Here is a 72,089-nt window from a genome sequence, read left to right as displayed (position 1 = left end):
CCGGAGGGGGCTCAGACCACGGAGCACTCCTACGCCCCTCCCCTCCCCTCCTCCCCCCCGCAGTCGTCGCCTATGTAGCCAAGGATGGTTGAGCAGTGCACACACAAACAGAACGCAATGACTCGCCGCTCACTCCTCAAAACCTTGTTCCTTCTCCCACTCTAATAGAATGTTGTGCCCTAAGAGATCTTTAAAAGCAAGACTCATTACAGATAGAGTTGCTCCGGTATCCACTAAAGGCGTTGCAGTAGTACCATCAAGTACATGCGCTTTCTTGTTAATGATAAAACCTGAAGGAGGCATTTCTGGCGATAACGTGTGTCGAGCGACCTCACCCCCAAAATGCCGCGCTCGCTAGTTTTCCGCTTGCGAACGCGAGTCGCAATGGCGCAGCGACGATGGAGAAAGGTAAACGGTGCGCACCAGAGTGTGGTGGTGGGGTCAAATTCCTGCCAGATGCCGGCGAGCGACTCTGAAAGCTTCTCTGCCAGTAAACGTTGCCGGGAGGAGCGCCATCTGATGAAGAGGTGGTGTACGGCAGTTGAATTGTCCTCATAGGAACTGTGGTCCTTGTTGAATACCAGGATCGACCATTCGACATTGTTGGCCAGCGATTGCGAAACTTCGCTATGAGACCCGCGACAATGGATTAGAAACACAGCGGCAGAGGCCACAAATCTTAATGTTCCTCAATGTAGTCAGACACATTGGTATCGACCGCACAGCCAGGAGGTGGCCACGTCCATCATGGCTAGGCATCGGTCGCCAAGAGAAATGATTGCGGCGAGGGCGTTGCTCGTAGTCAGGGTGGTCGTAGTTGGTCGTAGTCAGGCCAGAGATTGTTCCTCTCAAATGTGGGGTAGATCTATACTCAACAGTCAATTCGTGAACCAGCGGTTTCCATGCGCTCCAAACGGTGGTCTTTATCATCTCGTGTGGTGAGTACGCACCAGTAATGCCGGATGTGCGACGGCACATCTCTTTTTGATGGAGCAACCCCCCGCGAACAATTTGCCGTGTGGTTGATGGAAGGTCAATGGTCGAGCTCGTATCTACACACTCCACCATTGGGACATTAGCCAAGCGACCAAAGTTCCGTGTTGTATGTCGCATCTTCAGTGACTCGAAGGTTCTGCCGTGACAAATGACGTCACAGAAGGAATCCAAGCTTTCTTTGCCGATCGAAAATTGTGGACGTCTTTACCTACTCCTTTCAACAAATGTCCAACTTTATCATCTTGGGATGTTTGAGAGTTGACTGTTTCGCAGAGTATTAGAACTTGTTATGGGTAATACACGTCTCACCGCGAACCTGAGCCCTTTGGGAAAGCGTCTGTTAAACGCGGTTTTTTTTTGGCACTGGTGCCTCGCAAACACGCTTTGAGCTCCTGGTCGAAAAGCTCCCGTGAAGTGAGCGTTTCTTCATGGTTCTCACACCAGACAAGCGCTGTGTCCGTGAGGAAAAACGCAATATTGGACAATTGTGCGGTCGAGCTCCAACAGTTAGACCGGCCCTCCCTTCGGTAGTTCGTGAGCCACTCGTTGACATCTTCTCCAGCCTTTCCTCCAAAAGCAAGTGAAACCCGGTAGTACTGCCACGAAACACCAGGCGCTGGCCTCGAATTGGAATCAGTCTTCAGGAGTCTGGTAGGTTCCTTCAGGCAGGTCAGGTGATGGCGGTGGAAGCACAGCTAGTCGACGGCCTTGGCGAAATTGTAGCATCGTAGGCTGTGCGGTCACGAGTTGTACCTCACACCTCCACCAAACAGCTACGAGCACGGGAAAAAAAATGTTTATTAGGCGTAGGACCGCAGGAACAGCAGGCTATGGACAGCAGGATTGGACCCTACAAGGTCGCCGTTCTCCTCTTGTTTTTCTTTCCAATCTCCCGTTCCTTTTATGCACTTGGACGCAACAATATATTGGTATTCAGAACATATCTTTTATGCACATGCCGCAAGTGATTTTCATTCTTTTAATATGTATATACGTTTACGAACTTATACAGTGACTGATTTTAGGCCCGTAGAGAGGCACTTTACATTCACTCTCAATCATGGACCATACCATTGACCAGTTCATACCTGTTCGTGATGCACTTTGGCCAATCTCATTTGACCAAAATCTCAATTATCACACACACACACACACACACACACACACACACACACACACACACACACACACACACACACACACACACACACACACACACACACACACACACACACACACACACACACACACACACTATTCGATAGCCGGAGAGGGTAGCTCTCTCTACCAGGTCGGTGTCCGGAACCTCCGCCACTCTCCAGCGAGGAATATTGAAGATGCGTGCTGAAGGCATGTGGGCGCTCGAGGACGGAAGATTAAGTTGAGTTTTATCTACATATTTGCTGGCATTAGGCTAAGAGCCAAGTAGAAAAAGGATCATGAATTGGTCTTGAGGGAGCTATGCCAGGCAGCATGATGAGCGCTGCACTCGAAGTCCCGGGAATGGTCTCGCACATCTAGACAGCTGCTTTTAAGCACTTTTTCTACCACAAAGGGAAAAGGGGCTCGAAAAGGGTCCTCCCCGCATTTCGTCCACATCCACGCACGTCACAACGAGTTTTCCTTGTGGTTCTCAAACGATGGATTGTTCAGAGATTATTCACCATCTATGGAATGGGAAAGATGAAATCACTCACAATGACAGCAGTGTGGTGTCAACGTTCGGGCCCCCTATCAAACGACGCGCACACTTCCGGGGACGATAAACTTCACGTTCTCCTTCAATTTTTTGCTCATGTGCACAGTTTGCTTGAAGCTCAAAATACGCAGTGCAACCTCGCTAGGTCAACAATTCCGCCATCTAGCATAAAACATTTGGATGTGTATGCGACGGCGAGTCATTTGTTGTATGCGAGCCGCCGCAGCAGGCGCTCGGCAGTCCCTACCTAACACAGACACACACATACACACACAAACACACATGTACACACAAACACACATGCACATACAAACACACACACGCACGTACGCGCGCGTGGCACGCTCTTCGGACCGGCGGCACGAAGTCCTGGTTGGTGCGCTCGATGAAAGGTGGTTACCTTCCCACCAAGCTCCTATGAAAGCGTTGTATTCGCCGCGCGCGGGTCTTTAGTCACGTAATATTTGTTAAATTCTTCGCAGGCTGTCTTCTACACTCAGAAAAAAAAAAGATCCACGCAGAAAACAACGCACTGGAAACAAATGGAATTGATGTTATCGAAGGCACTGTGGCAGCTATTGCGGACATATATGCCGTGATATTATTAAGACATTTATTTATTTATTCATTAGAAACTAACTAGGGAGGAAGAACACAAAATATACGAGACGCCTCTGCTGGTTGCTGCTAAGAAGATACGATTGGTTTCAATCCTATAGGAGGTGTAGGTAAGGGTGTAGCGAAGTAAACGCGGCCAGATAGTGTAGGCAAAGAAAAAAAAGAAGACGAAAGAAAAGAAAAGAGAAACAGCAACAAGAAAGAAATTCGGGGCGCCAAGGTATATATTGTGCTTTTTACCTGTGTAACAACGCGAGCTTTGCATCAAGAAACAAAGGAGGACGTCGGGTATACGTAGGTCCTACGCCGTGGCTCCCGTTTAAATTTTTCTAACCCGTTACCGTCTAAGCATATATATTTGGTGCCGAAACCCCTTCGTTAGGACCTGAGTTCGTCCTAAGTACGCCTGAACGGACTCTGCTCTTGACTGATCTTAGATGTGAAGGTCGGCGATGGTGCAAGGACATGAGCCAGCGTCGATGTTATCCAGACGGATCGACTTACAGGTAATCTGCATGACGGGCTCGGAGCACTAAGGTCATTCAGGAAGCCTGATCCTCGCTCCAGCGCCTACATGGCGAAACTCCCAGCTGTTCATGATCGTTTGTCCGCGGACAACGATGAGCCTTCGCGGTTTAAGGCGCTGTTTGAGGAATATATTCCCACCGAACAGCTCGAACAGGAGTTTTCTGCCGCAGCGGAATACAGTGATCAAGTAGTTAGCATACTTGTTGAGCATCGTTGCCGAATCACCCAGATATAACGAGCACAATGCATGCAATCCCAAGCTTCGAGTGTAGAAGCCATAACCGTATCGCCCACTAGAAAGGAGGCTGCATCCAGTTTTTCGGGACCCCGACTGCCACAGCTGCATATCTCAACGTTCAAGGGGGACCTTCTGGGACCGGCTTCTGGGAACAATTTCGACAGTGCATTAACCTCAACGATTTGACGCCTTCGACTAAATTTTTTACTTGTAAAGTTTCCTGGCTTGGTGATTCGACGGCACTGCGACACCATCCGAACGTAAAATCTGCCGAAACTGCTTTTTGAAGGTTATATGATGTGACACAGCTAAACATCCGCTTTATGGGTGCACTTAACGTGCCATCTCTAACATTCGCAGAGATGCTTATCGAGAGGCATCAACGAGCTCTATCGCACGACTGCATTCTCAGTCTTACACGGTAAAAACGGAGCCGCCCTTTAGGTCACAGTCATCTGACAGTCCCTTTGCATAGCCTCTAAGTCACCTTCACCGGTAGTTACATCAGACACTGAACTGAACGATCTGCTATAGTTTATGCGGGTCGAACTGGAAAGCAGAGAGCAATGCGCGTAACCATCTCAGCGACCCGTAGTAGATGAATGTCAGAAGAGGCGACTTAGCGGTACCCTTACGGCATACGTTTTGAACGCTACATGTGCTGCAAGACTGGAATGTTTCTTCTGTCAATCTCATCAACAATGGGACGTGGAGCGGCCACGCAGATATACCGCTTGCTGTCAATAAAGAGCAGTTACCAAAAGACAACCGATACTTCTGCTGCACGACAACACGTCATGAAGCGAACGGCTGCCGCGTCCAGTTCACTTGTTATAGTTGACGCGGAAGACATGAGTCAACTTTGTGTGATACCAATTACAAGAGGACAACTGTGGCTGCAACGGCAACAGAAAGCTGCACGATGTGTGTTTGTTCTACCGCTTTTCTTCCTGCCAAGATGCATGCCCCACCAACCAAAGTACGGTGGAGAACGCGGTGTATCTCCAGACGTTCTTCGCACAGATTGTAAACAACGACAAAATGGATGAAGGTAGCCAAATGTCTTTAACACAAGAAGACGTGGCGTTGAAGCTCAAACTAAAGTAAGTTAGAAAGACACTGCCAGGGTTAAACACCTTCCTAAGTACTTGCCCATCAGTAGCGGAAGAGCGCAATGTGGTAGATGTGCTGTTTGGAAATGGGTACATAAAAATCATTTTCAGCATAGAAGCTGTTGTTCCTGCCATCTGCCATGATGTAGTTGTGCCGGCGGTGGACAACAAATTTGTGCAAGCGTTGAGATCGCAAGGCAAGCTACTGGTGAACGATAACTTAGTTTTTGAAGATACATCGGACTTTATGATTGACTTGCTAATAGGTTCTGACTACCTATGGCAAGTAATCAAAAGTGAAGTCATCCGCTGCCAGACGTATCAGGCCTCGTCGCGACTGGCACTAGAATCGGCTGGACAATTCAAGCACCCGTCTCTCAAAAAGTTATTTCTTACTGTGGCACCCATCTCATAATGAACGCTTTAGGATTGGATGCTACAAAAAAAAAAGAATCCGCCGCAGAAATTATGCAGTCTTTCGGGAAGATTGAGTATATGGGCATAAGTCCCTAGAGCGAATTCCCTCTGAAAGGAACCTCGTACGGTTCAGCTAGACGATCAGAGAGTCTAGCGGCAGACGTACGGTTGCACTGCCGTGGAAAGACGACCAGAAACATCTTTTGGAAGATAAGCTTGATACAGCTGTCAACCGTCTTCAAAAGCTCGTCAAAAGAATTGCTCACCATGATGGTCTACTAAAGAAGTATGACAGCATGGTAAGGCAATACATACAGCGGGGAGGCGCTGATGTTTCGCCCAAAGTGACCTGTGAGGATAACAGAATATATCATAGGCCCCATATCGAGTTTACACGAGCAGACTCTTGACAACCAAGCTGCGAGTTGTGTTCGACGCGTCATCGCATCTTAAAGTATACATGTCATTCATCGAATGTTTGAAAAGGAGACGAACCTTATTCCAAATTTGCATCGTTTTTTCTTCGTCATGTTTTGCTTCGTTTACGATGGTGCCGAATATTCATAAAGGCCGACATCGAGGAGGCGTCCCTGCGGAATCGGATCGCGATGCATTTCATTTTCTGTAGCTTGATATTATGCACTGTGGTGAAAACAACATCGTGGGATGGCGAATGACACGCGTGCCATTTGGATCAACATAAGCCCTTTCCTCCTGATGGAAACACGTCACCACCATTTGGATAATGTAGGCGTGGAAAACAGGACGCTCGCCGGAAATAAAAAAAAAGAGGCTTTCTATGTGGATGATTTGCTGATAGGAGCCGAAAGTGTTCACGAAGGCTTGGATGTGTACAACCAGGTCAAAGTTAATTATAAGAAAAGCCGCAATGAACCGGCGCAAGTGGAAGACAAACGAGAGTCAACTGCAGGGCTTTTTTGAGGAAACTGAAATTTCTAGACGGATTTGACAGCAGCTCAGTAGCAGTCCTAGGTATCAGTTAGGACACCAAAGACGACTACTTCTGCTCTACAAAGTTAATCATATAGCTTTTACCTTCGGTCAACGTGGACACCAAGCGCACATTGTTAGTAACAGCGTCCAGGTTATTCGATCCCCTTGGTATACTCTCACCCTTCTCTGTAACTTTCAAGCTGCTATTCCAAAGGTTACGATGCTTGAAAATGGAATCGATTGCTGAACTACCGAATGAAATTGAAACAACATAGAAAAAGTGGAAGATCCCAAATTCGTCTGGAGTCAGCTAAAAGATGCGCCAAGAGTCCACTGAAAGGAAAAATCACAATAGCGCAAGGTCATATCTTCGTCGATGCGAGTCCCAGAGCTTACGGAACATGCACGTACCTCAGAGCAGTTGATTTGCGTAGCTGTTTTAACGCGACAGCGTTTAGGAGCTCATGTAGCAGAAAAGCCGGTGTCGTCGGTGGCGCTGGCTGTGAGCGAGAAATGATGGAAGGGAATTCATAAATAAAAACAACTTGCAAGATTGGAATCGAACCAGGGTCTCCGGAGTGTGAGACGGAGACCCTACCACTCAGCCATGAATTTTTTGGTTTATTACATAGAAAAGAAAACTGAAGGTGTATTTCAATGTGGACACAACTACACACTTAAAGCTCAGGTAAACACAGACATGCATCCAACAAGTGCATCCAGTCTGGCGGAGGTTCCTGCGCAGCGTGCACACTTCTTACATAAGCAGCATTTTCGCGAAAGAAGGCCATTGTAGATCGCGGGCTTTCGGCGTGGCGATCACACAGTCTACTTCTCCATAGGCTATATAAACCAACTACTATTAACATGTCATAGGGAGGACCACCCGTAACCTTAAGCGGTAGAAACCTAATTGTATATAGAGTCATGTCAATGTCCTTCTTAAGCGTCCGTTGGAGATTGTCCCAAAATAATACAGCGTCCCTACAGTCTGTGAAGCTGTGATCTATGGTTTCAGCACGTGGACAGAGCCGACAGTTTGTTGACCACGGCTCAAAGCAACCCCTCGAATTCAACCAAGTTTTAACAGGGAGTGTTTCCAAATGTAATTTATAGAAAAATGTTTTTACTCCAGGAGGTACACACATTTTTCGGACGCGCTTAAGCACATGCTGATAAGGTCGGCTTAAGTAACGTGCACGATACAAAGAATCTGGGAAAATAGAGTCCACCAGTGCCGCAGAAATTGCTTTTCGACTCGCCGTGAACACGTACTCCAGGCTGAATCTAACTTTCATGAAAAGAAATGTGTCAACAACCTCCTTGAGAAAGCCCCAGGGACCCTGTCGGACATCTTTGGCATTTGATGACACTACTATATTAGGCACATAATGAACTAAACGGAGCTGCAACATTTCACGCACAAATGGATCGTAATTTTCTCGAAAGAAAAACAGGCGTGATCAATTTCCCTGACGAAGAGGTGGACTAATCCTAGAGCACCACGCAAAAATGGATCGTAATTTTCTCGAAAGAAAAACAGGCGTGATCAATTTCCCTGACGAAGAGGTGGACTAATCCTAGAGCACCACGTTCAAGGGGGAGGAACAGATTGTCGCGCCGCATCGATTCACATCTCGAACTCCAAATAAATGTCGCAAATACGCGATGCATTGCCTGAAGGCGAAGTCGTCAGCAGTGCAGTACTTGGAGCACATACATAAGACGGGGAGCTAAGAAATCGTTACACACTTCAGCACGAAAGAACATTGACAAATTCCGCCCCCGCCATGAATTCACTTTACGTTGAATTTTGCCAACTTCTTCCGACCAATGAGCGTTGCTATTTCTATACCGTGAGAGAGGCACACCTAAATAACGCAGCTCTTCTTTCCATTGAATGCCTGCGTAATGTGATGACATTGTGGCCCGTAATCCAAACCGAAAACCTGGACTTTTTTCAATGTTAACGTTTGCACCAGAAGCCGCACAAAATTCTTCTGTAATTGCAAGAACAGTCTTTACACTCTTTTTATCTGTACAAAAAAGGCCATGTCATCTGCATACGCAAGAACCCGAACCTCATTAGTCAGTAATTTAAACCCTTGGAAATGTTGTTCTTTAATGATGCTCATACAAAGTGGTTCTAAATACAAACAGAACAGAAGCGGTGACAAAGGGCATCCTTGTCGTACTGATGATGGAAGCCTAATCGAATCGGAGAGAGAGCCATTCACTATCACCCTCGTTGAACCATTAGCATAACATATCCTGACACCTCTAAGGAGCAGTGATCCGACATTTATATACTCTAGTACAGTAAACAGGAATGAGTGATTCACCCTGTCGAACGCCTTAGCCAGATCTAGCTGTACCATTGCCACCTGTCCAAACCCCTCAGCTTCACACTCTCTCACCGATCTCGCAACATAAATGCTCGTCTGAACGGAGCGGCCCCTGACGCCACGTTTGATGATCACCGACCACAGATCTTATTACAACTTGCAAACGGTTAGCTAATACATTACCAAACATTTCATAATCAACATTGCATAAGGAGATAGGTCGATATCCGTCAACTTTTTGCAATTTAGTCTCATCATCGCTTTTGGCTATAAGGACGCTGTGCCCTTTGTACATTGTGGCGGTTAGGCACCCTACTTCCAAGGCCTCACGGTACACCTGAAGTAATAATGACGATAAGAGGGAATGAAAACACTGATAAAATTCGACAGTAAGGCCATCCGGGCCGGGCGTCTTGCCCTTTGTTATCGAATCGATGCATGCAGTTACTTCAATAATATCAATTTTTTCATTTGTATAATCGTAATCATACTAATTTAACTTGGGCAGCAACGATACAATTTTTTTGGCAGCCTCTGTATCCGATGGCTTATGGTCACGAAATAGCTTTTGATAATGCTCGAAAAACGCTTTATTTATTAGAGTAGGCTTATTAACAATGATTCCACCTTACTCTATATCTAGTATTTGTTTCGACAGCGCGTGTCGGCGTTCATCACTAAGGGCCCTACAGCAAGGCTGTTCTTCCAGGAAACGCTGCTGTCGCGCGTGCACTAGTGCACCTCTGTATTTTTCTGCGTTAAAAGTTTGTAACTGTGCCTTGACCTTATAAATATCATCAATATATTGACCCGGATGTAGGCATTCAAGCTCATGCAATTCACTCAGAAGTCTATATATTGCTTTGTTATTATTCTTTTTTTCAAAGGCCAATATTGATGATTCTTCGATAGCTATAATTTTAACTTCCTTTTTGAATAATTCCCACACAGCGAAGAGTGGCAAGTCCTTGCGGCATGACACATGAGCTATAAGCTCAGTAACACGATTTAAGAAACACTCACGCGAAAGTAATTGGTTATTAAACTTCCACAGCTCGCGGCACATACGCCGACATTGATACCGACGGCTGCCAAACGATGCTCAGACTAGGCAATGGTCACTAAAGAATATAGGGTGCACAGTCCAACCATAAATAAGAGGTAGCGCGCTAAGTGAAACGTAAATTCGATCAAGCCTTGCATGCGAAGTACCCTGGAAGTGCGTATATCGAAATCTGGCCTTTTCATTTTCCCCAATGTACACAAGCTGATAATACCATACCAGGCGTTGTAATGCATCACTACTTGGATCATGTCTCACCTTCAGTGACGTACGATCTTGCGCATTACATACACAATTAAAGTCTCCGAAGAGGACTAATGCACGTTCAGTACAGAAATGATGTTCTAGAGATAAGAAGAAAAACTCGCGTTCAAGTAACTTGTTCGGAGCATAAACACGCACAAATCTAAAGCTCATACCACTGATATCAATGTCGCAACAGATTAGGCGCCCTCCCCTATCTGTAAACAAATGTAGCAAATCACATGGTAAATGTTTTCTAACAAATACCATACAACCTGCAGAAACACCTACTGCATGGGTGACACAAACATTATAGTCAGATAGGAATGGAGATAGAGCTACTTCTGTGTTTTCGTCGGATTCAATCTTTGTTTCTTGGATAGCAGCAATACCTAATTTTCTATTGCGTAACAAATGAAAAAGCTGTACTTGCCGTCGCTTACTTCGTAAGCCACGGACATTTAAAGTGCCAAAATGGAATGGAAGAGCTCAAGCCATGATTACCTCTGTAGGTGCAGCGTCTAAACGGTGCTCCAAAAGTGCGCCACTCCCTTCTTGATGACGTGATGCACTATGGACCTTTTGGTGCACGTTAACACAAGGGACATCTGCAGGAGCAGGTGTTCCCCGGAGCGGTTTTGTCAACTTTGACACTTTGGGAACGCGAGCCTCCTTTCCCGAGGGCGATGGATTGTCAGATGGCGCTGCACGCTTCTTAGCGGCCTTAGCGCTCTTGTCCCGCTTTGAATCATCGAATTCATGGCTGAGATCCAGGCTGGCTGCTCTGGATCTCATCCATGAATTCAATGACTCAAAGCAGGAGAAAAGCGCCTCTAGTGAATGCGGTGTTTCCTTAGAAACGTGCCAAAGAAACTTATACAGCGGTGAATAACGGTAATTATGAGCATGTAACTTACAGAAGTCGCAGTTAAACGCGTAGCGAAGTACGTTTCCGCTACATTTCTTCTGCGCTTGGCGCACACGCAGAGTCATCTTGCGGGAAACATAGAAGACCCCCTCCTCGCAATGTACAGCGCTGCCCCGACAGGCGTCGCGCCAGTCGCCCGCTTCTTCCCTTCGTTTCGTTAAAGCGCATTGGGGCCGTGTGGGGACCGGTGCGAGGATGCGCCAATACCTTTGCGTTTAATAAGTTTTCTCGCTCTCTCCCCTTCCAACTTCCAGCATGCGTCACTCGAACCCTCGTGTTTATTCGACGCGGCTCCTCTTCCCGCTCACAGCGCGATTCCTAGGTGCAGCGTCCGATGCGGGACGCCTCTGACGTGATCGCTGTGCCGTAGCGCATCTGGTGGGAAAGCGTCCCCTGCGATGTGTGCTTTGCTGCTGGCGAGGAATCATGCGTCTGCCTGGTACTCCCAAGTGAGATAGTGGACGGTCCCATCGAGGCGTCAGCCCCATGACTGCGCCCGCCATCACGGCGCGTCGCGGCCCGGCTGTCCGTGCGAATCACGACGCTTGGCTCGCGTAGATTGTTTTCCCCTCCGAGTCACCGAGTTCTTTGGTTCGTTCCGCTTGCTCAGGCGCACGTTTCGTCTTTGTGTGACTCAAGAGCACGCTAAGCGAATGAGTGGGTGGTGCGAACGGGGTGCGATAACGCTATTGCGTTCCACTCTTGAAGGCGAACCTTAAGCGTCCTCCAAGTTTTGTTACGGCACTCATCTCGCGCTGCACCTACAAAAGCCTTGACACTGCCGAAGGTGGAACTCATGGGTGCTATTGTAAAAGCGCGACTACAGAAGTACCTAAGAAAATCACGGGACGCCGTGCATTACTAACTTGTCATGTGGTCGGACTCTACAAGTGTGCTGAGTTGGATTCACGGGCAACGCGACAAACTCAGTCCTTTCTTCAGGAACAGGGCGACTGAGATAGCGGAAGGTACCGAGACTGATACGTGGTGTTATTCTATTGAGGAAAACAGATCTGACTTCATCACACGGGGATTATCTGCAACATCGCTGTGACAGAACCGCAGTTGGTGGCTCGGCCAGACTGGCCGCAATATGAAAGATGTGGCCGGTTGAACCAATTACCGTTTGCGTCGCTGAAGTTGAATGCGAAATTGAACTACAAATTGCATCAGAGAAAGTTCTGCAGATACAAGAACACCGCCCGCAGGGGCGTTTGCTTCATCAGGTGTTCGGTGTGTTGCGACACTACGTACATAAGGGTTGAACCCTCGCGCGTGTAGCCACGCGTGCCATAGCCGTGTCTAGAAAGAGGGATCCCGGAGGTTGAGCCGATGACGGGCGTTTCTATTTTAAGGTCCCGCGCCGTGGAGGCAAGACACCTCTTTTGCCTCTGCTTCACATAGACGACACCTCGAGACTGACGCACCTGGAGAAAATCGGCAGTTGCTTTTTCCTATCCTAAACTTCGATCTTCATCTTTCTCTGCATCTTTCAGTCTTTCCTGTCTTCTCTTTATCTCTTCTTTCATTCGAGCTTCGTAAACGTGTGTGACGTAACCAGTCTAGTTTAAACCAAATTGGAATATAGCAATTACGTACAACTGGCGTTTACAGGGCTTGTATTGCAGGTTTTTCGACGTCCCCTTGTTTGGCTTTCTCCATGGTGGGTGGCTGGTGTTATTGGCGAAAAGCGCACACTCACACATGGCTAGCAATTTTCAACCGCTCCTTGATCGCCCCCACAAGAGGGGGGGGGGGCGCATGGAAGAAGTTTTCAAATTTTTTTCTGACCAAAAAGAGATTTTCTCTTGCTATCATTAAATCCACAGTGAGAAACAGGAAAAGAACAGTCAGAGTTTTGTACCATTTCTTCAGGCGAAATGTCTCGCAGACGTCGTTGGTCCAGATCATAAAGTTACAACACTGGCCGCCTGTGACCTCCTCTTGGAACTCCGCGATAAGACGGAAGACGAAAAACTGCCAAATCTGGTCTCCTTTGGATACATTCCACTGACTATTACCGCTCACCGCACACTGAACACTACTCATGGTGTAATTTCGAAGGATAATTTACTGCAACTCACCGAGGCGCAACTTCTAGAGGGTTGGAGAGACTAGGACCTAAGCAATGTCAAGAGAATCGAGTTGAGGCTGAATGGCGAATAAATTGCAACAAACCGCCTTATACTATCCTTACGTTCAAGTGTATGTTCTGGAAGTATCGAAACAGGTTACATGAAGATACGTGTGAGGCCTTACGTGCCCAATCCCCGAGATGTTTCAAATGTCAAAGATTTGGCCATAGTTCCACAACTGCCAAAGTCGAATGACGTGTGCTTAATGCAGCGCCCATGAACATGCATCTAAAACTTGCAAAAATGATCTACAGTGCGTAAACTGTGATGGAGAGCACGCGGAGTACTCACGGTCATACCCTACCCGGAAAAGATAACATGAAACAGCAACAGTGAAGGTAAAAGGGAACATATCGTTCAAGGAAGCACGCAGGCGGCTATCATACTTACCCAAGAATAGCTTTGCCGAAGTGACTCAGGGAGTAGCGACACAACGGTTTACGGTGGCTGTCCGACTCGCAAGCACTTAGCCGCCAGCGATGCCATCCGGCCCCTTGGGGGCTGCAGCTAAAATATGCAATAAACATTTTAGATCCCGTCCATCATCTGGGTATTCACCTCCGTGCTGGTGGCCTTCAAGGTCTCGTCTGACGTATCGAGGCCTACACGACAAACACAGCACTCATCAAAAGAGTAAGTTAGGCCAGTTGGTTGGGATTTATAGTGGTTCCTTACAGCTCAAAACAAAAATACAGCACTCACAAGAGCGCGTCGCCAGCGCCGCACTAAGGCAATGGACGTAAGACCGATTCAGACACAGCAGCTAGCGCCTAAGGAGCGGCGGGATTCTCTCCAGCGCTCTACGAAAGACAAAGCTGGCGTCGTGGCATCTGGAAAGGGCCCGTAAGCCAATTATCGTCTCTTAAACACACAGCACAAAAACTTTTGTCATCATGGAGAGGCAACTACTACAATAGAATGTTCGAGGACTTCTTCGCAACGTAGATGACGTTACAGAACTCCTACAGAGTATAATTCAATGTTGCTGTGTGTGTTTAAGAGACACATCTGAAACTCACATAGGCGAGCTTTCTTCCTCAGTACACAATCTATCGTAACGACTGTGATGAGGGGAACGCCTCGTATGGCCGGGTTGCAATAGTTGTCGACAAATCTGTAGCTTATCAAGATGTCGCCCTTCAGACACTCCTTGAGGCTATGCCAGTTCGGGCAGTTATTTTTAATAAGTTGATCACTGTATATTCCATATCATCATCATCATCATCATCAGCCTGGTTGCGCCCACTGCAGGGCAAAGGCCTCTCCCATGCTTCTCCAACAACCCCGGTCATGTACTAATTGTGGCCATGCCGTCCCTGCAAACTTGTATATTCCATATACAAACCCCAAAATTATTGTCTCGGAAAAAGCGATTTTATAGCCTTACTGATCAGTTTTCGGACCCATACATACACTCAGATGATTTTAATGCCCACAGCACGATGTGGGGAGATTCGCGATACAACGCGAGAGGTCGGTTCATTGAAAATTTCCTTGGTATTTACACATCAAATCCCTTCCCATGGCACTCTTCAGTTTTTAGATCTGTCTTTAGTTTTTGACAAAGACCACGTATGTTGGCAATATAGCCCACGTGCCCAGACGGAATTGCTACCGTATGATTCGGCACACACGAAGCTCGTTAAAAGAGGAACATCCACTCTTTGCCTTGAATTTGCTCACATGAAGTCGTGCTACCACGCGATGCAGATTAGCTGTGATAAGCAATTGGCGAGGCTACACACAGCCGGCTACCTGAGCTCGGTCGTTGGGGCGGTGTCTAAAACATTGCACCAGAAGGTGAAGGGAAAAAGGCATACGCCTGGGCCCGACCAAAAACGAGGCAAACCCGCAGTGTTGCCATACGTCTACAAGCTTTCCCACAACTCGAAGAAAGTCGCTGCTAGGTTTGGTGTGCCACTTGTTTTCTCGGCACCACGCCATTTGGCTGGACTGTGTCCGCGCATAAGCCGGGTTGCAGTGTGAAAGTGTACGACGTCATCTTAATGGAAGACGACAGAAAAAAAACGATGCCTTTAATCACTGGCTCGAGTACTGCAAGTATATCCCGGCGGCGATGCATTGGTATGGGCTTGTTCTATCAAAACGCAAGGCGGAAAAATGGTAAAAAAGCCCGTTCAAGTCCTGCATCACCTAGAGATGCCCACTGCTACTTCGGCGGGGCAGAATGTGGAAAGAGATGGTCAAATAAGCGAGGCCAGCCTGTGTAGGCAAAGAAGAGAAAGAAGTCGCTGGTTTACATACGTGCCGCGCCTTGGCTACCGTTTGAGTTATTCTAACCCGTGGCCCTCCAAGCATCTATAGCAGGCTATGCCTTATTAAAAGAAAGTGCGTGAGAGCTGTGACTGTCAGCATATATGATCGATAGACGCCGATCCCCGCCCATAACTTAGCACTTGTAGTGCAACATAAAAGTTCATATATATATATATATATATATATATATATATATATATATATATATATATATATATATATATATATATATATATATATATATATATATATATATATATATATATCATCAGCCTAGTTACGCCCACTGCAGGGCAAAGGCCTCTCCCATACTTCTCCAACTACCCCGGTCATGTACTAATTGTGGCCATGTTGTCCCTGCAAACGTCTTAATGTCATCCGCCCACCTAACTTTCTGCCGCCCCCTGCTACGCATCCCTTCCCTTGGAATCCAGTCCGTAACCCTTAGTGACCATCGGTTATCTTCCCTCCTCATTACATGTCCGGCCCATGCCCATTTCTTTTTCTTGATTTCAACTAAGATGTCGTTTACCCGCGTTTGTTGCCTCACCCAATCTGCTCTTTTCTTATCCCTTAACGTCACACCCATCATTCTTCTTTCCATAGCTCGTTGCGTCGTCCTCAATTTCAGCAGAACCCTTTTCGTAAGCCTCCAGGTTTGTGCGCCATATGTGAGTACTGGTAACTCACAGCTGATACACTTTCCTTTTGACGGATAGTGGCAACCTGCTGTTCATGATTTGAGAATGCCTGCCAAACCCAGCCCATTCTTATTCTTCTGGTTATTTCAGTCTCATGATCCGGATCCGTGGTCACTACCTGCCCTAAGTAGATGTATTCCCTTACCACTTCCAGTGCTTCGCTACCTACCGTAAACTGCTGTTCGCTTCCGAGACTGTTAAACAATACTTTAGTTTTCTGCAGATTAATTTTCAGACCCACCCTTCTGCTTTGCCTCTCCAGGTCAGTGAGCATGCATTGCAATTGGTCTCCTGAGTTACTAAGCAAGGCAATATCATCCGCGAATCGCAAGTTGCTAAGGTATTCTCCATCAACTTTTATCCCCAATTCTTCCCACTCCAGGCCTCTGAATACCTCCTGTAAACATGCTGTGAATAGCATTGGAGATATCGTATCTCCCTGTCTGACGCCTTTCCTTATAGGGATTTTGTTGCTTTCTTTGTGGAGGACTACGGTGGCTGTGGAGCCGCTATAGATATCTTCCAATATCTTTACATATGGCTCATCTACACCCTGATTCCGTAATGCCTACATGACGGCTGAGTTTTCGACTGAATCAAACGCTTTCTCGTAATCAATGAAAGCTATATATAAGGGTTGGTTATATTCTGCACATTTCTCTATCACTTGATTGATAGTGTGAATATGGTCTATTGTTGAGTAGCCTTTACGGAGTCCTGCCTGGTCCTTTGGTTGACAGAAGTCTAAGGTGTTCCTGATTCTATTTGCGATTACCTTAGTAAATACTTTGTAGGCAACGGACAGTAAGCTGATCGGTCTATAATTTTTGAAGTCTTTGGCGTCCCCTTTCTTATGGATTAGGATTATGTTAGCGTTCTTCCAAGATTCCGGTACGCTCGAGGTTATGAGGCATTGCGTATACAGGGTGGCCAGTTTCTCCAGAACAATCTGACCACCATCCTTCAACAAATCTGCTGTTACCTGATCCTCCCCAGCTGCCTTCCCCCTTTGCATAGCTCCTAAGGCTTTCTTTACTTCTTCTGGCGTTACCTGTGGGATTTCGAATTCCTCTAGGCTATTCTCTCTTCCACTATCGTCGTGGGTGCCACTGGTACTGTATAAATCTCTATAGAACTCCTCAGCCACTTGAACTATCTCATCCATATTAGTAACGATATTGCCGGCTTTGTCTCTTAACGCACACATCTGATTCTTGCCTATTCCTAGTTTCTTCTTCACTGTTTTTAGGCTTCCTCCGTTCCTGAGAGCCTGTTCAATTCTATCCATATTATAGTTCCTGATGTCCGCTGTCTTACGCTTGTTGATTAACTTAGAAAGCTCTGCCAGTTCTATTCTAGCTGTAGGGTTAGAGGCTTTCATACATTGGCGTTTCTTGATCAGATCTTTCGTCTCCTGCGATAGCTTACTGGTTTCCTGTCTAACGGCGTTACCACCGACTTCTATTGCGCACTCCTTAATGATGCCCATGAGATAGTCGTTCATTGCTTCAACACTAAGGTCCTCTTCCTGAGTTGAAGCCGAATACCTGTTCTGTAGCTTGATCCGGAATTCCTCTAGTTTCCCTCTTACCGCTAACTCATTGATTGGCTTCTTGTGTAGCAGTTTCTTCCGTTCCCTCCTCAAGTCTAGGCTAATTCGTGTTCTTACCATCCTATGGTCACTGCAGCGTACCTTGCCGAGCACGTCTACATCTTGTATGACGCCAGGGTTCGCGCAGAGTATGAAGTCGATTTCATTTCTAGTCTCACCATTCGGGCTCCTCCACGTCCACTTTCGACTAACCCGCTTGCGGAAAAAGGTGTTGATTGTCCGCATATTATTCTGTTCTGCAAACTCTACTAATAATTCTCCTCTGCTATTCCTAGAGCCTATGCCATATTCCCCCACTGATTTGTCTCCAGCCTGCTTCTTGCCTACCCTGGCATTGAAGTCGCCCATCAGTATAGTGTATTTTGTTTTGACTTTTCCCATCGCCGATTCCACGTCTTCATAAAGGCTTTCGACTTCCTGGTCATCATGACTGCATGTAGGGGCATAGACTTGTACCACCTTCAATTTGTACCTCTTATTAAGTTTCACAACAAGACTTTCCTCCCTCTCGTTAATGCTATAGTATTCCTGTATGTTACCAGCTATTTCCTTATTAATCAGGAATCCGACTCCTAGTTCTCGTCTCTCCGCTAAGCCCCGGTAACACAGTACATGCCCGGTTTTTAGCACTGTATATGCTTCTTTTGTCCTCCTAACCTCACTGAGCCCTATTATATCCCATTTACTACCCTCTAATTCCTCCAATAACACTGCTAGACTCGCCTCACTAGATAGCGTTCTAACGTTAAACGTTGCCAGGTTCAGAATCCAATGGCGGCCTGTATATATATATATATATATATATATATATATATGTGTGTGTGTGTGTGTGTGTGTGTGTGTGTGTGTGTGTGTGTGTGTGTGTGTGTGTGTGTGTGTGTGTGTGTGTGTTTGCTTATGTCGTTTGCGCAGCATTTGCACATTAAATGGCGTGACAAGCAGGCAGGGTAGTTCATCAATTAGTATAGACGAGCCAGTCCTTGTAGTACATGCGTGAGGGCCCTCCAGATGAAGGTATTAGCTTCTGTGACTATTCTTATTACTTTATCTTTCCTTACATAACGATGTGGTTTGACATAACGGGGTGCGTTTGGCAGGCATTCTCCGATCATGAACAGCAGGTTGCCATTATCCCTCAAGAGAAAAGTGTATAATAGCTGTGTCTTACCAGTACTCATCTACGGTGCAGAAACCTGAAGGCTTACGAAGAGGGTTCTACTTAAATTGAGGACGACGCAACGAGCTACCGAAAGAAGAATGATGGTTGTAACGTTAAGGGATAAGAAAAGAGCAGATTGGGTGAGGGAACAAACGCGAGTTAATGACATCTTAGTTGAAATCATGAAAAATAAATGGGCATGGGCCGGACATGTAATGAGGAGGGAAGATAACCGATGGTCATTAAGAGTTACGGACTGGATTCCAAGGGAAGGGAAGCGTAGCAGGGGGCGGCAGAAAGTAAGGTGGGCGGATGAGATTAATAAGTTTGCAGGGACGACGTGGCCACAATTAGTACATGACCGGGGTTGTTGGAGAAGTATGGGAGAGGCCTTTGCCCTGCAGTGGGCGTAACCAGGCTGATGATGATGATGATGATGATGATGATACATAACGATAAAACACTTTGTGATTGTTACGCCGCTAACGACTGGTAGTTTTTTTCTATCTGAAAGCGGACACCGCTCAGCATACGTAGAAGCGACGATTGTTAACAGACTAAAGATATCCAGACTCTCGAGCGATCCCAGCACGGGCGTGAAGTACTCACTATGAGGGGGTTGCGTGTTTTTCAAAGAACACTACAGTGGAGAGGATATCACTGATAACGGGAGCGGTTCAGAATATTTCGTCATATTGTTGTTACAGAGTCGCGCATTTACTTCCGAACCGGTTGAATCCGCACTGCGGATACCAAGCCACGCGTGCTCAAATCGCCAGAGCTTTCGGCCTCGATAAGACCACTCCGTTGCGTCGTTTCGAACGGCAAGTGGAACATCATCGCTTAGCGGAGAAGTGCGAGTCTCTGTTACTGCATATCTGAATCGTGCCCACACTTGGTTCGGGCGCTACCGAAAGAGGCGAAGAGATGAGAGTCGCGCCGATGAAACAGGAGATGCCCAGTATCTGCTTACGCTTACGTGTTGGAGAGAGGGAGCTTCCCATCAGAAGGAGGGTCGGGAGGGGGATACAAATGCACGATGCGGAGAGCATGGAATGAGGCAGCAAGGCAGCTTGTCAGTCAAGCTGTGATCGCCTCTACTCTGTACAGTGCAGAAACACACGGGACGGCTGACGCAGGAACCTTCAAGAATGCGGACGAAAAGTTGGACTCTGGTAAGTGTCTCGCACTCACCGCATTCCTTTTGGCGTTGGCTTTCTCCAAGCACATTCTTTAATCAGGATGGCCGCGCTGTAGCGGAAAAGATTCGTGGTAGACTGGAAAATTATTATTAGGAAACTAATCCCACTTCTACATAAAATATTTCTGCAAAAGGCGTCGCCAAAGGAGCTGTGATGGAAGAGAGACATGTTTTCGTTTATGTACGGCAGTTTTCGTAAGAATGCAACATGCTACATATTTCCCTAATGCGGCGTTTGGTTTCAGTATGAGTTTTAATATTCGAACATGTCTCTTTTGTTTTGGAATACAGACACATTATACTCTTTGACAATGCAGGCACACCACAAAAGCGAGATTCACGCTTAGAAATATTCTAACAAACAAAATCTCTATTCACAAAAATATACTTGTTTCACAACAGTTCCTTTTTCGGCAAAGGCAGTTGACCACTGGCGAACAACTCCTAGAAATGTAAAAAAAAAATAAAATGTGTAATTAGTATCAGCATTTTGACCAGTTTGTGTGTTTTCTGTTCAACCGGTTCTAAATTCATTGACATTAGTTTAGGATACAGACCACTAAGGCGATGTTGTGCTCACTACATTTCGCATATTTCTTTGAACCTTTTTTATCTATGAATATTCCAGGAAGCAAAATAAGATTGACAAATAAATTGGCACAGTTAAAGATGATTTATGTTTTATCCGCTTCTTCCTGGCAAAGCTTCAGACACATTCTGCTTTTATGAATTTGTATCGATCGTATTACGGAAGGGATTCTTGTCGCCGTACTCGTATATTCTGACGGTCAATTGCGTGATTCAAAGTTATCGCGGTTATTTGCGCGAAACAGGCAGAAATGAGGCCAGTGAATCACTTTATCTCTCAGCTGCGGAAAATTTCACAACCTTTTCTTTTTCAAAGTTACTTCATGGAAATGTGTAAAGTGAATTTCGGTGTCGCCATCATTCAAAGCATTGTGGCATGGGACGCAGTTAGTACTCAGACGGCAACTCTTCAATTTCCTATATAGCGGTGACAACCTAAGAACAAAAGGTTATCTGTATGCTGTGACACTGAAGAACAATTTGCATAGGTGCGCCATTCAACTTGGGTTGCTTGCTTCCATGACGTCAAGCGGTTTCTTCCGTTTAAAACACGTCATTTCTCCATGAAGATCAGCTTTGTAACACTCGTTTTCGGATGAAACCTGAACATTTGAGGAAATGCTTTTTCCTAACGTAGCTTTGTGGCTTTGAACAACGAGGTTTCATCTTCCAATCAGCCTAGCGTTTACATTAGCAGAGCAACGTCATTAAGCTGTGAGCGAACTCCAGCTGGCTCGGCTCTCTTTCGGAAGGGAAGGTGCACAGCGTACGAGGCGGAGCTCGTACTGCATTCTTAGGTTGTCACCGACTACATATCAACGCATCGCCATGACGGTGAGGAATAAAAACTGCGGAGATCCAACGCACAGGGTCCAATCGATGCGAAGCGAAGCTTTCATGAATGGGCAATTAATGGCGTAAAAGTAAAAGCGATGCCTACAATTGTCTTTATTCGCATCCTATAGGGTATTAATTTTGTGCAATGTTTATATTTATGCACCACGATTGCGCAGCTTTAATGTCATGCACTGTTTATTTATACCGCGTGCTTGCAAGAAAAGTTTAACGAATATGTGAAAAAAGAAATTTCAGAAAGCACGGTTGCAATACAGATGTGGTGTGAGTGCTGGGAACCGTCGGTTGACGGGTGATACGAGGGGAATTGGTCGCGCATTAACAAAATAAAGTAATTTACTTTCGAACTTTTACTTTCGGCAGAGTCATCGTAAGAGCCATACATAAATTTTTGGACCTGAAAAATGCGACCGCCCGCGGAACTGTGGCAAGACGAACTTCGAATATGAGAACACCCGAAAGAGAAACTGCACAGTTGCAGCGCCCTCTTAGAACTCCACCCAGCGGCGAGAAGCCAGCGCTCTGCGACAGCGTGGAGCACGGAACCGGAACGTGCTCGCTGCCCGCCGCTGGGTGACGTAAGCAGAAAGTCGACTCGACAATAATGGCGAGGAACTCTATTAGATGTGCAGCGATTGGGCTTTTTGCGTCAGGTAAGTGGTGGGTACCTGCTAACTATATTAAGGAATGCTCCTTTTTCGAGGCGATATGGTTAGATAAAGGTTGGATTCAACTTCTATAATGTTTGCTTATGAAACGCGTTAAGGCACTGAAAAGGTGAGGAGGGCAAGAATATCAGTATTAGAGTGCTTTGTGAATACGTGCATAAGAAGAGTGTGTCTTTAAAATGCATTTTCTCGCGTTCACAACGCATTCAGTAATAACCCAACTTGAAAAACGCTTATGTACATTAGCTTTCTTTATGCGTCAGCAAGATCTGCGCAGTATATAACGTGCAATGACTTGCTCGGCAACCGACGCAGCAATGTGAATACGAACAGAAGTGTACCGACTATACTGGGATTCGAACAAATGACCATTGGGCACACGGCACTTGAGAGGTTGACGCGCTGGCCGCGGCAGTATCGCGCCGATATGGTACCTGATAATTTGTGACGGTATTGCATGCAACTAATACTGTTCCAGTGGGGGCGTCTGTAAATGAACTTGAGGTGCCACAGCAAGAAATACTGTAGCGTAGAAGCATGACTGTGTGCGTATCCCAATGAGATGTTCATGAGAGGATGGTGGTGTTGGCAGTCAGTCATTTGTATCGACTAAGCGGTAATTGTCGCTGAAGTAATCTGATCGCTTTTATTTTTTACTTTCTCATGACACATGGCGTTCGATGCTTATGGTGGTTTGGCAAATAAACAGCCGGAAGCAGAGCGATGACCGTCGCTTTCAACCTGTAAACTTGTTGAGGAGGGAATACTTGGAGGGTGCCGTCCTTCAGTATTGCGTGATGTGTACACTTCTTAGCCATCTAACACTGAAAACGCCGGTGCTTGAGTTCAATTGAATCTGCTCATTCCAGGCCTGCATACAGTGAACTCCGGCTTAATGCGAAATACTTCTTTCTAATGAGATAAATGTACAGTTACGGGACCGTAGGGCTGTGTGAGCGTTCAGGCTGACAATGTTTGCTAATAACGCACCTTAGGTAACGATGCCGCCATGACTTATCCCCAGAAAGACGCTGCAAGTATCCACTTGTACTGAATGAACATTGTAGCTGTGCCGCGTTTTTTCCCTCGTAGCGGGAACGCGTTGGTGCGATCAGCTGCGAGTAGTATAGCGCCTGAAAACACTGCTTACTAGATGGTGGCATTGTGATCGAAAGGCTGGGAAGCTCGTGTCGTACCACCACTGCCTTTTTACCACTGCGGTTCCGGTACCGGCCGTCGCAGGTGAATGGCCGCCGCACGAGCAAGTGATGTTACATGCACGTGATGTCACATGCATGCTACCTATGGCGGGTCAGAACTGTGATTCAAGCGCACCACCCAGTTGTTTTAACGCGATAGCGTTAAGGAGCTCGTGTCGTAGAAAAGCCAGTGTCGGTGGCGTTGGTCGGGAGGGAAAAATGATGGAAGGCAATTTATAAATAAAAACAACTTGCAAGATGGGCTGGGTGGGAATCGAACCAGGGTCTCCGGAGTGTGAGACGGAGACGTTACCACTCAGCTTTTTCTTTCATTTCTATTGTTTCCATACATAGCAGGCACCATGCACTGAAGCGTTCTTTCTTTGCAGCTTTTCTAACACACACACATATACACAGAGAATTGCACATCTATATAAGTATTCATCTTTGCTGCAGGCGCTTCTGCCACACCTGCCATCGCTTGCAAAACTCATCTTCACCGACCAGCAGCGAACTTGTATGCGCAAAAGGATTACAAAAGTGCGTCCACGCAAATTTTGCGTTTTCTAGAGCTAGGACGTAATCAGTTCGTGATCTCCAAATTGTATACAAACCTGGCAATAACATGGTTTCAACACTGTTGTTATTTTTGTCACCTTCCAGTGTCAGAAATTTTACGTTATCCCAATTTGGTATATCTGCACGTCAAACACAATTCGTATGTTCTGCCAAAATAGTACTGCGTTTACACAAAACAAAAATACGTGCTGCAACGATTCTGGATAGGGACAGAGCGGGCAGTCCGTTGACCACGGCACGAAGAAACCCTTGTCATGTAGCCATGTTTTTACAGGTAGAACTTCGACATGTAATCTAAAAAAAAAAAATCCTTAATCACAGTTTTACAGAATATTTTGGTAGACGCTTGAAAACGTCAGATTCCAACTGGCTTCCGGCTCGAGACCGATATAGTAGTGGTGGGAATAGCATATCTATAGTGTTCCAGTACAGACTCTTACGTTTTACATTTTTAGGTACTCTTGAGAAAAAGGCTGCTCGAAGAAGCGAGCTGTCTGCTCCACCTCCCTGTAGAATTTTAGGGTGCGGGCTCGTGGGACTCCTTGGGCACCTTCGATCTACTCGCCTAAGTACCCCCCTCCTAATTGTTTGAAAGAATGACGTATAATATGTTGGGTTTGGTTTTTGAAAAAAAGGTACCTGTGAACTTTGAGTTTTACCTCTACGTTTACCAGCCCTAAGCCTCTTTTTGCCTTACTTAAGAATAAATTACTGCGCCTTATGCGCTCAAACTGTGACTCCCAAATATATGTTGCGGAAAATCTATGCACTCGATTCACCTGAGCCGGCAAACAGGGCATCACCTGCGCTGAGTATCATATAGCTGGAAAGAACACAGTGTTACACACAAAGGCTCTGTTCATAAGCGGGACCGTTCTCCCGTGCCACTGTTGCGCTTTTGCCGCGAGGGTAACACTTCGAATTGTATTTTGTCCATTCTGTAGGTTGGCACTATCAAAACACACACCGACGTAGCTGATGATTTCAGACGTCCACTTCACCTCTAGGAAGGTTGCTGGTTTTAAGTCCCATGCACCTAACCATGCACCGCGCACTTTTCTGGATTCACTTTAGCACCAGAAACTTTACAAAAGTCCATGACATGCTGCACTCCTTGGCGGATTTCCTCTCTAAGGCACCCACAAGCGTAAGGTCGCCGGCGTAGGCGAGGACTTTCAGAGGAGTATCTGCGAAACTGAAGCCTGTTATGTCGCTGTCGTTCAGAATTGTTCGGCACAGGGGTTCTAAGTACAGAGCAAAAACAACTGGTGACATGGGGCATCGTTGCCTAACAGATCTGTTGAGCTGGATGGTGGGAGTTGTTTGCCCGTTGATTACCAGTCGCGTCGTCACTTGTCTGTAGCAGACAGAAGTCGGTACCCAATGGTCGCAGGCCTTAAGCAAGTTGAAGAGAAAGTCATGTGTTACTCTATCGAAAGCCTTGCTCAAATCCACTTGCAAAACCGCTGCCCTGGATCCATCAACGGAGGTAGCTTCGCACAATATTCTCATCGAATACAGGTTATCACTGATGCGACGTCCTTTGATGCCGTAAGATTGATGGTTGCCTATAACTGATCCCCGGGCAAAGTCCAGCTGTCTAGCTGTAATTTTAGCAAGTATTTTGTAATCGGTCGTAAAAAGACTAATGGGGCGGAAATCGCTCACTGTCGTCACTTGCCTTGACTGCTTCTTTGGCAGTAAAACAGTAAGAACTCGTCGCACAGATAGCGGCAGCAATCCTTGTTTCAAAATGTCATCGTACACGTCGCGTAATATTGGGACTAATTCCGGTGCAAATTTCTTGTAAAAGGCAGTGCTGAGTCCATCCACTCCTGGCGACTTTCTTGGTTTTAACTTCTGTATGGCCCATTCTCTTTCGCTCTCTGATATACACTCATCCGTTTGCTGTTTTGTCCCGTCATCTATGCAGTTTAACGTTGAAGCATACTTTTCCAAGAGTTGACGGTCGCATGTGTTACTTCAGTATTCGAAGAGGTCCTTGTATGCTTGAGAGAAAGCAGCCTCGATGTCATTTTGTGATTTGAGAGTACTGTCTCCGCTCTGCATTGCTTCTATTCTGTTTTTCATGCCGAGCTGTCTTTCTTTTGTCTTGAAAATCTTGAGCGGTTCCTCATTCTCTGCTGTGATTCCGTCCTAGACCGGATCATAGCGCCTTTATATTCCTTCTCCAAGATTGACAGCAGCTGGCCTTTGCACTCTTTGATATCTTCTGTGAGGGTACTCGGGTGACAGTTTTCGGCTTCAATTAGATTTTTGAGAGTTCCTATCAAGCTAAGCTTTTCGCTATTCTCCAGTGCTGCTTTGTCCTGTCCTTTTGCAAGTAGAAACACTTTACATTTTTCCTTTATCTCTTCCCACAATATCGTGTCTACCTTTCGTTCTTTCCTTGATTAGATTCCTAATGCTGCCGAACCTTTCTTTGTCATCCAGCAGACTCATTGAGCTTCCACAATGGCCACTCTTTGTGCCTCTTGTTATTTCCTTTTCTTCAAGTATGGCTTAGACAAATGCATGATCTGAGAATGCAACAGGTTGCACCTTATAACGCACGTTGTACGATGAGAGGTCACTAGACACGTAAAACCGTTCGAGCCTTGAATGAGAGTCACCTTGCCAATGTGTAAAACCGTCATTATCACCTGGCGCAAGTTCGGTAACATCTTGAAAGTCAGTCTCTCAAAAGCTTCCTGAGCTCTGCTAGGCTGTTATCTGGAGATCGCTTTTTCGAACAGTCAGAAGCACGTAAAACACAATTAAAATCTCCGGCAAATATGGTACGGCATGGTGAGTCATGATACTGCCTCAGGCCTGAAAAGAATGCTTTTCGTAGCGATGCGTCATTCGGAGCATGTATGGAAATAAGCTTGTATGGTTCATTCTGGTGCACCAAATCCACACTACATACACAGCCGTTTCGGTCCTTGCCCACTCGGGGTACACTAGTACCGCTGAGTGTTTCTTTACCAAAACTGCCGTCCCTCCACTGTAACCACAAGCAGGAGAAAAATGAAACGAGTAATGGTTGCGAACAAAGTGGTCCATTTCTTCCAACTGCACACTCGATGAAAATTTTGTCTCCTGAATAAACGCAATGTCAACATATTCTTGCAGTAGCAGATTTAGAAAGCACTGCTTCCTCTTGCGTGCGACCAAGCTCACGCAGTTAAAGGTTGCTATCTTTAAGTGAGCCATAGTGATAAAACTGCCAATACTCCGCCCAATGATGCATAACTTTGAGGCGTGATCTTTACAGGTCACAAGGAGCGCTTGTGACGTTTTTCCACGGGCGGTATCCGAGGAGCCGTGGTAACACGGTTCCTCTTCATGGCCGCTTTCGATTTTACTTGTTGCACCATGCTTCTCATATCTGTAATACTCCCAGACGTGCCTTCATCTTCGTCCGAACCGAGCTCAGGCATCCTTGTAGCCCTATTGCTTGCGTCCTCCGGCTCGGAATCCAGAGAATCGTACGCCTCTGGCGTCTCCGCTTCCATCGGAAGGTTCGGGGCTTCAGACGCCGCTGGCGTCTTGGGACGTTCTGCTCCTAAGTCCACAATCTCTGCTTCTATCGAAGATATTACCAATATGGCCATGCAATCTTTCCTAAGCCCTGTAAGGGCCTCACGAAGGCGGATGAGCGTTTACTCCTTCGCCTCTATACTAAAACACTGTTGTGCCCGGCAATCCAAAAACATTTCGACCCTGCGTGCACAGGGAAGTGCCCGCACTGTGAGGAAAAATCTTCGGACATTTTCCACATGGTGTGGGCATGCCAATCAACCCCTCACCTTCCCCCTATACCCAACCCTACCCGGGAGGACTCGGAGGCGGCCCTGCTCGGCTGCTCCGACCTGGCGAGCCAGAAGGCCCTGGTCGGCCGTGCCCGAGCCGCGGCTACAGCCAATGGGTGCCTGTAATGAGGTGCCCACCTAGTTTCTATAAGGAACGGCCCCTTAAGGACTGCTCCACACGCTCCTTGTAAATACTTCAAACAATAAAGTTTTTCAGTCAGTCAGTCAGTCGAAGATATTGCGTCGTCAGACGCCACGGGCGCCTCCGGGCGTTCTAGTTCTGCTGGGTAGATCACTTCAGACGCCGTCGGTGATGGTGGTGGTGGTGAAAAGCATTTATTGGGCTATATATACAGGGAGGTGCTCGGGGAGAGACCTCTAGTTGATCGCGCCCCTTGCAATACTGGGCGGAGTCTCTCATTCTGGGACCCCGTTGGTCTTGAACGCTACGCAGGTCCGCCGAACTATGGCTTGTTGGGCCGATAGTTCCTGGCAGACGAGTAGGGCCGCCTCCCAGTCCTCTCGGGCAGGACAAGGGGTGATAGGGGGGAGAGAAGCATTTTGCATTTGCATACATGCCCAAACCATGTGGAAGGTGTCGGCCACCTCCCCACAGAATGAGCAGCGGCCGTCAAAAGGAGGCTCAAAGTGCTTGACAACCGCCGGGCACAGCAAGGTGTTTGTAAAGAGCCTAAGAAGAATTCGTTCGCCAGCTTTACCCAGTCCCTTCATAGGAACTGGGTAACGGCGGTGTTCGGCACGATAGTGCTCAGTAATGTCTTTAAAAGAAAGAAGAGGGCTGTGTTCTGGGTCAAGGTCCTCCCAAGTGATGCCTGGTGCCCGGTAAGTGAGTGCGCGGGCTGCCTCATGGGCGGCTTCGTTACCTGGCATGCCTTGGTGGCCGGGGACCCATATTATTGAGCGATGAGTTGAATCGCAGTCGCGAATACAGCGGCGAAGAATTTTGTCAGCGAGAGGAGTGATCCATCCCAATTGAAAGTTACGACAGGCTCCACGGGAATCTGTGAGGATCAATTTAGAGTCGGGATGGGAGGCTGCGAGGGCGATCGCCACCTTCTCCGCATGCGTTGAGCTGGGTGCTTTGAACGAGAGGCCGTCCACTTGTCTTTCCTCGTGTACGATTGCAGCCGTATACTATCCCCCCCTTGGAGTGGTTGGGGCCTGCAATATCGACGTAGAAGACGTGTTTCTTAGAGCCATTGTGGCGGTGCAGGGCATCCGCCCGCGCCTGGCGCCGGCCATTATGGTCCTCCTTGTTCATCTTAGTTGGAAAGGGTCGAACGTAGAGGGCGCGTTTCCACAGTTCGGGCACTCGAACCCTTTCCATCGTATGGTGGTCATGTTTAATATGTAACCGGTCTAAGAGGCGGCGACCGGACACGATCTGGGCGAGACGCGTGTATTGGTTAACGAGATGCGCCTCGCGATGTTCCCGATAGGTGTTTACCACCCCCAACGCGAGAAGACGCGCGTTGGAAGCGGAGATCGGGAGGTCGAGGGCTCTCTTGAACATTTTGCGGAGTACTACCTCCAAGAAATCTTCGTCATGTTTCCGTAAGCGTAGGTATGGGGTCTAGTACAGTACTCTACTAGTTACGAAGGCATGTGCGAGCCGCACCGCATTTTTATTTCGCAACCCTCCTCGCTTGTTGGAAACGCGGCGAACCATCCCGCCCACCTGGTCGCCGACCTTGAGGAGTTTGGCAAGAGTTGTGCCTGCCTTGAGGTGTTGATTAATGAAGAGACCGAGTATTCGAATCTCCTCCACTTCTTGGATGGGGCCACTGGCGAGAGAAAGCTGAACTGAAATTTTGCATTTCGGGGAAGTTCGAATATGCACAAATTGAGACTTGAACGGGGAGTATTGGAGGCCGCAGTACGTGGCATAGTGGTCTACTATGGTCGCCGCTGCTTGCAGACATTCCTCCATCTCTCCTATGTTTCCCGTAGTATGCGACTCCATAGGCACTGAAGGGCACTGAACTTGAAACACTACAGTGCAATCTTCTTCGGGCTCCCCTCAGATTTTATCCGTTGTTACAGAGACAACAGGTGATACAAATACCACAGCCTTGACTGGAGAGTCGGCCTCCTTGGTTTCTTTTTGCGTGGTTGGTGTTGCAGGCTCAGTTACCCACGAGGAAAGATTAATGTTACGAGGCTGGAATGTTTCTACAGCTTCATCATCGTCCATGAGCGCATCTGTGTCGTCGTTCTTGCCGTCTTCCCGCGTCATGGTAGCGTACGTTTTCCTGCAGTCGTCAGCTTCATGACCAAATTTGTGGCATGCAGAACACCGCGGGATACGACAATCCTTTCTTATATGGCCCGATTTCTTACATCTCAGACACAGGGGTGGTCGTCCAGGCACAATTACAGGAGTGTTGCTGCCCTGAATACGAATCTGATGCGGGAGCGATTCGACAGTAAATCCATGTTTCAGTCTGAAATTCACCGACCTAGATGAGGTTTGCGCTCCCTTGAATTTTCCGGTCAGCCACGTTTCTCTACTCATTTCTTCAATTTTCCCCTATGGTTCCAGCGCTTTGCGTACGGCGTCGTCACTTATATGGTAAGGAAGCCAATGAAGTTTGACTCTCACCTGACTGTCGTTGGGATCGATGACACGGCATCTTTTACCTTGGATGCGCAGTTCCTTTGCATCTACGAGCACTTGTTTTGCGGCCATGGAATATGTCGTTAGCGCCCAGACATGATTCATCTGGTAGGCACCGATCGACGCCACATCCTTGACTACTTGTAGGCGCTCAATTTCTTCTTCGAACTCGTTGATTCGGTAGGGCTTGGCAGACACATCACAATGAAGAAATACAGTGTTCAGGGAAGCGTTTCCAGTTGGCAGTTGGGGCAGAATAACCTTGTAATCCTCAGCAGATACCGTAGAACCACGGCCTGAAGCCGCTGACACCGCTCGGAGAGCACATGATCCCAGCGTCCGACGCGCACGAGAGCCGACGAAAGAATGAGACGCCACCACTCAGCCCTGAGTTCGATGCTTCAAAGCGGGACAAAAACGCCTCTAGTGAATGCGGTGTTGCCTTAAAAACGTGCCGCGGAAAGTTATGCTGCCGTGTATATCGGTAATTATGAGCATGTAAATTACAGAAGTCGCAGTTAAACGCGTAGCGAACTACGTTTCCGCTGCATTTCTTCTGCGCTTGGCGCGCACGCAGAGCAATCTCGCGGCAAACACAGAAGACCCGCTCCTCGCAATGTACGGCGCTGCCCCGACAGCTAGCGCGCCACTCGCCCGCGCGACGCGGCTCCTCTTTCCGCACACAGCGCGATTTCTAGGTGCAGTGTCCGATGCGGAACGCCTCTGACGTGATCGCTGCGCCGTAGTGCGTCTGGTGGGAAAGCGTCCCGTGCGATTTGTGTCGGGCTGCTGGCGAGGAGAGCTCCCAAGCGAGATAGAGGACGATACCATCGAGGCGTCAGCCCCATGATCGCGTCCGCCTTGATGACGCGTCGCGGCCCGGCTGTCTGTGCCGATGGCGGCGTTTAGCTCGCGTAGATCATTTATCCCTCTGAGGCACCGAGTTCTTTGGTTCGTTCCACTTGCTCAGGCGCACGATTCGTCTTTGTGTGACTCAAGAGCATGCCGAGCGAATGAATGGGCGGTGCGAACGGGGTGCAATAACGCTATCGCGTTCCGCTCTTGAAGGCGCAGCTTAAACGTCCTCAAATTTTTTATTGCTCTGCTCCGTGGTTCGGCGTGCCTACCCACGCCTTCATTTTCAACGCCTAACCTAAGGTGATAGTTTCTGAGTCGTTGCTTTGATTGGTCGCAGGACCCTTGGGACGAGCCCTTGAAGACCGTAGCCAAGAGCGATGAGTCGGCGGAGAAAAAGGAGGAGGCAGCGGATGCCGGAAGTTCTGCGCATGCCGCGCCCTCTGCCGGCCCCGACGGTGGCCTAAGCTGGTTTATCGCTGCGCTCTGCTTTCTGGTGAACCTGCTGTTCTCTTCCTTCTTCCGCTGCGGCGGTCTCTTCTTCACCTCGATCATGATCACGTACGAGGCAACACGTGGCTATGCTTCCCTTCCGTTGGGCATGTACAGCGGATTCGCCAACCTATCTGGTGAGACGGAGCTTTGGACGCATTATACGGCCGCCAAGTGGAGATTGCCTCTGATTAACACTCCTCTATCTTTTTTTGTGTTCTTCTGTTACCTCGCTTTGCCTAGAGGATGAAATATTACCTTAGAGGTCATTGTGCTCTATAGTTGCAAGAAACTGTTATGTGTAACACGCGTGTGTGTGTGTGGCGAGGGGGGGCGGGTGGAGCGTTGGGTGACACTGCTGTTGAGTGTGAGTGGAGGTGGCAGGGTGTTTGTGTTCCCCCGACTTGAAGCCACGCTTAAGTTCTACGTTTCTAATATAAAGCCGCAAAGATGCGCTGGCGCTATTGCTATCGCTAAAGTTGTGTTAGCTGGCGTCCACTGATGCCGTGCGGAGCCTGCATAAATATATGGCAGCTAATCTTGCGTACAAGACACCACAGTGATTCGTATTGCTCTAATAACGTTTTTTGTTACAGCTAGAAAGCACTCGTATAGGCATAGTATCTCCGCTCTTCGCAATCTTCGCTGACAAAGATGGAATGCTGTCAGAACTGCAGGGAAAAAAAGAGAAATAAACAGCGAAAATAAGCTTTGTCGTATACTTTAGCTAATGACAAGGTTGGTCAATTTCTGCAACCGCTTCAGTGTGCTTTTAAACATTTTAACAAACCAACGCGCCACAGGAAATACCTAAGCACTAAGTCAGGGGCTTTAGGCCAGCCAGCCTTTTATAACATTTAACAATGATAAATTAATGTATGCTTTGGATTGTGAGTTACGATTACTCTGCCCTGCTGTGAATATAGCTTATTTCCTGTGCGCCTGTCACGTGACGAATTAGGTCGCATGTGTATGCTCACCAAAAAATTGCATATGTATCTATATGTCCGTGTCTGTTTGTATGCTTCACGCAAAATGAATGGTCTGCACTTGTATTCTGTTTTAGCGCAAGTGGCGTACACCTGCCATGGATTCTGCCAAGAGTTATTTGTACAAAATGGGTTCAAGAGGTTCACAATATAGAAATACTGATGTGCTGAGGAAAGACGGATTGTTGAACAGATAGTTCATTCTCAAATATTTTACTGCCAGCCAACTGAAATGTAATAGATATCGAAATGAGATAACAAATTAATTTTTTAAAGAAGAGGAACCATGTGAGTCAATACATAGATATCTGATAGCCTTGCAAAACATTCGAATCGCTGTTCCCCAACCTGATTGTTCCAAAGCAAAGCCGCACAGGAATTAATACTGATGAACTCTGCGCTATTTTCTGGTTTATGAATATGAATGAGCTATAGCCCTTGCTGCCAACCTGCGGTGCACAGGACAGTGCTGGAAAAATGATAACTAATAAAAACGCACTAGTTAGTATACCTTATCGAAGTGATTGCAGCGCAGACATGAAGGACGAATAGCAAGGGCGCCTGCATCTCTTAATGTTATTCGTCCTTCGTCTGTTTCTGCGCTGTACTCCTTCAGTAAGGGGAAAGGGATTGGTGCATCGGCTGAACTTACCTCCACGTGCTAAACCGACGTCACAGAGCTGCTTTCCTAGTGCTTCCATGCTCCACCACTGTTGCATTTTGTGTGCCGCCCTCAATAGCTTGTTACGGCACCCGGTGATCCTTCGAATCGAATATTTAGACACGCGGTCAGGTAATCGCTTGCTAGCGCAAGCGGTACAAAGGAAACTTTGGCAAAATGGGTAAGTGTTCATTATTATACCTTACACAAAAGACAAGGACAGAGGCTAGTTAAGAGCCCCTATTTGTTAACCTGTCCCTGTCCTCGTCATTGCTGCGTGCTGCTGTGCGATAAGGTGCTTCAGCGGTGGAATCAATCGCGTGGCAGAACAGAGAAGATAGACGCGTTAATTTGGGCGATTGTGGTGCGCTTTCAAGGCTGTTCTTTGTATCGCAGGTCTCGTTGCGGGGCCACTAATCCACTGGTTTGGCGTGCGGGTGGCGGCCGTGCTGGGCGGTTTCGTGATGGCCATGGGCTGCATGATTTCGTACTTTGCTACCGGCATACCTTTCCTCGTCGGTTCCCTGGGAGTTCTTGCTGGTGAGAACGTTTCCATTCGAGCTCGTGAAAAGAACATTTATCGCTTTATTCAGGAGCCTTTGACGTTATACAATATACTTATCCTTATAAGTTATACTGAAGTCGGAGGCAAATCATCGTCAGCCAGTAGGTTAGCTTTCCCCACTAACAAAGGACCTTATAAAGAAACGGCAAGGCATGAAAGTGTTCGACTCAGATAGAATGCGCTGAACTGCCTGAACAGATGAAGAAAAATAAAGTAAACGATGTTCGAAATTATAACGTGGGAAATAGTCAGCAAGCAGTGAAAGATGGCCACAGCATGGAATCAGTGAGAAGAAAACTCGGCATAGGACAAGGCGAGATGTATACACTGTAACGTAACCAACGTAATATCATCAACAATTTCAATGATATAGTAAAAGCCGCAGAATTCTATACTCACCTCTACAGCACCCAGAGTAACTAGCTGCCTTCATCCGACGTAGTGATCAACACAATACAGAGGCTCCTTCATTACCTAGCGATCCAGTTAGGAGAGGCTTGCAAGACATGACCCAGAGAAAGTCAGCATGACGAGATCGAGTAACAGTAGATTTTATCAAAGATGGAGGTTATATCATGGCTGAAAGTTTGCGGCCATTTATACGCAATGCCTCAGGGCTTCAAGTGTACCACACAGCTCGAAGAATGTCAACATTGGCTCGTTAGCTTGCTCTCAGTATTACACTAAATATTCACCAAGTCAATTTGCAAAAGAATCAAGGCAACATTTCACTTAAGCAACCTAGAGAACAGGATGGCTTGAGAAAAGTGATATTCTACAATGGATCAAATTCATGTCATCAATCAGGTAATGAAGAAATCAGTGCAGTAAAATCAACCTCTCTATGTGACTTTCATAGATTATGAAAAGGAATTTGATTCAGTACGGATACCAGTAGTCATAGACACATTACCTAATCAAGGAGTACAACAGACATAAGTGAATATTCTGGGAAATATCTACAGATATACTGCAGCTACCTTGGTTAACCAGAAGAAAAGTAGAAAGTTATCAATCAAGAACAGGTGAGGCTAGGAGACGCAATCTCTCCCATGCTATTCAATGCATGCTTAAAATATTAGTGTCATTAGAGCGGGGAGGCTTAGGAATGAGGTTCAACGGCGAATATTTCAGCAACTTTCGGTTTGCAGATACAGCGATTTATTGAGGACTTTAACAGAGAAAGTGTAAGAGCGGGCTTTAAGATTATCATGCAGAAGATAAAGACATAGGCACTCACTACGGGGGCAGAGGGTTTGAGGGCTTCTTGCGCCTCCTCCCCCCCCCTCCGGAGCTTAGCGATGGGGTCCAGGGTCATCGTGTATTCGTTTGCACGTTTTTGGGCAAATTGACAGAAGAACTACCGTTGCCTAAATGTTGAAAGAACTCTACAGCCTTAAATTACCGCGGCTATATAGATTTATCTCGCATCAACAAAGAAGAAGGATGACGACACCATGAGGTTTGATCCAGTTCATCATCAGAGATTCTCACTGGCAACGGCAGCTATGGTATCGTCTACTGTTCCAAGGCTGTGCGGAATCATATCAACGGCCACTTATTAAATGCAGGTGCTTGTTTCGTGCCCGCTCCCTTCGAAGACCTCGAACCTTTCCTGAACACCTTAATCAACACTACCCAAAAAACCAACTATGAACTTACCTTTAAGAGTAAGCCCAGTGGAGACTACAGGTCATCCTTGTGAATATAAATAAAGTGTTTATAGAAAAATAAATCGGACTCAGAGATTCATAACAAACTCCACAGCATTATACCAACCTGGAGCGAAAGGCGGAGGGCCAGACATTGGGAACGCTTCTGCGAGTTGGTCTTGTGCCTTCCGGGAAGTGGCCACACACACACATAAACCACAGGCACCACCTAAGAAGGGGGGACCTACCGGTCTGTGAAAAGTACTCGGACACCTTATAATCGATACGTTACGGCGAGTTTTTCCCACAGTCTCTATGAGCTACAAGTCAGCTTTGGTAGCTGTGTGCGAACCTTATGTTACTTCTGTTTGCGTGTTACTGTTCTGTTTTTTGAAGTCATATAAATCAAGTTTTGTTTCTCAGTGTGTCGTCCGTCCATCGTCTGCAAGTCTGTTTGCGGCACGTTCCACGCCAAATCAGTGTCGAAGTGAAGAATGAAGAACCGTGAACTTTCTTCGACCTATTCCTTCTTTGCATGTACAGATTGCAACACTCTTAGCACGCACAAACAATTGGCCTTTTTGTTTTGTTTCTACATCGAAGCTGTTTACCTCTAGCCCTGGTATGAATGAGCCGCATGTGTGCTCTCGAAAGGCGGGAGGGATATCTGGGCTGGCACAGAAACACCTTGCGCCAAAGCCAAAATTATCATGAATGCTCTGCAGAACACGACTGTAACTCTTTTTTATTAAATCTATCCCCACAAAATTATATCACAATTAGCTGCTAAGACGACTCTATCATTACGACAAGCTTTATTTAGTTCTCATAATTACGTAAAGTCGTAAAGTTGTGGAATTCCCGTCTGCCTTCAATGCATGGGCTACTACGGGATGGAGACGGACAGCCCCACGTTTGTCTGCTGGGGTAAAACTTTAGTCATTCCGTGTTTCATTGAGATAATTCACTAAGTATGCTCAGTCACAAATTACAAACAAACGTGTTTTGTTTCGTTAACCGCTTTAGACTGTACCCCGGTTAATAGTATTTTCTTTCGTGCACTCCTTCGGTTTTGCTGTCCTACCAGTTCACACCATGGACTGGGGCCGAATTGGGGAGCACAAAGACAACTTCGCTAGCATTCGATCTTAACAGAGTGGATTGGCCCCCAATTTTTAAGCTGTCTATGTCTAAGATCTGAAAAAAAAATCTCCGAGATGTTTACAAAAAAAAAAAAAAACAATGCGCCGGAGTGGTCAGTCGTCCGCTTCCGTGTGATATTATCAGTCGCAGTGGTCGCTCTGAATGTACCTTTCTTAGGGCGGGCAAGTGGAGAGGGAGGGACAAGGAGGAGGGGGAGCGGACGAATTGTCGATTGTTATCTCGCTCGCTCGTTCGTCGCGGGGAGTGTTGGGAAAGGGCGTGTGCACTTGGAGAAGCGCCCTCCCCCAGCCTTTCCCGCGATGACGGCAAATTCATTGTATCCTTCCTGCTGGAACTGTGTGTAATTGAGTGCTACATGGACGTCAATGTGCCTACCACACGTGACCGGCCGTTTATAGATTTGTTGGGAGCTCGGTTTAGCAGACAGAAGGAATACACCTTTCGACAGCTTGAGAACGGAGGGTCAACAGGACTTTATTGAAAAGCAAAAGCAGGTTTGCCGAGATGCTGTAGTGGCGTCTCAGTCCGGGGAGCGGCTTCAATTACAAGAAAGAGCAGGGGGTAATGACTCCCAAGGCGAGAGACACCGGCTTTCCGAGAAGCGTGAAGAAAGAAGGGACGGACAGTCGTTACAACACCCTCACCCCTCCCCATCTAGAATGCTGGAGGTTTAGGGATGGATGGAGAAGGAAATGAAGAGTTAATGTTCAAGATAGGCTGGTTTCACGCGGTCGCACGACACTGTCTCTTCTTTGCCGCGAACGTCGACCTTCAAGGTCTTGTCTGAACACAAAACCACATGAAAGGAGCCTTCATAGGAAGGAGTCATGGGTGGCTTGATAGAGTCGCGTTTCAGGAAGACATGCGTGGTTGTCGGGAAACTAAACACATGCTGCCTGCGGGCGATAGGTAAGGCTGTAAGCCGAAGCTGGTCGAGGCAGGATGTAGCCTCTCTAAGTGTGTGCGCCCGCTGGTGGAGTGCCCTGGTAAGTGTCGAAAAAGTGGCTTGGAACGCGGATTGATGATTCATAGAGCATCTAGGATGCGCTGACTCTGAGGTCATCCTTGATTGTTGTTCGCAGCCACAGTAGTATTAGGGGTAGCCTTTCCACCCAGTGTTGTCTTTTGAGCGTAGCGGTCAGTGACGCCTTCATTTGTCGGCTAAGACATTAGACCATGCTGTTTCTCTGTGGGTGTTAAGCCGTGGCGTTATGATGGTGCGTGCCGAGCAATCTCGTCAGGGCAGAAAAAAACGAGCTTTAGAATTGCCGTGCTCGGTCAGTAGTTATACGCAAAGGACAAACGTACCGCGACACCCACGTAGCAACAAATCATTCCACCACTGTTTCGGCCGTGATGTCTTGTAGACGGGTCCCCTCAGGTCACCTTGAGTACTCGTCGAAACACGTGAGGAGGTACTTGAATGCTTGGCAGGGCGGAAGTGGCTCCACGGCTCTCTGGTGGTCGAAACGGCTGCACCGCTGAACGCGTGTGCCGGATCACTTTCACGGCGTGGCAGGCTTGGCAGCTTCCTGCCTAGCTTCAAATATCTTTGTTGATCCGTGGCCAGACAAATCGGTCCGGGTTCAGCTTCTACGTTGTTCTGATGCCGGGGCGGCTCAGCCCGTGCAGCCCGAATATTGGCTGCCGAAAATGACGGGGCAGGAACGGACGAGGAGCTGCCTGCGATGTGTCGCACGTGACCAGTATTGTTGTGTAGGGAAGCGGCACCTCCGCAAGCTGGAACGACGAGCCTTGTTCCCGCAAATGGCGCAGCTTCAAGTCGTTTTGATGGTCGGCGGCTAGAGCTAGAAAATCCCAATGACTAGCAGGCACAGCACCGATGCGCGACAGTGTGTCCGCTGCCTGACTTTCGGTCCCAGAGATATGGCGGGTGTCCGTAGAAAATTTGTAAATAACTGAAAGTTCCAGAAGCTCATGTTCTGAGTACGAGGAGGTGTTGTTCTTGAAAACGAAAGTTAACGGCTTGTACTCAGTCAATATGTAAAAGCTACAGCCTTCAAGAAAAAAAGAAACGTAAATGCTTGACAGCGCAATTGATGGCCAAAATCTCTCTTCCTAAGGGGCTGTAGTGTGCCTCTGTAGCTTTCAGGCGCTTTCAGAAGAAGCGCAGCGGCTTCTGGTCTATGTCATCGTGCTCTTGCAGTACTGCACCCATTGGCGCGTCGGGCAACGGATGAGTCAGCAACACTGCAGTCGCCAACCGCATTTAGTCTTCCTGAAAGGAGTGGTCGTGCTCCGATGACCAGTGGAAGGTAGTCGGGTTCTTGGAGTCACGAAGCAACAGATCAGTAAGCGGCTGAAGAACTTGCGCACGATGATATGAAGCGCCTGTGAAAATTTATGGGCTGCATAAACTCGCGTAACTTTCAGAAGCAGGTTGGAGAAGGGTAGTCCTCGATTGCCTGCACCATTGATTCCGGTGGCCTGATGCCTTGGGGTGAAATGTGACGGCCAACGTAAACCATGGCGTCAACTACAAACATGCATTTCTGGGTCCTTAGGACCAGGCCATGTGCCATCCGGTCGCTCAAATAGAAGGTGAATGTGCTATTTGTGCTCTTCCTGTGTGCGACTTGCCACACGAATGTGGTTAAGGTACAAGAAAATCAACGGGAGTGCGCGCTTAACCACTTCCGGGAACTTTTAAAAAGTTTGCGCCTCATTCTTCAAACCGTAAGGCATACGGACAAACTCAAGTCGGCCAAATGGAGTAGTGATTGCTGCCTTTAGAGCGTCGCTGGGGTCGACAGAAATTTGGCCGTCAGCGGTAATCAAATCGATCTTTCCGTATACTTTCGTTCCTGCAAGATGACCGCTGAAGCCGTGTATGTAGGGAAGGGGATATTGACCCGGACTACGTAGTGAAGGCATTGAAAGCTCGGTAACCAACAGAAAGCCGCCAGTCGCCACGCTCCTGCTTTGGAACCTGATGGAGAGGTGAGGACCAATTGTTCGAGGCAGGACAAATAACGCTGAGGGAGACTTCCAACCGGCGTCCAGCAAGCCTCCCTGGCTGTGCGGCGACAAGTGGGCGGTGGTAGTGACATGATGTGTCACCGTGTGTTTCGCGGGCAGCGTATCGTTTCAGGGCTTCCTTTCGTGCTACCTTTCCTTCTTGTCGTACATTGAGGCCGGCAGAAACCTACAGATGCCAGATGAGGCGAGGTTGGACTGCAGGCAAAACACATTGAGGGACGTCGCGTTATCCTTTAGGCGCTGATCTCGAACACTCATATCTAGGTTAAAATGGCTGAGTAAGTCCGCTCCCAGCATGGCAAAGCTAACATCGGTGATCACAAACAGCCATCTGTGCAAGCGCCGGTGTCCGTTGACTGGCGTCATTGTCCGGAGCTCACACGACGCGATGGCAGTGAGCGTGGACCTGTACTCGCCACATTGGCGATATGCTGCCGTGGCGGGAACGATGGATACCTCGGCTTCGGTGTCGACGAGGAGGCGGGGGCTGATGATGCCGTCGACTACGAAGAATAGGTGGCTTACTCGAGGGCCGATGTCGCATGCCACCGTTAGCGACTGGCCGGTCCGTTTCCCGTTCATGAACAGGGCTGAGTGCAGTGGCTTGCTTGCTCGGTAATGCGATGGCGGTACCAGCACAACTGCCGCAGCGAGTTTCTAGGTGCGCTGTGCAACTGTGAAGCTGAATGGTTGCGAAGAAGTTGGTAATGAGCGTTGCCGCGTGTTGTCAGCTTCTGAAGTGCACTGGTAAGGCGGTCGACTGTTTTCTCCTGACGCCAGAGTCAGTCTCCTGGCTCTGAGACCCTCGCAGCACCGATAGGTAGCCGTGCCGAAGACGAGCCGTCGCAGATGCGGACAGCGAGTGCAGCTAGCCGATAGAGACTCATATCGTTGGAACCCGCTAGTACCTTGCGTACGGACTGTGGGAGGCGTTCCAAGAACAACTTGGGCAGAATTGGAAGCTGGCTCTCGTATGCGCGATCCTCACCAAGTAGCTGACGCAACAGGTGCATCGGTTGTGACGGTCGTTGGTCACCGAGTTCCTCGAAGAAGAGCTGCTGGAGCCTACTCCGTTGCGATAGCTCGAAGCGCTGCAAGACCGTGCGTTTCATGTTGTTGTATGCTGTGGCCGAAGGCGTACACGCCAGCAAGTCGTCTACTGCATGGCCGTTGTCGGAGGGTAGCGCGGCAACGACGTGCAGGTATTTTGCTGTCCGTGAAGTCTTGCGCCGGAGTTAAAAACGGGCCTCTACTTGCGTACACCGAACTCGGGGATTCTTGAGCCAAAAGCGAAGTTGAAACGTTGCGGCGATAACAAGGGGCGCAATCGGGGCGTCGTCTCTTTCAGCAGGAGTAGAAGCAGCATCTTTCGTGGCTAGTGTTCGAAAAAAAAGGTTGGCAGCTGGGTTTAGCGGAAGCAAGGAATACACGTTTTGACAGCTTGAGAACGGAGATTCAAGTGCCTTTTATCCAAATGTAAAAACAGCTTTGCCGAGTGGCTATGATGGTGTTTTAGTTGGTCCGTGGAGCTGCCTCGATTCCAAGAAAGAGCAGGAGTAATCACCTCGAAGACGAGGGACACCGGCTTCCCGAGAAGCGTGGAGAAGGAAGGGACGGACAGTCGCTACAGATTTAATCTTTTGCAAGAACGTATCTCTCATAGAAGTACAACCGATCACGGTGTACTACAGCGACCACAAAGCGATGGTCACTATGGTAACGAATGAGAGAAAATAAAGACGATAATAACCACAAATTTACGTGTATGTGTCTGTAGACAATCAATATAGCAATAAGCATTTAAATCAATGTAGTTGTCATATGGTCATCCCTATAAAGTGTCGCTGGTTATCCTTATTCACAGAGTGAAATGGCATTAAATTCTTTTCTCCTAAAGCCGGTACACGTTTTTGGAACTTAATTCTTTGGTGGTATTACCTTGCTTGTATGGTATTCCAGGAAACCGCGAAAAAAGATGGACGGATGTCTCATGAACAGACTTCAGAAAAATGATGACGAAAGCACACGCGATCCACCCGATGTGGGACCATCGGCGTCCGCTTCGGAACCTACCGATGTTTGCCTTACCGGCACAAGCTGTAACCAGTGCCTCCGCACACGTACGAATTGTTTGTGAAGATCCAGTCCCTAGCGCTAAAGCGCAAAAGGGACATTACCGACCAGCTTGGAAACATGCGTACAAATGGCTCCTGTATGACGCGGCAGTGGTCAAAGTAATTTGCGAGACTTGTCGCCCTGCTTGTGAGGTGAACATTTACCTTCCGAATACTTCCAGGGATAAGGAATCTCGCGTGACGTTTGTGAAAAATGTTTGTTTAACTGTATTGAAGCTCTATTAAGATTTAAAGTCATGAGGCCTCGAATCTACACCGCGTGGCCATAAGAGGAACCGCAGCTGTGGAAATGGGGGTGACTGCAGCAATTATTGTGTAACTGGGAAGCAAAAAGAAGTGAAAGACTCAAACTAAAGCGCTGATGGCGACATCATCTTCATTGCAGTACCTAACGTACCAGGGATTGGCAGTGCTGATCATGATAATGCAGAAAGCAACCTAAGACTACGTCTGGAACTTCGCGCCAATGACATTCTATAACTGCAATCACGGCTTTCTTGAACCAACGACAAGGGTCTCTTGAGAATATCTGGTTTTACGTGCCAGTACCACGATATGGTTATGAGGCACGCCGTAGCGTGGGACTCAGGAGTAATTTTGACCATCTGGGGTTGCTTAACGTTCATTCAAATCAAAGTACAAGGGTGTTTGTGCATTTGGCCCTATGGAAATGTGGCCGTCCCGGCCGGGATTTTTTCCCGCGACCTCGTGGTTAGCAGCGAAACACCAAAGCCACTAAGGAAGCACAATAGGTCAACAAGTGGCTATCCTACGACATTTTAAACGAAATGTCAAACGTTCTGGCTCATGACGCTCTCTGCTCACTAGTAAATGAGGTTCGTGAAGCGGAGCCCTATGCCTTGATCATGGATGAGACAGCGGACATATGGGCCAAGGAGCAAGTCTCGATCCGATTTCGTATTTTCCAAAAGAACTTCGAAGCACATCAGCTGTTCTGTGGATTTTATAGAATTGCGGACGCCAGAGCGGCCTATCGTTCTGCCATTCTAAAGGATGTTCTCTGCCGTTTTAACCTTACATTGACAATTGTTATGGGCAATGTTAAGATGGCGCTGCAAATATGAGAGGGCAGCATAGTAGGCTACAAACCCTGGTACAACAGGAGGAGACGCGAACGCTGTACGTACCATGTCTTGCGCACATACTTAGCCTGATGCTGCAGGACTGGGTCAGGAAGTGGAAATTTGTCGCGATCTCTTGGGCATGATATCAGAAATTATCAACTTTGTTACGTGCTGCCCAAAAGAGTCTGGATATGGTCCAGGCATTTCAGAATGAGGAGAGCGTAAACTACCGGAAGTTTTGTCCCACAAGGTATGCGCCAAGGGCCACTTCTCTAAAGTCACTTGTTCAGAACTATAACGTAGTGTTTTGGACGTGTTGGTATGACGACTATAGCCACCTGATCTCGTTTCTTCATGGCCTAGCATCGGAAAAACGTAGCGACGCCGTACCCGAATCCAGTGAATTTTCGAAAGCAATGTCAAAATTCGACATATACTTCATGCTCAAGCTCCTGACATTCGTGTTTTCTCGATTAAAAACACTAAGTACTGCGTTGCAGATAGGAGCACTGAGATTTCAGCAAGCAGAAAAAATGGTCATGGCAGTTAGGGAGACTCCTAGCGGACTTGGGAAGGAAGGATTTTGCCGATTCCGGAACGACAGACACGCACAGGCGCGTTAATTGGAATTGAATGTTAAAGAAAAAGAAGTTCCTGCGCCAAGGCAAAGGAAGACTGCATGACGGTATGACGAGCGATCTGTGCCTCACGGATTTCATTCGGCCGAGCACATGTAACGACAGCGGTTTTACGAGGTATTGGACACAGTAGATGGACGAAAGGTGTCCACCAGAAATGTGGCAGCAAATGACACATATTGAGGAAATGTTAATTGGTAATGGAGACAGCACGCACCTTTTGATGTTTCACGGGCAAGATACAGAACCTAAACGGCTCAACGTTCATCGCAGTGCGCTCATAGATATAGCAAGGCAGCGTAGTACACCCTTGAAAACGTTTCAGGACGTTGTAGAGATGCTTTCGTCTGTGAGGAGCTGCGAGATCTTTTGCCCGAAGTGGCTAAGCTTGTCAAAATTGTTTTGGCCATTCCAGTCACGCCATGTACATATGAGAGATCGTTTTCATGCCTTCTTAGCGTCAAAATGTAGCGGATGACAATAATAGGACAAACACGGTTAAATCACATGGCAGTTCTCCATGGGTACAAAGAGCTCGCCCGCAAAATAAAACTCTGGAACATCGTGGTTAAGATGGCGATGCATTCCTGTGAAGAGGAAACCACTCCGGCAGATGAAGCCATCCTTATGCCAAATAAAGATGTTCTCTCTCTGTCTCTCTCGCTTGAAGGAGTTAATCCAGAGATCAACTGTTCGTAGAAGACATTCACAGTTCTTCGGTAGCCTTTGTATAAAAGTACAGTGAACTTCATCACAGTATAATGCACCAGCTTTATTCAAGCTGTCACAGCCCCTGACTCTATTTATCCCTTCCTATAAAATCTGCATTTCGCCGCTTGTTTATTAAAATCTCTGTCCTATGAGTATTGTTCTTGTCTTTTTGTTTTGTATCAAGTTTGGTACATCATTTACAGTTTTGAAAGGCGAAGATTTGTTAATCATTTTTTGTACAATACTGCCAGCTTGCTTATGGCAGCTAGGGCAGGAGTGGTTTACAATGAAGTAATAGCCTTACAATAGGCACAGGTATGTACATTTCAGAGCAAAAGAGCAAAAAAGATTGTATGATCTGTCTTTAGATTTTATATTGTTAGCTTATTTTGGACTTGTTTGTACTATCCAGTGTTTATTAGGCACGAAGAGCTTAAAATCCCTTCAAAATTTTTGAATTGTTAGCTTATTGTGGAAATCTTTGCATTGTCCAGTGGTTCTTTCAAGCAAAGGGTTTGTAATAAGTTTGCAATATCTGAATTGGAATTAGTTGAGGAAATTTTCGTGTTTCCCAGGGTTTTCTCTCCCATTGAATAAGGGCGTTATGAATTCCTACCAAGAGCTAACGTGTTTTGCAGTTCCTTTGTTATTTATTTACTGAGTATCTTAAGAAGCATGTGGTCATTCTTTTAAGCATATTCGCTAAGCTTTAGAAACAAATAAAAATTATGTTTGCATATATTAACCTCTCGGCCTCTGTATATCTCTTGCCAAGGAGCATGTGCGGGGGGGATAGAACGACTGAAAAAGAGAGGGTGCGAATTGGGCCCCAGTCCCTCCCCAACCCCGGCAGATTGAAAACTACGGGCCTATGGACAACGATAATGTTCAATAGCCTGGCAAGGGATCCAGAATTCAATATGGCCAGTCAGCCTCTAGAGCCTGTAAATGAGTACGTTCATCTAGTACAATTATTCACAGGGGACCCTCATCATGAGAAGGAAATTTACAGTAGAATCAAATTGGGTTGGAGTGCATACGACAGGCATTACCAAATCCTTACTGGGAGCTTACCACTGTCATTGAAAAATGTACAATCACTGCCTTCTACCGGTGCTAACGTAAGGGGAAGAAATTTGGAGGTTAACAAAGAAGCTCGAAAACAAATTAATGACTGCGCGAAGTTCGAAACAGCGAGAAACGATATGCATAACGCTAAGGAAGAGTAAAAGAGCGGTGTAGATCAAACAGTAAACAGAGATAGCTAGTATTTTAGCTGAGATTAAGACTAAATAATAGAACTGGGCCGGCCATGTAATGCGTAGGGCAGATAATTGGCGGACCATTAGAGAAGGGTACCGAGGGGAGAAAAGCGGTCGATTACGGCAGAAAGTTAGGTGGAACGATGAAATCAGGAGATTTCCAGGCGCAAGATGGAATCAGGTAGCCAGCGGTAATCGGAGATCGAAGAAGGAAGCCTTCTTCGTGCAGTGGCTATAAAGATAGGCTGAGGAGGATGATTATGATGATGCTTTACTAATAATCGGAGGCGTTTGGATTCATCGCTGCCAAGCGGACGTCGAGTGCGGGTGGAATTGTGATAGCAGAAAGGTCTTATTTGGCAGCAGCTTTGTTTCGTAAAAATGCATATTATTACTATTTTTCGCTTGCATACTGAGAGAGGACGTTGGGAGGAACGAAACGGGCGAACAGTGCTCCTCAGCCCTATTCTGCTGCCGCAGGAAATGGTAATGTCAATGTACTTTGTGGGCACTCACTTGTGGGTATTCATATTAAAAGAAATGTACGCCCGACTGACTGAGTGCCGCCTTCTAGGCTACGCAATTTATTTTTCGTCCACGCGCACACTGTTGTTAGGCTGAATATCACGGGACGCCCTATGTCATGGCTTGTGCGTTCTCTGAATAGGGCCAAGCTTCGATTTTGTTGGTCAGGGCGAGGCGGACGCTCGCTGCTTGCCTTTTTAAGCCAGTTTTATGTCGACTTGCCAGGAAGCAGACTTGCTGGCTGTACCGAAAACGGTACTGCAGTATTTCAGAAAGCGATGTGAAGGAAGTGTCGACTTGTATGAAGCCCTATTCAGTCACACGCATCTTTTCATGTTTCTAAGCATCTTTAATCGTTAATCGAAGTGCCTAGGATCGGACAATGTAAACCAATGCCGTTTCGATTTTATTTCCATCTCCTGACGTCAAATTTACGTAACCATCGACACAAGTATTGGGCTGTGACCCGCCGCGGAATCAAACGCTGGTTCACATCAAGTAAGTAAGTATCTAACACATTTTATTAACTCAGCATTGAAGTGATCGTAAGATGTTCTCAATTAGTCTCGTATTTGACAAAGTGGTGCACATTCATTCCTACCTTGCAACAGATACACAATCCAAAAGAAGTACAATGACAAAATAAAAAATGAGGACCTAACTTGCTTCAGCCCGTGCTAAGTTTGGAGGAAATGCCTGACTGGACATGCAGGGCAGCAACTTCACGCGGACGGCATCAGAGGCTCACAATAGTGCTCATGTCAGTCGCCTGTTCTTGTACTGGGCGCCTAATGACGAGTCACCAAGAAGTCCACCTTTTTACTGTCTAAGAAAGATGTCTTCCTGATAACCATCTGGAATGTGTTGGTTGAGGTAGCCATACTATCAAGCGATAGGACTATGCTTCCTGCAGCAATCTATGGGTACCAGCTGTCACAAGTATGTTTTTTTCCATATATCTCCTTTATAGGTTCTGGTCATGGAATACTCTACGGCTGCGTCATCGTCGCCATCAACGAGTATTTCGACAAACGGCGTGGTGTAGCTTTGGGCATCAACTTGACTGGTGCAACGGCAGCGTCCTTCGTCTTTCCAAGTATTTTCGATCTGCTCTTGTCAGAATATGGCTTGCATGGAACTCTGGCTATTACAGGAGCCCTGTTACTCAACATTCCCGTGCTAGGCTTCCTTTTTCGGAAACCGCCGTGGCAGGAATCTGTGATTGATACAAGCGAGGCAGTTAAAAAGTGTGCGCAGAAATTTAGCGCTGAGCAGATCACAACATGTTCTCTCAAGAATCTGCACGCTGAAGATGGAAAGCCGTCCACCGTAGGTGCCCATCACACTATGTTATTGAAGCGCAGAGGGACACTTATGACCGTACCGGACGAGGAGGCAATACTTCAGAAGACACTTACCTTATCCAGTCAGCCGGAAGGTTTGACTAAGAGAAAACCCACGGTCGAAAATGCTCTTCACGACACAACAAGTGAAGATGAAATGAACATGGCGTGGTCGAGGAGAGGGACGCTTTTGAGCGTTGCTGGGTCCTTGCTTGAAGAGGAAAAAACCGTGACTTCTTCGAGGCCAGGAACAGTTATAAGCCTAACACAAAAGGGTTCTGCCATCGGCGATCTCGACCTTAGAAAAATCGCCCTTCTTCAAGAGGCGGTAGAGCACCTGACTTCTATGAACACAGCTCCAACCGCGTGCGAGGAAAACGCAGCATTCCTTGGCAGCGCACAGATCACAGAAGAGAGGGCTAGGATTGGAAGCGAGCCGAGTTTTGTGGGAGACTGTGGTGGTGCCAGTCGCGCGGTCGCTTCAAGGCGTAGCACGGTCACAAGCATGGCATCTCGATGTCAGATAGAATTTCCCTGCAAGACGGACGAGCCTATCCGCATACTCATCCATGCAGAGAAAGGCCGCTCATCGGATTCGGCTCTCATTAGCGCCAAAGAAGTCTTGCGACTACCACGTTTCTACTGCCACATGTTGAGCTATTTCTCCTACGTCTTCTTCCTGGACACATTCCTTGCCGTCGCAGTTGACTATGCTGTCGACGTCGGTATTGACAGTGCGAGTGCCGTGTTCGTGCTCACCTTCTTTTCGGTGACAGACACCATTGGCCGGCTATTCGTTCCCTTGCTCACGGACTATAAGCTCGTGTCACCGCTTAGCCTGATGTGCCTGTCGTACCTGGCCATGGCTGTCATAGCGCACTCGATGCCCTACGCGCAGAACCTCGTCCCTTTCTGGGCGTGCATGATTACCCTTGGATTGCCCGTCGGCTACATACTGGTGGCTGTCTCCGAAGCCATTGCCGTAGAAGTTGGCCTTCGCAACTTACCCATCGCATACGGCTTTGTGGCTGGATTGACTGGTGTCGGAGCCTTCTTTAGGCCAGTGGTCATAGGTGAGTGCACCAAAAAAAAAGAATTACTGTCATGAAACTCATGATTCACGTACGTGTGCTTATAACGTATTATCAGCAAACTTTTAGTTCAACAACTGTTTTTGCTGTAAAATATTGAGCGGAAGTGCGGCGTGCCAGTATGACTTCCAGTAATCGGTTCTCCAAAATCCTTAGTTTATATTTGCAACTGAGACTTGAGGGGCCAATATGGTAATCCACTACACAAGAAACTGAGTTTTCAGTGCACATTCGAAATCGAAATTTCAATTTCAAATCGCTGCCGCTAAGCCTCTCCCACTGATAGCGACTACTGTTTTGGCATTGACTGCGTGGCATCCGAAAGTACGCGTTATCATTGTATTGCCTTTGAAACTGTCTGAAACCGCATGAGTCGTCTCGCTCTGTACTCTCTGGCGCCGAATGGCACAGCAAGGGCGTCGCCATTGCATTGGGCCCTCAATTCTTTCACTCGCATGATAAAAGCAGGATAAACCAGACAATGCCTGCAGAAAATGTCTCGGTCTTCGTAGCGAAATGGACACGAGAAAACAAAACCTATGGCGACCACGACGTATTTCCGGATTTTGCTGTCAATTTCGGTGCTTCAGTGCACCGTAAGCAGCATTTAAGATTGGCTTCTGTTACACCGAGAGAGCTTTAGCTGGGTGTGTGATTCCTCTATTCATCGTTAGTGTAGCCAGCCTGCTGTGAGCTTGAAGTACGCAAAAAAAATCAAATGCAAATTTTCTACCCCTCTGAATGTGTTCAAATTTTACGATCTTCCTCCGGAACGCGTACGGTTTATCACGAAACGCCCAATTTAATCTCCAAAATTTGCTGTGAAGGCCCGTGAACAAAGTTCCTTTTTCAGTTTATCAGAGTTGAAGAAACTCAGCTGAGGAAAGACAGTGTATGTCGATAATATTACCTGCACTGCTTAGTTCTCTGGATTGACCCTCGTGTGTTTTGAGAAAAAGAAGTAACTGCTAGTAGAAAAGGTAAATGTTGTAAGGTAAGCAGACTTGGAATGACTCTATGTGGAATAAATATATAGTAGAACAGCCGTGCTATCGTGCTGCAGTTGCCCATAAAATTGAAGCGCACAAAAAGAACTTATCAATTTTTCCTAGCGTTATTGTTCTCGCTCTAGCAGTCTTCGCATGTGCTTTATTTTTTTTTGTAGCAGATATCATGAATATTAGTTCTTGCTACGGCTTGCTGAAAATGTTTTATCCGTAAGAAATAGTCGTATCAGTGCTTAATACCACACGTTTTTTGAACAGCGATACGTGTGATAAAGTGCTGTTATAATATAACTAAACATTGCGATAGTTTTCAAGGCCTTCAATTTTCTAACGCGTCATCTAGAAAAGGCTAAAGCAATGTGTTGAAACTGCAACTAAGAAGAAATTACTTTTCGGCTATACCTTTTTGTAATGGTTCCCGTCATCCTAACTTAAAATTCACGCACTTATCACCCAATTAATTAAGTAACTGCTCACTGATCAATGTTCATATTATGTCGCATCCGCATAATTCAAAGAACCCATAGCTTAAAGCATGTCGAACAGTTGATTTCTTTATTCTAGTGCACGTTCATCTTACGCTACACAGTGAAAGAAGACTTTGTTGCCTTTAATATTTACTGTGAAATTATGGCCTTAAGCAATGAAACATGGACAGCTTACTAATGTCTGTGTTTGCGCCAGGACTAAATTAGGTTCTCTAAAGCACCTTGGAGCGTCGTTTTTCCGGATTGTGAAACTCTGGTGACTCGTAAGTGAAATATGTCTATCGTGGCACTTATTGACTTTGCAAGAACAGTCACCATTTACGCAGTCCAACGTTTTCTTCTGAAATAGAGTCAATCCTCGTAACGTTCCTCAAGGTTTTTCCAAATAATATGTTCACACAACGAAAGCAAGTCGCAGGCAACGCGTGGGGAATTAGCTTTGCCTTAAGCATACAGAACCAAAGATTCTCAGTACCGCGTACGATTCCACAGGGTAGCTGTAGTCTGACTACTAACAGTCGAACACATCACAAGCTCGGAGTCAAGACGTGTTATTGAAGTGAATATTCGAATAAAGTTACTGAATAATGCACAATTAAGAAAATATTATTAAATACACTCATAAATTCAGCAACACACATTTGCTTCACCTATAGCGCCTATATATGAAACATTGTGTGGCGCATGTATGATTCATACCTATGTTATCAGAAAGATGACTGCTTATGATTTCATTGCAATGTTCGAAAGGCTATTGCTGCCTGAATAAGATGCGACACTAGAACAAGAAAAGACAACATACTTCGCAAAAAGAACGCTGAAAGTACACCAAGTACCCACAATATATTTTTATTGTCTTCTTTACTGAAACGCTCTGTATGCACTGGAACATTTGCGTGCGTTCGATACGATTCTAGTGGAAATGAATAGAATTTATATGGAATTGTTAGAGAGGTTTAGCTTGACCGGCATTCCGGTAAGACGTAGGCGGAGAGGGCGTTGCGGCATTGGGGCGGAGGCGTAAACGTGAGCGGTCTGCATGGAGCAGCCACCTCGTGGCGCAGTGCTGAAACAGACAAAAACAGCTAATAGTGCATTAACCGAGCGTATGCTTCTTCGCTGCTGGCGTAATGTTTCGGCACTGGCGTAATCGTGTTGCTGCCGAAAATACCGGACAAACTAAACCTCTCGAATGTAGATTCCGTAACAATTATGCGGAAAGCACACATAACTAGGCATATATATATACATATATATATATATATATATACCATACAATTAAATCTGCTACTGGTCATATTGTCTTTAACAATTATTTGGCTGACTTCTGTAACTTGTCAAAGCAGGGCAAATGAATATCAACTTTTCCAAGATGGTCTCCATGGATTTTACACGACGCGCGTGCCCGTCCTTCTTTGCCTATGCCTTTAACAGCATTACTTTAAATAGGGTCTTCGAATTAATATGTTTAGGTATCCTGCTAACACACGATTTGTCACGGTCGAAACACATTGATGTCACCTGTAACAAGATCCTTAAAAGACTAGGTTACCTACATCGTACGCTGCGTCTTGCTTCTCAAGAAAATAAACTTCTTACGTACAAAAACCTGATTCGCCCTATCCTCGAATATGGCTGCGTTGTATGGAATCCATACAAACACTGTGACGTCAAAAAACTAGAGTCAGTGCAAAAAAGCGTGGTGCGTTTTTTTTTTTTTTGTAAGAGAAATGACAAGGAATTTTCACCGTCTAACTCTCTTCCCCTATTTGGTCTCACTCCTCTTGCAAAGCGTCGCAAACTCGAATGCCTAAAATTCTTTCACACGTTAATCTACGCTCCTCGCCTCTCCTCTCTAGATAACTATTTAACTTTTTCCAAACACTCATGTATGAGGAGTCACCGTGCGCTATATATCTCAACCTTTTTTGCCCACACTGATTCCTTTAAAAACGGTTTTATTCCATCAACAACTGAAGTCTGGAATCCATTACCGGACGACATCCGTTCACTACCACTGAAACAAATCACGCAAGCTTGTTTATAAATGTTTGTATGATTGTTGTTCATCCCACTCCCGCAATAGCCTCATTGAGACTACTGTATGTATAAATAAATAAATAAATAAATAAATAAATAAATAAATAAATAAATAAATATTTGTTTATTTATTTAAATAAATAAATAAATAAAGGTATATAGTTGAAGCGAAAGTGAAATTTATATTGATAGCGTGGCATCAAAGTTAAAAACCTTAAATTAAATTCTGGGGTTTTACGTGCGAATACTACGATCTCATTATGAGGCACGCCGTGGTGGGCGACTCCGGATTAAATTTGACCTCCTGGGGTTCGTTGCCGCGCTCCGAAAGCTAAGTACACGGGCGTGTTCGCGTTTCGCCGCCATCGAAATCTGCCCCCCGTTGCCAGGACTTGATGCCGCTAACTTGTGCTTAGTAATGTAACATCAAAGCCACTCTGCAACTACGTCAGATGGCTACTTATTGTTTAGTGTAAATATATGAGTCGTTTTGATTGCCGCTTAATATGCACAAGTTCTGCTTGGACGGTTTGTCAACTCTTTGAAATTAGCAACTTCGAAGCATATTCGATGTTTGAATGCTTCCTCTCGTTTCTCCAGTAACGGTTGTTTATAAATTCTGACAGAATTTAATCGATACGTGTTTCCAAGAGTCGTCCGATTCTTTCGCCCTCGGAAATGGTTGATGCTGAGGCCTCGCGAGATCGTCACAGTTTTTGCGCACGAAATAGGCCTTGCTGAGAAGGTTATAGTCTTAGTACCTAACCAGTGGTGCAAAGTCTGAAGTGACTCTCTGGATAAGGCTTTCTCTTTGCGTCATTGCTGTTTCATCAGATAGAAAGTGCTCCAAATATGTAACAAGCAAGCATACGATAACAACGAGCAGACAAGTTCTGCAATATTTCATGGCCTACTGCCCTTTCCAGAAGTATGGCAAAAGGTTATCGTTGCCGTTCCCCGATATTTATCGGTGCACTCGCGGACGCACTGCATGCTGCTCGAACAGCTATCGTTTGAACAACCTTTAAGTGTGGAGTGGACCCAGGCCGATAAGTGCAATGCCGAACAATATCAGCCTGACCACCTTACTGCCGCGTGTCCAGATAAATGCAGCTCCCGCGGTTTCTTGTTTGTTGTGCAGAGGACTTGTCTTAATGCGTAATGTTTTCGTGAATACTAATGTATTCATCGGGGCGTTTGTTTCGATATTGTTTTATGCTGTTTACTCTTCTCGTTCTGTTTCTTTTTAGCTGAGTTGAGAATAACCGGTCCATTAAGTGCCCCCATTTCAGAGACTTCTTGAAGCCGGCTGTCAAGTTTGCGCGGACGCTGTAGAAAGGACTGGAATTGCTGTGAAGCATGCGATAGTGTAACTGGAATAAATATTAGAGATTGACGCTGCTAACTACCGAAGCACTCGCGGGTTGTCACAGGAGGGCTATAGCTTGTGACAACCCACACCGTACGAAATCGCCACTTCGCGAATGATTGTGAAACACGTCCGCGTGGCCACGCATGTCTACGGCTGCATTTATTATTACGACATGGTTTATTTAAACGCTCGAGGCACCCTGGCGTGGCCGCCGCCGTGATGTCTCGGCGTCAGCGGTGCCAGCGTGGCTCATGCGTGAAGGGCCAAGTGTCCAGAGAAGTCAGAGAAGCTCAGTGCGTTTGCCTGCAAGAACAACGAACCCAAGTGGACGAACCCTCACGCTTCGCTGACGGCTGGAGTTCTGGCTTCCGCTATTTGCGTGAGCGTTGTGCGCTCCAAACGCTTGCGTTCTTGCTGCGTAGAAGCGTGCATGCTAAGCTCCGTTACGTATAGTGAACTGAGCGAAACTGGTATGTTACTCCAGCTACAAAGGCTCTCTTTCTTCCCCCGTTTCATCTCGTGCGACAGTGAGGGTGCCGCGCCTGCAGCGCCGGTGGCGACATTCCTCATCATGCCACCATTGCGAGACGCCTGTTAGGCCTCAATGCGCTGATTCTGCTGCGCGAAAGCAGTTGCAGCGCGTGCTTCATTGCGCCAACATGGCGCCCTTGCATATTCTAAAAGCAGCGCATTCGGAGCTTGAGCACAGCGCTAAATCTTGGTATCACTTTCAATGCTTCGCCAAATTTTACTTTCAAATAATCTCGTTGTCAGTTTCAATAAATGTTTCCTGGTAAGACATACGCGTATTACTTTTTTTTTTCTTTTTTAACAGTTCAGATATCCTGCACTTATCGGGTCTCGCACGTTCGGACGGTAGGTAGCTTTCACCTTTTTATACTGTTTTAGTTGAATTTTACGGTCCGCTCCGCTCAGCCAATGAACGCGAGCACATGCTGCGTCCGCTTAGTAGCAAGCGAGCTAGCCGAGCGGTGAACGCGGTCCGCTTACAAGTTGTCTAAGCGGAGCGTCACCGCTGTGTTCCGCTGGCGATCTCGATGCTTTCAGTGCTGCCGTGCCTTAGACTACTTTCAGTGCAGCTTTGTTTTCTACTACGCAGCGCGAGCCTCCGCTCATTTTCGCATAGACGAAGGCCTATTTCTGGTGTGAGAAATTGTGATTCTAACCCATTAGAACACCCCGCACCACGGGAAGAAGACTTGCGGAATTTGATGCGCGCATTGCATTCGAACACTTCGACGCAAAGCAGACTTTCTATTTCTGGCTACTTCCACTTGAACATAAGAAAATAGTCATCTATCGCACATTTCATTGGCTTCGCTTTACGTGCGGGTACGAATCACTGAACCAAATAGCCGCGCTAGAACGAAAACGTCACCAGCGAATTGGCACCAGCGTCCACCTAGCTAACATGTCCATTTCGTCTGCTGCTGAAGCTCTGATTCGCAGGGCTGGGTACGCTTGAGAAGAAGATAGGCCCCACCAGCCAATCATCACTTCAGCCGCAGATGTAATGGACAAGTCCACTAGGTGGGCACCTACGCAATATTCCCCGCCTTTCTCTCTCAGCCACCACGGACTGGATTGGAACTGGAAGGCCCTCGTTGGCTATTTCCATTTATTATTTCCATTTTTATTTTCCATTTGATAGAACGCACCGTAAACTCGCTACAAGACCACGTCCACATGTTTTCTAAGCAAAAAGTTTCTGCACATTTTTTCACTTGGTGCACTTGACAAAACTGGTTCTGTTTTTGGTTTACTGCGCCGATTTCTACCAGAGGGCGCTGCAAATAGGAACCACCTGGATCCGCTATGCTGAATGCATAGCTAAAACATGAAAGTTGCCCCGCTGCTCCGCTTTGGCTCTGCGGAGAGAAACGGAGCGAAACGCCACTATAGTCGGACGTTATCGGCGCGCGGGCGAGCGCCGTTCGCGGTCAGTCACGCTATGTCGGTTGCGCTGCGCCAGCCGAGACGCGATCCCCTCTATACTTAACGCGCGCGCCGTCGGCTGCTATCTTCGGAGCATGCGCAGAAGGTTCGCCAAGTCGCGCGCCGTTCGCAAAAGCCGTCTGCGGAGTTGTGTTGGCGCCTTTTTCTTTGCGCGCAATGCATTGTGGTTGCGAGAGTTCCGCCGATTTCGACGCGCGAATGGCTCAGGAGCCATATCGGCGCCGTGCCCATCGGACGCGTTGGAAGCCGCCGGTTACGTTGGCTGCGCCGGTGCGCCCGACTATTGGCCTCGAGCTCTACCACTGGAAAAGCTGGCGCCACCGTCGGCGTGACATGCTATTAAGGATCACGTGGACATAGCGGCCGCGTCGGCTGCTTCGGGAGCGCCGAAGCGAGCTGAAAACGAGAGTTTAAATTCCCTCGTACGCTGCGGTCCTCATTTAGTGGTGAGATTTTCCCGCTTCGAGTGCCTCCTTTACAACGCTTGAAAGCACTACAATAGGTAGTGGCTGCCTTTGAAGGCGCGCAACATGATAGGCTACTCCTCGGTGCAGCAGTGCCGTACGTACGCAGCGGAGCCCGGTGTGAGCCTTATTCACACGTAGCCGCAGGACAAGGTGCGTGAAGCTTCGCTCGCGAAACATAAAACCGCAAACAGTCATCGGCTACAAGTCGGGTATGCAGCAAGCACAGACGCGAGGAAGATTTCTGCTACGGCGCCGAGTCTGCGATCATCGCAAAACGCGCACTGAGGCGCTCGCCCGACTAATGTCATGATGGTTTGGTCGATGAACTTGTCGATGCTATACGTACTGACAAGTTCACTGGAGTGGAAAGGGAGCGTAAGAAGCACATTATAAAAAAGTACGACATAAGGTCATGTTTGTGTTATGAATTAATGCACTGTATTAAAAAAAGAGGCAGCGGGAAATCGCACGCTGAGAACACCGATAAACATACAGTGCGACGCAACTCCAGAAATAATATTGAAATGTCGAACAATTTAGAAGAAAAAAAAAGATTGAATCGTCGCGACGGCACATCCGCGTAGGCGTCGAAGTCTCTACAATGAAATTATTTTTGAACAGCTCTGATAGCGCCCACGCAACAATGGTTGCTTGTATACTGTCAAATGCTCATATTCTGCGGCCTAGAGCTCATGGCACGGTGCGAAAAGGCGCACGAAATGAAAGCGAAACAGTGCGCAGACAAGCATGCAGACGCGCAGTCGGTCGCTGCGAATCTGTGCGAACGCAGCATTAAGGCTTAATTCTATTAGGCTCCATTTAGTTATACAAACACTATAAGGACTTATTTCACATACTCTGCTCTCAGCGTTTGCCTGCCTTTCACGCAAGAAGCCGGTTCGGGAGACTCCATCGCGGCGACCGCGCGCAGTGGCGTTCACTGTACGTATTCGTTAAAGAGATAGCGTCTGTAAACGATTCTGTGCTTTCGGTTTGCCCAAGATTATTATTTAGCCAGTAAAAAACTTCTCTCGTTTCGAAAGTACTTACAGAAATGTCCGGGAGAGCTTGCGCGTTGTGTTTTCTGTGAGCGCTGACAGCAAAACCTATGAGGAGCGCGCCGCCTGATCCCTCATATTATGCCAGCGAGGCGCTTCCGATAGAGGGCGACTCCGTAGCTCCTCGCCGGCAATAGAGGGGTCGTTTTCGCCGACGTGACGTAGCCTGCGCGCGCGCTGACGTTACGTCGGACTATGAAGGGCCCATTAAAACACGCCGCAGCGCGGGAAGAAGACTTGCGGAATTTGATGCGCGCATTGCATTCCAACACTTCGACGCAAAGTAGACTTTCTATTTCTGGCTACTTCCACTTGAACATAAGAAAATAGTCATCTATCGCACATCTAATTGGCTTCGCTTTACGTGCGGGTGCGAATCACTGAACCAAATAGCCGCGATAGAACAAAAAACGTCACCAGCGAATTGGCACCAGGGCTACTCTGTAAGCGTCCACTGTTGCGTACTCCAGGGTAGCGTATCGTACTGCTGCCGAGAAGTAGCGGTGCCTGCCTATCGAAGCTCGACCGACGTTACTTATTGTTTAGCGTGGCGTTGTCGGCGGGCCGCAGGCATCCGGTAGACCATGGCGACCAAGCACGGGCGGGACGATTTTCTAGTGCGAAACGTGCACGGTATATTCAAAGGTAGATGAAGGAAAGTGAGAAGAGCATGAAGTTCTTTAAAAGTACATTTCGGAGCCCCTTAAATAGGCTCTCTACAATCGTGGGCGGGATCTTGCTTCCATCAATGTCACGTGACTGGCACGGAAAGAGGGCCCCGCCTCCTCTGGTTATACCGAGCCTGCTGAAAGGAAGAAGTCGTCCCGCCTCCCGGAATTGTAGACGCCTGTCCGCCTCTTCTGCCCTTTGCGGGTTCGTGGAAGTTCTCTTCTCGGTCCAATTCGAGGAAAGGGCCTCTCTAAACTCGCACACACACACAAAAGAGGCTGTACACTGCGGGGCTTCCGGCAGACAGGTAGACGCTCGAAACGGTCATGGCGAATTAGGAAGTCACGCTTCATTTCGACGAGGCCTGGTAAAAGGTCCGTTGAGAGAAAGTTCTTTGTGCACGATGTGCGGGGCGCCACCCATCGCCGGAGAAGTCACGCCTCATTTCGACGAAGATGGTCGGATGAAATTCCTTTCGCCACGTGGTGTCAGACGCCAACCCTAACAGCATCTCCGGCGGGGGAGGAAGATCCCGACGTTTAGGGGCCAGCAGCCGCTGTACGAGGGATCGGCGTTTCGGTAGCAGAATTCCCCTTAGAGGTGACGAACCCTTAGTTCGTAGCAGATAGATTCCTTGAAGCGATCATCAGTCCTTGTGCCGCTCTTGTGATTTTTCTCCTTGGTCCGGTCCGGTGAAATTGGTCTTGCAAGCAGGTCTCGCACTTTTCGTCTCCTGCGTGGTGAACCAATCACCCCAGAACAGTGCCGGACCCACACCCACAAATCAGCGAGCAAAAGGCCACCCTCCTCCAAGACACTCCCGGCTTAAAAAAAAAGAAAAACCGCTACACATTTCTCATTCTCTACGGGCGTCCTCCCCCCCCGAACACTAAAAACAGCCATTTCTTGAAAGCGTTAAGACGTTGTTATTAAAATCAGCTAACAATCGACTTCACTTCGGAAAAACATATGAATTTGAAAAAAGCATGAACGAACTAAAAAATGCCATGGAGAATTGGATGAGCATGAGGCTTTCGTTACTCTAGGGGCAACGACTCAAACGGTCGGCATTGCCGTTAAGCTTACCCTTCTTGTAGCGAATATCGAAGGTGTACTGTTGAAGCGCCAAGCTCCAGCTCAAAAGAGGACCGTTTTTCGTAGACATGGACTGCAGCCATGTGAAGGGATAGTGGTCAGTCTCTATGGTGAATCTTTAACCAGCGATATTGCAAGCTAGCTTCTGCACCTCCCATACTACGCAGGCGCATTCTTTTTCTGATGCACTGTATGCTTCCTCACGAACTCAAGTCTTTCTACTGGCGTACAGTATAGGGTGTTCGTTCGCATCATCTCTCTTTTGACAGAGCACCACCCCCATACCCCTGTCACTGGCATCACACTGAAGAATGAATGGCTTAGATTAGTCGGGCGCGTTCAACACTGGCTGACTCGTTAGTGCGTTCTTCAGCATATTAAAAGCCTTTTCTTTTGCGTCATCTCACATTACCGTTTGTGGTTCTGTTTTTCTGAGAGCATCCGTTAAAGGACTCGCAATCTCGGAATACCGCGGGACATATCTTTGGTAATAACCCGTGAAGCCAAGGAATGATCTGATGTCCCGTTTGATGCGTAGTGCGGGAAGTTGTCTATTGCGGTCAGTTTAACCTCGGAACGCCGACGATGGCCTTGCCCTATTACTTCACCTAGAAAGCTACCTCCGCGCGCCCTAATTGGCATTTGGGAGCCTTAGCAGTTAAATTGGCCTCTCGTAGACGACACAGCACGGTTCGCAGGTGTTGCACATGGTCCGCCCATGATGAAGGAAAATATTGACATGTCATCGAGATAGGGAAGTGGAAAGTCCTCCATTCCTCGTAGCACCTGGTCCATAAGGTTAGAGAAGCAATATGGCGCATTCTTTAATCCAAAGCTCACCACTTTCGGACGAAAGGTTCCCATCGGGGAAATAAACGCCGCAAGCCTGCTTGCCCTCTCGGTCAACGGAAACTGCCAATACCTTCTGTCTAAATCGAGCGTAGAGATGAAATTAGCACTGCTCACCTTCTCAAGCCTTTCCTCGATATGCGGTATCGCCATACATGGTCGCGGCTCTTTTCCTGGGACCTCAACCTAGATAAAGGGCGAGGTGTAATCACTCTCTCCTGGCTCGATTACACCTAGCTCTAACATCTTGTTTATTTCAGCGGTCATGACTTCACGTTGACGAGGCGAAACGCGATAAGCTTTCGATCGAACAGGGTCCGACGAGGTTAACTCGATATCGTGAATGATTGCAGTGGTCCTGCCCGGTGCGTCTGAATATACGTCTTTAAATTCAAACACGAGTTCCCTCAGTTCGGCCCTTTGATTGGGATTCAACTCCGCCTGTTCTATTAACTTGTCAATGGTCTCGTGAATATCTTTTGCCTCCGTCACTGCTGTTAATTCTGGAAAGTCGACAGGCATCTCCTCAGGCTGGTTATTCAACGGGGGTTTCAGGATGATTACCCTTTCCCCAACTTCAAAGCGTCGCGTGCGAGCCGTCCTGTCATAGTAATTCTCAGCATTGCTTTGTGCCTTACGCATTTCCTGCTCAGCGATCACCGTGGCAGGGCTTACGTTCAATAACTTTCTGCATTCTGCCTCGCGAGACAATTCAGGCTTCGCTGCTTTCCTGACCTTTTCATTAGCTGGCGTACTTTCCGCCTCATCCCCTATAGGACTGTCATGTTCGGTACTGGTTGACGAATCAGCTGTCAAACCTGTTTCCTCTACCACTGGACATTCATACACTGCCTTGGAACGAGTTAGGGCTTGCACTGTTCCCTCACTAAACCCGATTCCCTTGCGTCGTAGCAAATCCTCTGATTTGTTAGAAAACAAATACGGATACTGCGGCGGGACATGGTGCCGAGACGGCGGCTTCAGTGTCCAGTACTCCAAAAGGGCCTTCGATACGAATCTTGGCCACAGGGAGGCAAACACTGGAGGCCTCTACGGCTTGCCTTATCGAAGCACATTCTCCTGTGAATTGGCCTTCCTCTACGTACGACGGATGGACTACGTCCATTATGGCTGCTGAGTCGCGAAGCACCCGAAACGGTTGGCCGTTTACCACGAGGTCTCGAATGTATGGTTCTAGTAAGTTTAGATTTTGCTCGTTACTAGTTAGTGACATCGACACTAGTATATGATTTTTGCATCCCACGGAGATAGCCCCGTTTCTGGCAGTTGTAGCAAACTATTAGTTTCTTGGCCTCGAAAGCCTTTACCTTTTGCTTTTCTGCCCTCTGTTCGGGTGACTCCTTTTCTCCCTCGCTTTCCTCGTCACTAGTTTTTACCGAATCTGACTTTTCCATTGCTTTATACCGACTCGACAATGCCCATCCCTTTGGCTTGTCGGGTCTGTATTTATTCATCTCCATCTTAAGAGCTTCGTTGCCTTTGTCCGCAAGGCGAGTTACGTACTCCTCAGCGAGATCGGCCGCTCTCGTAACAGTGTCTACGCCTGGTCTATCCTGAACGCAATACTTGACGTTTATTGGCAGCCGGCGGTAGAACCATTCTAAAGCAACGCACTGCATCGTCGTTTCGGCATCGCCTAGTGCACCCTCTTCTCTGAGCCATTCCTTCAGGTTTAACTCCAAGGTGTATGCAAAATCTGAGTATGACTCACTTTTGGTCTTCTCGACTTCCCTGAATTTTCGCCTAAATGCTTCCGCTGACAATCTGTACTTTCTAAGCAGCTTCGCTTTGACTTCATCGAAGTTCTCTGCTTCTTCTTTCCCCATGCGAGCGACTATATCAGCTACCTCACGTGGTAGTAACGTAAACAAGCGTTGCGGCCACGTGTTTCTCGCGAATTTTGCTTTCTCACATCATCATTATCATCAGCCTGGTTACGCCCACTGCAGGGCAAAGGCCTCTCCCATACTTCTCCAACTACCCCGGTCATGTACTAATTGTGGCCATGTTGTCCCTGCAAATTTCTTAATCTCATCCGCCCACCTAACTTTCTGCCGTCCTCAGCTACGCTTCCCTTCCTTTAGAATCCATTCCGTAACTCTTAATGACCATCGGTTATCTTCCCTCCTCATTACGTGTCCTGCCCATGCCCATTTCTCTTTCTTGATTTCAACTAAGATATCATTAACTCGCGTTTGTTCCCTCACCCAATCAGCTCTTTTCTTAACCCTTAACGTTACACCTATCATTCTTCTTTCCATAGCTCGTTGCGTCGTCCTCAATTTAAGTAGAACCCTTTTCGTAAGCTTCCAGGTTTCTGCCCCGTACGTGAGTACTGGTAAGACACAGCTGTTATAAACTTTTCTCTTAAGAGGTAATGGCAACCTGCTGTTCATGATCTGAGAATGCCTGCCAAATGCACCCCAGCCAATTCTAATTCTTCTGGTTATTTCAGTCTCATGATCCGGATCCGCAGTCACTACCTGTCCTAAGTAAGATATTCACTTAGCACTTCCAGTGCCTCACTACCTATCGTAAACTGCTGTTTTCTTCCGAGACTGTTAAACATTACTTTAGTTTTCTGCAAATGAATTTTTAGACCCACCCTTCGGCTTTGCCTCTCCAGGTCAGTGAGGATGCATTGCAGCTGGTGCCCTGAGTTACTAAGCAAGGCAATATCATCAGCGAATCGCAAGTTACTAAGGTATTCTCCATTAACTTTTATTCACAATTCTTCCCAATCCAGGTCTCTGAATACCTCCTCTAAACGCGCTGTGAATAGCAATGGAGAGATCGTATCTCCCTGCCTGACGCTTTTCTTTATTGGGATTTTGTTGCTTTCTTTATGGAGGACTACGGTGGCTGTGGATCCGCTATAGATATCTTTCAGTATTTTTACATACGGCTCGTCTACACCCTGACTCCGCAATGCCTCCATGACTGCTGAGGTTTCGACTGAATCAAATGCTTTCTCGTAATCAATGAAAGCTATATATAAAGGTTGGTTATCTTCCGAACATTTTTCTATCACCTGATTGATAGTGTGAATATGGTCCATTGTTGAGTAGCCTTTACGGAATCCTGCCTGATCCTTTGGTTGACGGAAGTCTAAGGTGTTCCTGATTCTATTTGCAATTACCTTACTTGCGCTCAAACTGTGCACACGTGCGCTCAAACTGTACCAGGAAAAGACCTATGTCCCTTCATACGGCGTAGGGTGCCATCAAGTCTGTCATTCTGTGCTCGCTTTCACGTGCCTCTGGGCTAGGTCTTTCATAATTTTGAGCTTTCAAGAGCTCGATCTCTAGGCGCTTCATTTCGAGGTCGCACTCTTCTTTGGCCTCACGTGCTGCCCGCTCGCGCTCCTCTTTTTCGTCTAGGTGCTTACGCTCTTCTTTTTTGTCTTTCTCTAGGCGCTTACGCTCTTCCTCTGCAATGCTCTCTAGGCATTCCGCCAGTTCATCGTCGTCTGCCCCGGTCGCTTCGATCGCCTCAATTATCTCCGGCTTTCTCTTTCATTCGGCAATTGGGAGGCCCAACTCTTTGGCCAAGCTCAACGATTCCGGCTTCTTAAGTGCCTTCAAGTTCATGGCTGCCCTTAGTGCTTTTAAATCTTCACCCTATACAACCTTGACGTACTCAAACTTCCGTCAACGGTTAAGGAAAAAAATAACTGCAGTGTACTTTCCAAAAAATACGTAAAGCCAAGTGATATCTGAGTGAGGAAAAGCCGTGCACTCACCATATGAAGTCATGGATCCAGACACTTTCCTTCCGAATGTTGTCGCCAGGACGAAGAGGCTACAATCTCGTAGTTGTCGTCCAAGTTGAGGCCTCCAAAGTTCTGTATCCCAATCGCTGCCAGTCAGTTTGTTGCGTACTCCAGGGTAGCGTATCCTGCTGCTGCCGAGAAGTAGCGGCGCCTGCCTATCGAAGCTCGACTGACGTTACTTAATGGGTAGTGTGGAGTTGTCGGCGGGCTGCAGGCATCCGGTAAACCGTGGCGACCAAGCACGGGCGGGACGATTTTCTAGTGCGAAACGTGCTCGGTTTATTCAAAGGTAGATGAAAGAAAATGAGAAGAGCATGAAGTCTTCTAAAAGTGCAATAAGGAGCCCCTTAAATAGGCTCTCTACAATCGTGGGTGGGATCTTGCTTCTGTCAATGTCACGTGACTGGCACGGAAAGAGGGCCCCTGCTCCTCTGCTTATACCGACCCTGCTGAAAGGAAGAAGTCGTCCCGCCTCCCGGAATTGTAGACGCCTCTCCGCCACTTCTGCCCTTTGCGGGTTCGTGGAAGTTCTCTTCTAGGTCCAATTCGAGGAAAGGGCCTCTTTAAACTCGCACACACACACAAATACACAAAAGAGGCTGTACACTGCGGGACTTCCGGCAGACAGGTAAACGCTCGAAACGGTCATGGCGAATTAGGAAGTCACGCTTCATTTCGACGAGGCCTGGTAAAAGGTCCGGTGAGAGAAAGTTCTTCGTGCACATATGCGCGGGGCGCCACCCATCGCCGGAGAAGTCGCACCTCATTTCGACGAAGATGGTCGGATAAAATTCATTTCGCCACGTGTTGTCAGACGCCAACCCTAACACCACCTAGTTAGCATGTCCATTTCGTCTGATGCTGAAGCTGCGATTGGCTGGGCTGAGGTACGCATGAGAAGAATATAGGCCCCACCAGCCAATCAGCACTTCAGCCGCAGATGTAATGGACAAGTCCACTAGGTGGGCGCCTACCTAATATTCCCCGCCTCTCTCTCTCAGTCACCACGGACTGGACTGGAACTGGAAGGCCCTCGTTGGCTATCACCAAGTCGATGCTTTATCTTCCATTTGGTAGAACGCACCGTAAACGCGTTACAAGACCACGTCCACATGTTTTATAAGCAAATAGGTTCAGCATATTTTTTCACTTAGTGCAATTGACAAAACTGGTTCTGTTTTTGGTTTACTGCGCCGATTTCTACCAGAGGGCGCTGCAAATAGGAACGGCCTGGATCCGCTATGCTGAATGCATAGCTGAAACACGAAAGCTGCCCCGCTGCTCCGCTTTGGATCTGCGGGGAAACATGGAGCGAAACGCCACTACGTTTATAGTCCGACGTTATCGGCACGCGGGCGAGCATCGTTCGCGGTCCGTCACGCTACGTCGGTTGTGCTGCGCCAGCCGAGATGCCATCCCCTCTACAACGCGAGCATCGCGGGCTGCTATCTTCGGAGCACGCGCAGAAGGTTCGCCAAGTCGCGCGCCGTCTGCAAAAGCCGTCTGCGAAGTTGTGTTGGCGCCTTTTTCTTCGGGCGCAGTGCATTGTGGTGCGAAAGTTCCGCCGACTTCGACGCGCGAATGGCTCAGGAGCCATATCGGCGCCGGGCCCGTCGGGGTGCGTTGGAATCCGCCGGTTGCGTTGGCTGCGCCGGTGCGCCCGACTATAGAGGGGTCGTTTTCGCCTACATGACGTAGCGTGCGCGCACGCGGGCGTTATACGTCGGGCTATAAACGGCCCTTAAAACATTCTTCAATGCCGTTGTCGACGAGTGGGCGCGAGGTCGATCCAAATAGGCCGCGAATCTTCGGGCGAAAAGCTGCTCAGTGCAGATTGTCACCGATATCAGCAAGGGGGGTAGCATGGGAGCAGTATGGGAGCATGGGAGCATCAGCATGGGAGCAGCGATTGAAGCGCGACTATGTTTGGAGGGAACAAACATTGGGAAAGAAAGAAGTGTTTTTAATTCAAGCGAGACACAGTTAGATTCATTCAACGAAAATAAAATTCCTGGTCAATTTTATATATTGGTGGCGAGTTAAGAAAATACAAGTTTATTCAATTGTATTATTAATAATAAATGCATTTATTTTCGGCGCCCATCGTTTCAGGGGGCGTTGACGCCACTATAACACGCAATGCAATGCACGTCTTGAAATGGGGAGAAAGGCGCACTCGTAAAGTTCACCTGTTGAAATACGCCCCCCTCACATTTTGTGCTTTCTTGCTTGTCTAAGTTTGTCTGAATTTGGTGACGCGGGTAGCTTCATCGCTTCTTAATCTGTTCAGTCAAAAGTAGTGAGTTACGACCGCCAGATAATTGTGTAGTTCTTTTCGTGCGACTGCGCCGGCCGACGAGCTTGGCGTCCGACGATAGGATCAGCACTCTACACCTATAGCTTCGTCGGCCTCCAAGGAAAGTATGTTTTGTGCAGAGGTGCGATTTCGACAGCCGTACGGCTGGCTTTTCCTGCATCGCTTTCCGCGATGAAAGCTCGAAACGCCCATCAAGTCGAATGGCGGGGCATTTGAGTATATAGCTCCAAAAGCAGGCCAACAAAACAAATTTTGCGCCTTCGAAAACAAAATGACACCACTTTTGCTTTTAACGAACATGGGGTCACATTATTTTTTCTTCCGCCGGAAGTGCTCCCACCACATACATATGGCGCTAAGCCCCATGAACCGCCGATGGACCGCCGTCTTTTGCACGTATTGTGACCTATGGAAGCTTGGCTACCGTGTATATTTACCTTGGTGGGCGTTCCCGATTCCCTCTCGTCTCGTTTTTGTAGCGCAGCATCGCTGACGCGGCACGTCGCTTTGTTCGCCCTTCGAAAAGCTCATCGCCGGCATGAGCGAGAACACAGAGCCTGGCAAACGCTCGATTCACCACCGTTGCCGCGAACCTTGTGGTCGTGGACGTGGTCGAGGTGCTCCGAGATGCGCTCAGGGCAACACTGGCAGGCGGTTTTTCAGGCAACTAACCCAGTGGGGGGAAACTCCCCGGTTTTGGTGGCAGAGGTAACTTGTGCCATCTCTGTATTGGGCGAACGCAAAAATACATTTCCCTTGCATGTCCTCGTAGATCACCACGCGTACGCGCGCCGATCCAGGTCGCCGAGCCCTTCGCCCTCCCCAAATCCTTACCAATCGCCCTCCATCGTTACTGCCTCGCAACTCCCTCACCTTCGACTGTCTCCGTGCGGCTCCGCCGGCACTGAGCCAGCTCAGCCCGCTGCATGACGTTTCATGTTTCGTTATCTGCTGTTATCGCGAAGCGTGCGCTGCTGTGCGTTCACCGGCGTGACTAGCGTCGTCAGTTTTGTGGTCCTCGGTAGCTGTGTGCTTGTGCTCCGCGATGTTTCACCCGTTTCACGACTCGTACCACTCGTGCATCCAGCAGTGGTGCACAAATACCTCAAAAACAAGTCCTGCAAGGTTGTTCCGGGTGCCTAAAGACAACAGGTGAGCGCTCAGACCCAAGGACATCACAAGGCACATGTACACGAACACGGCCCTGTCCATGTGTTTGCTCCATGAGGCTCCGGACGTCGTTGCGCCTTGACTGTGCTACACTTGCCTCTTCCCGGTAGAGAAAGCTGACAAATAGAGGCTCCTCGTCATTGTCACGTGGTCTATGACTTGTGCTTTTCTGTGCCAAGTCTCATTCTGCAACTTCAGTAACTTGCCCAGCTTTCCATACTGCCCTCAGTGCTTTTTCTGTGTATCACGTTCTACAAACCTACAAACAGCTGAAAAATTACTGATAGTGTTTGTGTACTATCTCAGTAACCCCCGATGCGAAAACCGCGCGAACCTTCATGTAGGCATGATACACTTTTTTTCTTCTGGAAAGCATGAGCATTGTAAGTGTTCTACATGTAAATTTTTGCAGTTCGTGTTTATTATACAAAGGAGAGCCCAGTAGGTACGACTTAGTGCAATGTTCACTTAGGTATGTCTTAAGTGACGTAATTTTATTGCTAAGCATTGCATTCGGGTCGAAGAAAAGTTGTTTTGTTGGCTTATTTTACCTGGTCTTTGATTGAGGAATAAGCCTTTCTGCGAATGTTTTTTATGTGCTGCTGCAAAAGCCGACTACCTTCTGTTCCCCTTGCCACCTTACTCAAGGTGTGGCCAAGTGCAAAATAATGTGATAATGTGTGTTTCAGTTTTCAGTACAATGTTATTTTTTTCTGCCATGTTTTTCCAATTTGTTCAGCAGTCATGAATACGTCACGCATTTCATATACTTTCGTACAGATTTATAAGTAAGCTCTTTCTTTTGGTATGACGCTCAATCAAACAATGTTAGCATTTAATTCTATTTTTTAGGTATTTTGCGTGTCATTGTTGTTGCCATTACCAGTGAGTTTGCCCTTTTTATAGTTGTCATGGCTATGTCATGCATGTCGTCCAGTTTTGTGCAATATCTTAGTGCATATATCAGAAGCACGTCTACATTTCTGTCTGGAGGACGTTATATAAAAATGTTGTTTTATGTGCGTGTGCATGAAACGGCCTTCGCGTTTTCTAGCGGTTTCTTTCGTTATTTCACTGTCTGTGCATTTTATTGCGAAAGCAATACTGCTCGAGGTTTCCGCTCTTGGCCGTTTTGCCGTTAGTACTCTTGTATATGTCATGCACCTTTCACTTTTGCTCATTTTTTGAGCGTTTATCACACCACGTTATAAGAAAAATCTGTTTTCGGAAACGAAGTCAATAAAGTGAGACTAAACATCTGTTGTGTTGGAAGTGGAATTCTTTTTATGTCTCGGCACATGCTGGTATAAGATTGCGCGCGTGCCAACGCATAGCTCATGGCGAACCACGCGCCAGCTCGCAAGCAATGCCAATGCGCTGCGTAGCGCATGCATTGCTTGCGAGCTGGCGCGTGGTGCGCCGTAGCACGCGCGCGATAAAAAAAAACAAACAAAAGAAAAGCGCGGCGCGTACCGGTAAAAACAAAAAAAAAAGGTAAGCGGCGCGCAGCATGGGAGAAAGGGTGAAAATGAGCGGAGCGGGTCGGCGTAATAAAAACAAAAAGAAAGAGAGGAAGCGCTGCGCGGCTGCTATTCTTGTTGTCATGACAACGTAAACAATCGTGTGCGCCGCCATTTTGCTTCTGCGTCACCCATTGGTTAGGGCCGTAACTGAAGGGGACCTTCGCGCTAGCGTCGAAAGAGCGTCTGCTCAAAAACGGCCAATGGCAGCCATGCGGAGATTAACCCCCCTGACTAACCTTCGCTTAAATTGACAGCGCCCCTCCCGTGGCGTTGGTGGAAACTCGCACGGGTTTTCTCCTTTCGGCCACCTGTCGGCACGGCACGGCGACCCGTGCGAGACAGACAGATGCCGCAAAACCACTGGGAGCATGAACGAAAGAAATAATCTGTCAGGGAGCACGACGTTGAGCACTCGGGCTTCGTAAGGGAACTTTCTATGAAGCCGCCCCTTTATCTTTTAAAAAAAGGTTAGCATTACAGCGCTCATGCTAACGAAATTCAGTATGTCGGCCTGTGTCGCGCGAGAGCAAAATAAAGGTCCAGGTTTCCATCAGATGGTTCCCGGCTTAGTAAAAACGCTTTCACGTAAAACGACACCTAACGGAAGGGTGTCTTTCTATTGTTGTTGTTCTTTAATGTGACGCTGTTAGCTTATCTGTGAGCCGCGGTATCTGTGAGCCGAGGCCAATTCAGGATCAGACGCATTCTTTCACAGCTGTTTTAAATTTTTCCTTGCCCATTGCTAGGCAATACACTTGGCTGTGTTATAATTGGTGCAGTTGCCGAATGCAGATGAAATGCAAAATTTTGAATTTTATCAATGTAACTGACGTCACGTGACTCCTAAACGTGCAATGACGCCAGGAACGCGAACTTGACGGTCATCCTTATGCCTTTCACAATTCCTTGCTACCGAGTCGCCCAACACTGATTGATTTTAATTAGGTAAATATGTAATTGTATGAATGTGAAAAATGTCTTTTTGCGGTACTTTTATTCCAAAATATGCACCTTACGATGTATAAACGTGTAATAATCGGAAAGCCAGCTTTCATGTTACTTGTAAATAGATGAAAAACATTGAACACTCACTAAGATGTTTTTGTAACGTTTGCCGAAGAACAACTTCGGTTGTTCCAAAGGACTCCTGCAGATTGTCTCTAGCGTTCCTTGCGAGATTGTTTTTCAGCGCCTTTTTACACTGTTGCCCTAACTTTTTAGACCTGCAGAAATGTTAGTAATTTGAGACCTATCAGGTGCCTTCGTATTATCTCAGTACACGAACTGCAAATTTCAGAGCGAGATATAGCATCGATGTTTTTTGGAGAACCAAATGACAACTTTCATAAGCGGAAGTAGTTGTCACGAAAAAACAAAACTCTACCTTCACACCGTATGTTTCTGACGTCAATATTGAAGAAGTGTGGCAAAAAAGAAGCAAACGAAATGTAGAACATTTCTTTCGAATGTGCCGCCAAGGCCAACGCATCTCTGTTGGCCAATTGGATGCAGTGTGGCTTACATGTTCTCACTGCGACGTTTTCTTTCCTCGCCCTCAGGCTTCTTCCGCGATGAGTACGGATCATACGACGGCCTTTTCCGAACGATGGGATCGATGGTGCTGTGCTCTTTCCTGCTCACTGCTCCACTCTGGGTCCTGGATCGGCGGAGGACATCGTTGCCAGCGACCAGCAAAGCCATGGACTCGGACGACATCGTCACTGATGTTGGCTCCGCTCCGTCTGCAGACGACCATTCGTAACGAGGGAACCATGATTGCGCATGGATAACGACGATGAGTGCACGGAGCATAGTGCCTTGTAAAATTCAAGCGCATTCGAGCACGGCACTCAGGTTCTCCGAAATGGGTGTAGGCGAGCAGCAGTGCGAGGAAACGTCCCCATCGGTACCATCGAAATGAGGCGGAAAACAGCTCCGCCCTCCCTCACCATGTGTTGAGGACAGAACCTATTCTTCTAATATAACGAATTATAATAAGACCGCTTTTCATAACAGCGAAAATGTATGTGTAGCCCGAATAAACGAGTCAGCTCATACATGCCCGCCCCCCTCCACTTACTTACATTTCGTCAGGAGCACAGGCTGCTTTTTTTTAGCACAGGATTCCAATCATTGGTCAAGTGAGTTGTTTGCCACTCGCTCCATCTGGCCGAAGAAAGTAAGGCTGATAATCGCTGACCACTTAACAGGCGGAACATTCCAGGTAATGCAAGAATGCTTTTTTTTATTTATTACCTTTTTGTGTGTGTGCGGCCGTGTTCCAAATAAATATTGTCTATGGAAATGACATCCTTGGGTTCGTGACATAGGCACTATGCCGTGCTACTACAGATAGTAAGTATATCCGGTTGGAGTGTCCTACTTTCATCCACCACATTGAAATAAATGAGACCAAACACGAGTCCTATTGAAATCGTAATTATACGGCGGAGTTACGAAGTGCACAATGCAAACTTCGGTCAAATGTGCCTCGCACATCTCAGAAGCCCTCGCAAAATGTGTGCACCATTATGACGAGCCATGCCTATAATTAAGCCGCAGCTCTCGTGGCCAAAATACCCTCAGTGCACCGAGCCCATTTGAACGTAAGTTTACCAATTGTTTAATTCAGTACTGGGCACTTATGCATGCGTTTCGTCCGGAGCTAGCGCATAATGAAGCAACCTCTGCAAAATAACTAACACGTCCAATTTGAGAAAATAACAGGAAGTTGTAGTATAGAACATCGCTATTTTAGCGCTGGGGACATTTTATCGCACTATGCTACCTAGCGTTGCCAGAAGGTGTGACAAAAGACAAGGAATTGCTTGAAATTTCTAACATTTTATTCGTAGAGCTCAGTATTGCGCCAAGGCACTGCGCTTTTCACCGACGCATCGATAGATAATTCACTTCAACTTTGTGTTTAATGCAAGTCCTTGAAACGCCGTTCAGTTTTCATGTTGATAGCGTGCAGATATTTTTCACGAAGAGGAACATTATTCACACCATAGATCGCTCAGCAAATGAATGCTGCACACGACAGAGCAAAAGAAATGTCGGCTATAGTGGTTTCCCAACCAGCCAGCAAGGGAAATACAGCGCTTTTGATCTCTCGCATACAGTATTCAGCGATGACAAAGTGCAAATAGTAAAAAAAGACAGGAGAAAAGAAAATGAAACGACACTGCATATATTGAAAGAGCACTGCTTGGGCACGGACGTAAACACGTTTAGTTCTCGCAAGCCAATCGACTCAAAGCCGCAAGTATATCTAGATGACAAACACAAACTGAGCTGTGTGTTAGGACTCGGCATCAGTGATGCCATTTCGCAACATTATCTGAATTCCAACCTACCGGATCCGAAATTGCCGGAACTTGAAATGGTGATGATGATGAAATACACTTTAGTTAAACATATAGAGCCGGCGATCTTGGGCATGTCGCCCTGAGGTGGGTGGCCTTAGCCCGGGATGCCATGGCCCTCGGCTGTCCGCTTTGCTCGCTCCACCAGTCGTCGCTGGTG

At 47.3% G+C, this 72,089-nt stretch overlaps 2 protein-coding genes across 2 annotated transcripts; one reads left to right on the top strand and one right to left on the bottom strand.

Annotated features, from left to right (window-relative positions):
• The first annotated feature begins 20,121 nt into the window (after positions 1-20,121).
• On the top strand, positions 20,122-70,645 carry LOC142574341 (uncharacterized). Its single transcript, XM_075683449.1, has 5 exons — positions 20,122-20,200; positions 31,764-32,052; positions 33,962-34,105; positions 47,273-48,718; positions 70,121-70,645. Exons 1-5 carry the CDS (start codon positions 20,177-20,179, stop codon positions 70,321-70,323), a joined length of 2,106 nt encoding a protein of 701 aa, XP_075539564.1. The 5' UTR covers positions 20,122-20,176; the 3' UTR covers positions 70,324-70,645.
• Positions 24,211-30,187, bottom strand: LOC142573838 (uncharacterized). The gene is made up of 4 exons (XM_075683074.1): positions 30,109-30,187; positions 29,630-29,754; positions 24,717-24,894; positions 24,211-24,425 (listed from the first exon to the last, which is right to left on the bottom strand). Exons 1-4 carry the CDS (start codon positions 30,185-30,187, stop codon positions 24,211-24,213), a joined length of 597 nt encoding a protein of 198 aa, XP_075539189.1.
• Positions 70,646-72,089: the final 1,444 nt, after the last annotated feature.

This window comes from Dermacentor variabilis, chromosome 3 (assembly GCF_050947875.1).
Source record: "Dermacentor variabilis isolate Ectoservices chromosome 3, ASM5094787v1, whole genome shotgun sequence".
Classification (NCBI taxonomy): Eukaryota; Metazoa; Arthropoda; class Arachnida; order Ixodida; family Ixodidae; genus Dermacentor; species Dermacentor variabilis.
Note: the sequence above shows the minus strand (reverse complement) of the source record. Positions and strands in the feature narration are given on the sequence as shown.

Bases quoted from the DNA above. Each gene is read 5' to 3' on its own strand.
- LOC142574341 (XM_075683449.1), top strand. From the start codon at position 20,177: ATGCGGACGAAAAGTTGGACTCTG. The intron at 20,201-31,763 runs GTAAGTGTCTCG...GATTGGTCGCAG, and splicing joins GGACGAAAAGTTGGACTCTG to GACCCTTGGGACGAGCCCTT. The intron at 32,053-33,961 runs GTGAGACGGAGC...TTTGTATCGCAG, and splicing joins CGGATTCGCCAACCTATCTG to GTCTCGTTGCGGGGCCACTA.
- LOC142573838 (XM_075683074.1), bottom strand. From the start codon at position 30,187: ATGACGCGGGAAGACGGCAAGAACGACGACACAGATGCGCTCATGGAC. The intron at 24,895-29,629 runs GTGGGCGGGATG...TTGCCGGCTCAG, and splicing joins TCCTCAAGGTCGGCGACCAG to GTGAATCGAGTGCATAGATT. The intron at 24,426-24,716 runs GTCATTCTTTCA...ACTGTGATTAAG, and splicing joins CCAAACCCAACATATTATAC to GATTTTTTTTTTTTAGATTA.